This window comes from Cyprinodon tularosa, unplaced genomic scaffold (genome assembly GCF_016077235.1).
Source record: "Cyprinodon tularosa strain WSP-4 unplaced genomic scaffold, ASM1607723v1 ctg267, whole genome shotgun sequence".
Lineage (NCBI taxonomy): Eukaryota > Metazoa > Chordata > Actinopteri > Cyprinodontiformes > Cyprinodontidae > Cyprinodon > Cyprinodon tularosa.
Window position 1 is genome coordinate 1,373,339 of NW_024038971.1, and position 72,089 is coordinate 1,445,427.

The 72,089-nt window shown below is 37.7% G+C and overlaps 2 protein-coding genes across 2 annotated transcripts; both read left to right on the forward strand.

Annotated features, from left to right (window-relative positions):
* Positions 1 to 2,637: 2,637 nt before the first annotated feature.
* On the forward strand, positions 2,638 to 10,234 carry LOC119786179 (calcyclin binding protein). Its single transcript, XM_038289344.1, has 6 exons — positions 2,638 to 2,783; positions 3,716 to 3,926; positions 4,022 to 4,118; positions 4,206 to 4,305; positions 5,240 to 5,334; positions 8,928 to 10,234. Exons 1-6 carry the CDS (start codon positions 2,766 to 2,768, stop codon positions 9,088 to 9,090), a joined length of 684 nt encoding a protein of 227 aa, XP_038145272.1. The 5' UTR covers positions 2,638 to 2,765; the 3' UTR covers positions 9,091 to 10,234.
* Positions 10,235 to 11,125: 891 nt separating this feature from the next.
* plk3 (polo-like kinase 3 (Drosophila)) lies at positions 11,126 to 17,829 on the forward strand. The gene is made up of 15 exons (XM_038289273.1): positions 11,126 to 11,461; positions 12,318 to 12,425; positions 12,518 to 12,634; positions 13,314 to 13,443; positions 13,563 to 13,650; positions 14,033 to 14,128; positions 14,219 to 14,417; positions 14,522 to 14,648; positions 14,752 to 14,867; positions 15,751 to 15,871; positions 15,968 to 16,051; positions 16,357 to 16,519; positions 16,601 to 16,730; positions 16,808 to 16,918; positions 17,021 to 17,829. The coding sequence occupies exons 1-15, from the start codon at positions 11,246 to 11,248 to the stop codon at positions 17,216 to 17,218; spliced, it is 2,004 nt and encodes a 667-aa protein (XP_038145201.1). The 5' UTR covers positions 11,126 to 11,245; the 3' UTR covers positions 17,219 to 17,829.
* The last annotated feature ends 54,260 nt before the right edge of the window (positions 17,830 to 72,089 follow it).

Consider the following 72,089-nt stretch of genomic DNA (forward strand, 5'->3'; position numbering starts at 1 on the left):
AATTGAACAATGCACTTAAAAAGACAAAAAACACATCACCAGGTAAAGACCAAATCTGGTATAGAATAATAGGGCAACTTAGTGAAAAATCTAAAGATATAATATTACACCTATATAATAAAATTTGGGAGGAGGGAAAATTACCGTTGAGCTGGAAGGAATCAATTATTATACCAATAGCCAAACCAGGGAAAGATCATTCAAACCCAGAAAACTACAGACCAATAGCCTTAACATCTAATTTATGTAAAATAATGGAAAAAATGATTAATAATAGACTAGTATATTATCTAAATAGTAAAGGATATATATCAAAATATCAAAGTGGTTTTCGAAAAGGGAGGAGCACTAACGATCCAACGCTCTGTTTAGAGCACGAAATTAGAAGAGCACAAGAAAATAAAGAAAGTGTAGTGGCTATATTCTTTGATATAGAAAAGGCATATGACATGATGTGGGTGGATGGATTATTACTTAAATTATACAAGATTGGTATTAAAGGGAGAATATTTAAATGGATTAAAGACTTTTTAACAGGTAGGAAAATACAAGTTAGAATAGGAGAAACTACATCAGGAAAATATAAAGTAGAAAATGGAACTCCACAGGGGAGTATTATAAGTCCACTTTTGTTCTCAATTATGATAAACGATGTATTTAAAGATATTGAAAAAGACATGGGGTGTTCACTATTTGCAGATGATGGAGCTGTTTGGAAACGAGGGAAAAATGTTGATTTTATTGTTAAAAAATTACAAAAGGTTATTATTGAAATAGAGAAATGGGCGTTGCAATGGGGATTTAAATTCTCAGTTGATAAAACAAAAGTAATGTTATTTACTCAGAAAAAAATAAACAAGGAAATAAAATTAAAATTATATAAACAAGAGTTAGAGCAGGTAAAGTGTATAAAATTTTTAGGATTATGGTTTGATGAAAAATTAAAATGGCATATACATATACAAAAAGTTGTTGATAAATGTAAGAAAATCTTGAATATTTTGAGATGTTTGGCTGGCAGTGACTGGGGAGCAGATAGGAAATCACTAAAACAGATTTACACAAGTATGATAAGATCCAACATAGACTTTGGTTGTTTAGTTTACGGTTCAGCAGCTAAAACACATCTAACCAAATTAGACATTATCCAACATCAGGCACTAAGATTATGTACTGGAGCATTTAAAACCACACCAACAGCAGCATTAGAAATAGAAATGGGAGAAATGCCATTAGATTTAAGAAGAACAAAATTAGAAATCAATTACTGGTTAAATTTACAAGGAAATAAAGGGGATCACCCAACTTTGGACATTTTAAATCCATGCTGGGAAAAAGAAAAGAAAGAAATGAGGAGTTTTGGATGGACAATTGAAAATAAAATTAAAAAATTTAAAATGAATAGTTTAGAAATGAGTCAAACAACACCAATATCAATTATACCTCCCTGGATTCTACCAGAAGCAACAGTAGATATGTCACTAATGGAAAAGAAACAAGATAAATCGTACACGGTAGATATCAATTTAGTACAGTTATATTTAGACAGTTATTATCAATATATTCAAATTTATACCGATGCATCAAAAATGACTGAGAAATTAGGAATAGCATTTGTAGTACCAGAATTCAATATAAAAATAGGAAAACGGATTACAGATGGATTATCAGTATACACAGGAGAAATGTTGGCAATATTATTAGCATTACAATGGGTAGAAGATATAAAACCGTTAAAATCAGTCATTTGTTCAGATTCAAGCTCCGCATTGTTAAGTTTAAAAAATAACCAAACAGATAGTAGGATGGACATTTTATTAGAAATAAATCATACACTGTTCAGAATACGAAACATGGGGCTGATAGTTACATTTGTGTGGGTTCCAGCACATATTGGGGTAGAAGGAAACGAGTGGGCAGATAAAATGGCAAAAAGGGCAATTAAACATTCTATTAGTTTTATAGTTAAAATAAGTAAATCAGAAGGAAAGAGTATTATTAAAGAGGAACTTATGGAAATTTGGCAAAAAAGGTGGGATGAAGATAAAACAGGAAGATGGTTTTATAAAATTCAGAAGATGGTAGGAGAAAGAAGAAATGGAAGAAGAAATAGAAAGGAGGAAAGAGTGATAACAAGGTTAAGATTTGGTCATACAGGACTTAATTATACACTTTTTAAAATACAAAAACATAAAACGGGCAAATGTGATTTCTGTGATAAATATGAAACCATAGAACATGTTATATTAGACTGTCATAAATATGAAAGAGAGAGAAGATATATGAGAAGAGAGTTTGAAGACATTAAGGAGAAGGTTAATTTATTAGATATACTGAGGAAAAATTTAGGGAGTAAACACATACAAATAATTATTCGTTTTCTAAAGAAAACGAAATTATTCCATAGAATTTAATTATAGTAAGTGTGTTTGTGAGTGAAGGAATGATATACAAAGCTGTGCACAAATTTGTTTATATTTTTAAGTGTGAATGTGTGAATGTATGTTTAGAAGAAGTTAGGGTAGAATATATCAGGATAAATATTTAAACCATCACGAACCACACTCCATACCAGTAAGTGGCGGTAATGCTACTAACAGTTTGTTGCCAACCGCCATAAAACACGAGAAGAAGAAGAAGAAGAAGCCGTCCTCCATTGGCTGAGCCCACATTGCAGCGATAGAGGCAAAGTAGGATCGTAGCAGCAGACAGAGCTGCAGAAATAAAGCTTTCATCTAGGAACAGCTGAGAATTAGAAGACCATAATGGATCTAAAGGAACAGGTGAGCTTCCCGGTTCAACATACGAACAGAAAACAATCAGATAAAATGCATTCATATGAATTTATTCGACTTTCGTGGCAGCAGTTCAGTTCTGGTTTATAGATAGCATTTCATTTAAGGTATAATGTATTGCGTAAACAGTTGTGATCGTATTTGTATTTATATATCGTACATTTCCTTATGACGATAAAATAATTTTTTTTTTATCGGTGGTTTGCGTTGTTGTATTTGATGCTAGCTTAGCGTTTAGCTTTCACTGGAGTTTGCTAGAACGTTCCAGCTGTTACCAGCGCTTAGCCTATGGGCGCAGTTTCTATCTGCCATGGCAACGATAAGAAAGTCACATGATTATTAAAGTCTAAAACTCACTGCTTAGATTTGCATTGTTTGGATCAATTTCGTATCAAAAGCACTGCTAGATATTGATGATATGTGAATTGGATTGCTTTTTCTGGCAGCCATGCTAATATGCAGCTAAGGAGTTGTACCTAAGTTATAATATAAAGGTAATGCTCATAAACTAACACTGAATAAGAAACCGTTAAATGTAATTCTAACCAAAAACTGGGAATAAAGTCTTTAGTGACTATTTGTTTAACATCTCTCTCACAAAAAAAAAAAAAAAAACACTTCAGGAAATTATTGTCAGGCTTTCTGTTTGGATCTGTTTTCTCAGATGCACATATTAACCTTGTTTTACACCTGTTTTACTATAGTACATAACTTTGGCTATTCAAATTGCTCTTTTAAATGTGCCATGAATGGAAAGAAATGGTTTTTGATTAGCATTTTTATTACACATGTTACACCATGTGTATTGTGATGTCAAATCTAGCTCTCTCTACAATAGAGACGGGCAAACTTTAATGTAACATGCAGGATGGTTCCGTGCTGTGTAAATATATAAAAACTCCTTCCTATGTTGGACACAGATCAGTCAGCTAGAAGCAGATTTGCAGGAGTTAAGCTCTCTTCTGGAAAAAGCGGAAAGGAAAAGGGTCCAGGATCTGTTGAAGCAGGAACAGAAAAAGGTGGAGAAAGAACTTGTAAGCAAGCGACAGCAGCAAGAGCAGCAGGCCAGGAGAGAGGCAGAACCATCTACAGCATCCAAAGCAGCGTACACTGTAAAGATCACCAGCTATGGTACGTCTCTTCGAAATATTGCTTTAGTTAACTGCATGAAAGAGCTTGGAAACATGTTTCATAAATTCATCTGTTTTTGTGTTTTCATGATGCAGCATGGGATCAGTCTGAGAAATTTGTGAAAATTTACCTCGATTTGAAAGACGTGCACAAAATTTCGGCAGAAAATGTAGATGTATCCTTCACAGAGAGGTAACTTGATGATCAGCGTCAATGTTTATTTGAATGTTTATTTCTTATTTAAAAAGGTAAATTAAGTTTCTTTTTTTTCTTTTGCAGGTCATTTTCTGTGCTGATAAAGGACCTAAATGGTAAAAACCACCAGATGACTGTTCTTAACCTATTGCATCCAATAGATGAAAAAGACAGTTACAAAAAGGTGAGTAAAACTAGCAATATTTGGCCTTACATACATTCAAATTTAGCTGTTTTTTCCCTTAAAGCGTTAGTTCCCAACTGTTGTCCTATACATGAAGGTAGGGCTGGATGATTAACTGATAAAATCGATTAATCATGCTTTCTGTTTGTTTTGGGAAAATCTGATTTTTTTTTTTTTTTCCCCCACACCCATGTACATGTTCTATTTCCTTAACTTAGAGTGACTTCACTTCCTCTTTTGTTCTTAGATATGTATTTAACTGATAAATCACTAGTTGCAAACATTCGGTTTGTTATTTTTTTCATTTTTTCTCTGCTTGAATTTATTTGCCTTTTAAATGAAAATCACCTCCCATGATGATTGAAATGAACAATAGTTTTCAAAAGTATTGTAGGGAATTTTTATTGTGAAATAAAGGGAGGAAAAAAAGATTAATTGAATTTGATGGGATTTTTTTTAAAGCCATATTATCGTCAATACATGAAGACCTGAAGGAGTTAGTTTCTTATCTAGATGATATCATGCAGTAAACTACATATTAAACATCTAGCTTCAGATCTAAACCCTTATCATTTTAGACTAATTATATTACATGTTTCCAGTTTAATGCCAGATATTAGCTTCTTGCACCCTATTTTAACTAATCTTTTAAACAGAATTAAAAATTCTTTTGCTTTCAATTAGATAAAACAATTAATGGTTCCCATCATTTCACTACATCTGTGTTATTATTTTCCTCCCTTTAAAGAGCTGCCAGAGGTTAAAACTTTCTGTCTAACAAATTGAGGCACACACAAACCTGCCTTTACATCAGTTAATTTCATCTAGAAGCAGTCATCTGCTCCCATGTCGAATCAACAGGACTGTTTATTGTAAAGTTTTATTTTATTTTTCTACATATGTTTTTTGTATGTTGTTGTTGTTTTTCTTTCAGATCAAAACAGATATGGTGTTGATCATGTTAAAAAAGCAGGCAGCAAAGAAGTGGGAGTGTCTTACAGCAGTGGAGAAACGGTCAAAAGAGAAAGAGTAAGTTCTAAATGTATCAGAAGACTTGAGGAACATTCATTAATCTTGATGGAGTTTTACACCAATATGAATTAGGGTGTTTTATAAAAGTAATATACCACTTTCACTCATACTTCGATAAGTTACAATCAAAATCTTTCATCAGATTTTATTTGGATTTGATGCAACAGACCTACACAGGGTGGTATATAATTGTGTAGTAAAACAGGTTAATGACTTTAAAAATCTTTTCAGAATAAAACTAAGTAAAGCCGGGCATACACTGTGCGAGAATTTTCCGATTGGTCGACTTTCAGCTTTATCATGCGTAATGTAGTGTACAAGGTGTAACGAGGCGCGGTCAGCCTCTCACGACCACCTCCCGATCAGGAATCGTGAGGTCGGGAGAAAATCAAACGCTTGATTTTCCCGACCGTCGTGGGCAAATCGCTTGGTGCACAAACAAGGATTCTTCCTCTTCTTCCTCTCAGATGAAAACACAGAGGCATGGCGGGGTGCGAGTGAAATTGAGTTCTTTATTTAAAATTCACAGGCCGTAGTAGCCATGTTTAATCAGCCATGTTTTTGTCCAAATATGTCGTCGCCTTTTCTTTTTAGGGCTTTCAGCACAAAATTGTCCAAATTGCCAAGGCAGCACGGTTCTCTCTAGTCAGCTTCATATTCCCCTTCTATTTGTTTGGCTTCCAGATAGACAAGTCCGAGCAGCTCCATCTCACTGCGAAGCTCAGTCCCACGTGGTTTTTAGACGTATAATGTGAGCAGGAAGAGCGCATCAGAGCTTCATGCTGCACACACATCGTGAGCTGTAGCTGCGTGCAACGATTGAAAAAATCACACAGTTAATGCCCGGCTGAATCTGTGATGGTAGATATGTATTCAGATCCTTCTAATCTGATACTCCTGAATAAACATAGAGCCTCAAAATGCTTTAGGCAGAGTTCACCTCTGTGGTTTTGTTTAAGGTAATACTTAGCAAAAATGTTACCCTAATAAATCCTCCTCCACATTCCCGTGAGGTTAATCCAAGTATTGATGAGAAAATGGAAAGGTCTCATGTCTCCCCCTACTATCAGACGACCAAACATGCAGCTTTCATTGCCTCTGACCCCAGTAACAGTCTTGTGGCTCTGTTTTTGTTGTCACGGTACAACAAACGACTTCACTGCAGCCCAATATAATATAATATAAAGCCATCAGCTTCAGTAGCCACATGCCTCGCTGTGCTACCCCACAGGTGATTATAAAAATATTCTGTTATCTTGGTTGTTTAATACATGTTGGAGCCAACAAAGAAAGAAAAGAAAGGAAGAGAAAGCCTGAACTGGATCAGGGCAGTACTCTATGAAGGGTAAATTCAGACCAGGCATTTACTACTGAAATAAAAACAAGGACGAAGAATGGTGAAGACCTGGCAATGTTTTATTTTTATTTTCTTTTTTTATGGATCTGTAAGTACCATGCCTGCTTATCCCACTATCCCTATTAATGTTATTGTTGTGACTTTAGAGGCATGGGTTTTTAGCATACAGCTGGATCATCTTAAGAGAGCAATTATAAAAACAAGTCATTTGAGAGGCAGAATTACATTAAAGTTTTTTTTTCCCCGACAAAAAGGCTGTAATGCATTAGCTTACATTATATCATGTAAAATACTATCCACCTCTTCAGAGATGTGGTTGTGATCTGTGTCTTCCAGCTGCATTGGAGGGAGCGCAGTAGCTCTGAGGTGCTGAGCAGCTCAACCTACAGCAGTGCTATTTTCAAAAGGTCCTGTAGGGGGAGCACAGCTCAACGATAACTGAGTGCTGTTTTAATGTTCTGTAAAGGGGTCAAAGGTTTGTAAGACAGCAGAAGTAAACAAAATCTGGCAGAATGATCATGGATCAGACCAGTCATCAAGCAACAGAGTAGTTAAAAGTAGGGTAAGGCTATAAAACAATATTCCAAGCTTTCAACAACACAGAGAACACCGTTTACTCTTGTAGCCCAACATGAAAGTAGTATGGAGGAACTGCAAATTTAGGAAGACATGGCTACCCCCTTAAAGAACAGACAGAGAAACAGCCTTTTTTGTGGGAAAAAGAAGAAAAATCGTTTTTGAAACAAATCACCATCATGTCTATATTCCTCAGAACTGAAGGGAACTGGTCAGAATAAAGAACATTGAGTATCTTGGTGTAACTTGACCTCATAGTCTTCCTTGGGTTTGTTTTTCTGCTCCTGAATAGTCTCTTATATATATTCTAATATAAAATGCAACCTTAAATTAGTCAATGGAAAAATGGTTAAACTATGTCATGCTGTGAAAACATACCTGAAAGACTACGTATGAAGGCAAAACTATATTACTATGTTACTGTTGTTAAAATGCAACATGTGGGAAGTTCTCTCAGGCTTAATTTAAAAAATTGATTCAGTTTAACCTTATGCAGGTATTTATATTTCACTTTCTCTCTCCTTCTAATTTGGACTGCAATGATCCATGCTTTGACCCCGACCATAAGAGAGAGAAATATTAATATTGGCAAGGCAGAAAAGATGAAAAACAATAGAATTCTATATTCTAAAACTCTATTGAATACTGTATATGTATAGCCACAAGGCACGTTATTAAAGCTATACAACAGAGAAAACAAGCCTTTGCCACCTTGGTGTATTGAATCCCACTGATTCTGTGAGAATGTTTGACACACTGACGTCACAGCTGGGGATTGCTAGAGGCGCCCAGCATACTGTAAAATTCACTTGATTTTTATTACTTGCAGCATTTTTAGTGCAATTTGGGAGAGCCACATAGAGAAAAAGAAATTATAAGCTATCATCACACACGATAAAACTGCACTCCTTTTTTATTTGACCTTTAAACCAAACTAGATCATATCTTAACATAAAGAAGGTTAGCAAAGCCAAAACACAGTACCCGAGGCTTTCTATGTGTCTAATAATGGAAGGTATCTCCCGCTGCAACAATTCAGCAGCTTCTGAGAAAAAAAAAAACATTACTTAAAAAAAATTATACAGTAGATTTACATCCTGCTTCGTAATGGTGGATATCAGTTGTGCTTTGCGCATGTGAGAGATTTTTAGTTTGAGAGTTAAACTCAAAGTAAGGCCTTTGAAAGGTAGTAAAGCTAACAATCAGAGCTGGATTTGGTTGTAAAGTTTTCATCACACCTTCAGTATATTCTGACTTTTCCAATGAGCCTGACTTTTTTTGTTTCAAGTTCATTAAATCTGTATACAAATTAGTACTATATACGGCAGGAATCAAGCTAACATTAATAGACTTAATTGGTTCTACTCACACAATTGCTTTGTGCAATACGTAGTGTTAGAACCATGTTCACATATTGATACTAGTGTCATTTTGCCCCTCACCATGGGAAAATGTGATTAAATTTAATTAGAGTTGTTCTGATTCCGATGCCAGTATTGGAAATGTCCTCTTTGATAATAGCATTTATGTTTATTAAAAGCTGAGAGGAGCATAAATGTATCATATATATATATATATATATATATATATATATATATATATATATATATATATATATATATATAAACTACAGACTTCATCTACTGTGCCTCAACAGCAAACCTTCTATGGACGAGAATGCAGACCCCAGCGATGGTCTCATGAGCATGTTGAAGAAGATTTACGACGAGGGAGATGATGATATGAAGAGAACGATCAACAAAGCCTGGACAGAGTCTCAAGACAAGAAGAAAAGAGGGGAAGATATGATGGACTTTTAAATCTACCTGTTTATTTTTATACAGTGACCAAATGAGAGCTTTCAGAGTTCAAGCATGCATGACCAAAATACTAAAATCTATCATTGGATAATATTATAAGGTCCCTCAATAAGGTGATTTTGGTTACGTTCATACTGCAGTCTGAAGTGACCCAAATTTGATTTTCTTTTTTTTTTTTTGCCTATATGCGACCTGTATCGGATTTTTCATGCCAGTCTGAACAACAGATCTAATTTTTTTTCAAATGCGACCCAGGCCACTTGGCCATGTGGTCCTGTATCCGTTACGTATCTCATCTTTTTAAAGGCGACCTGTGTCTTAACGGCCAGGTCGCATTCATCTGACCTAAACTTAACTTCCATAATATTCAACAAAGGTCACTATTCTGCCTCTTGCTATGCAGAAGCAAGAAGAAAAATAACCATGGTGGATGATAATGTGTAGAGTAGTCTTTTTTTTTTTTTTTTTACCACAGTGCACGCTCGATTGTGACGGCATTGCATCCTCCACTGTGCGTGCAGGACTCTTTAGCTGTATGAATGCAGTTCATGCAAGAGATCACAAAAAGTTGCAAATATATTTGAAAATCTGAACAGCAAAGCAAAAAAATCGGATTTAACAAAAAAAAAATTGGAATTGAGCATTAAGGCCTGCAGTGTGAACGTAGCCTTATATTTGGAACATATTGTAAAGAAAAAAGTAATGTCCAGCAGATGGCGCCCTCCACGCTGTGATCAAAATTGGTGTAGTCCCTTTCCTTTCCAATGTAGCTCTGTAGTCTAAAAGTGTCTAATTGTGCCAAAGTCAAAATACAGTTTTCATATGATATAATTCAGAGGGACAACAATTGATTATATTCAAAATTTCCTTCCATAGTTCATATGTGCTTCATGTTTTTGTTACACTCACCGCCATATTGAAATAAAAACAAATATGTTATGCCTTCATCTGATGTTTATATTTTGTTCTTGTTAAGACCATTTTATTAGGACTGATCCTATTGTGTTCACTTCCCCAAGTACAGCTGGTGTGACATTGTTCTTATTTTTGTTTGGGTTGAGTTTTTTTTTTTTATTTGTTTTGTTCCTGCTGTAAGATTTGACACAAATTTCAACAATGACAACATTAAAACCACTTGTGTATATCTGTTTTTGTATTTATTATTATTTTTATTATTACAACATCCTGAACATGAAGGGGACATTTTTGCCTTTGGGGAGTTTGACTTTTTGTGCATTTATTTCTTTAATGAAGGCCTTAAATCACCAAGTATAGATTAGGTTTTGCAAAGTTTTCTCCACCAGGGGTCGACTTTCTATAAGGCCTGTGAGATTTTCACTCAGGGGAATTCTTAGCTTGTTAACGAGTTATTTAGATTGGGAGTTGTTTTTGTTAGGCACGTTGCAATGACAGCTCGTTTTATGTTTCAGAAACTTGCTGATGTAGTTCAGGATTAGGCTCATAAAGTTAACTATCTCTTACAAGTCTCGGTAGAGAGGGTCAGATAGAAAACTGAAATGAAGATAAGTTTGAATAATTTTGATTAAACATGTACAACTTCAGAAGATTACTTATAGCAGGATTTTTCACACTTTCATTCTTCTTATACGCATATATCATCTGAACTTTCTTCTCCTTCAGGCTGTATTGACATTTAGTCAAAGTTTTTTCCTTACATGTGTTATCAGTAAATCCCAGAAATGAGACTCTTCCTGATCAGAAATACATTCCTACAATAGTTTTTCCAAAGTGTATTTTTCCTACCAGAATATGAATTGCAGGGTGTGAAAAAGACCCTTTGTAAGTAAGATTAAAGTTTCAGATTAGAAGAAATCTTAACAGATTGTAGGTAGTCGTTTCAACATTTATTAACTTGACTTTTTGAAATTTTTATTTTGACTAGAAATTCTGGGATATCTTAAACACATACACGATTAAGCTGATAAATGTTGAAAGGCTTGCCATACCGGGCCCCTCCTCCCTGCGTCCATCCCCTCTCCTGACGTCACACCGGGGTATATATCGTCGCGGATCCGTGCCCAGACACGCCAGAAAGAGATTGCCGGAGTTGTTCGGCAATAAACGGATCTTCACGAATTTTTTCTGAGAAAAAACGCAGGAAGAAGGAAAACCAAAAAACAGATTTATAGATTTTATGGATACCGGTTACTTCATCACGGCGCAGCCTAAACCGTGTCACAACATGAACGGGGATTTATTGAAACCTATCCCGGGCGGCGGACACCACCACCCGCCCTCCGCCTCGACCAAAAACAGCAGGAATAAACCCGAAAGCAAACCTGAGGTGGCGCAGGTGGTGATGGACCCTAAGACGGGAAGGTCCTACAGTAAAGGGAAGCTTCTAGGCAAGGTAAGGCAAGGCTCACTCCTCCACGCGGATCCTGTTTGACCAGTTTGCTCCTGAGAATCTATTTTACACTGAAACTGAACAAACTATGCGGCAGCTGCGATTAGGACGCAGATTAGAAGTGACGAGGAGCGTTTCAATCATGTATGTTGGTCATTCCGGGGGGGCGGGGGGCTCGTAGTGGACGTGTTTAATCAAGCCCACATCTTCCCTCCTGCTGTGCGCGTTTTTTCAATGAATGAATCAGACGCAAGGTGTGTCCAGCTCCTGTTTGCAACACCGAAACCCGACCAGAAATCTTAGGAATGACGAATACACCTTTTTTTTTTAATATATTTTCTTTTACCTTATATGGATTTTTTAATCCCATCTGATGTCAGGTTGAAATGACACATGAATGAATTGAAGCCTTTTTTTGTCTCAACGTGTTGCTCCATCATGTCATGTATGTGCTGCTGCTGCGGGCAGTGAGCCAGACCCCCCTCCTGCTGCAGAGCTGGAAACCCCTCCGTCACTTTCATGGTTAATGAATGCAGCAGTGCAGTCTGCTTCATCCTTCACATCTCCTCAGTATGTGGAAGGAAATGCAGAAATAAACACCTGCTTGTGGGATTCAAAGGGCTTTAACACCCCCTCCTCCTCCAGGCTACTCCTTAGCTTTATTATCAGATGATCCATTCAGCACATTAGGCATGTTTTCTATGCCCCTGTGCCTTATTAGGAGCTGCTAAATTACAAATGATGAATCATTGTTGTTTAAAGCTTCCCTCAGCTGAATTATTAATCCAGTAGGGTTGATTTATTTATATCCATGTTAAAGTTTTAACCATTTGTAACTCCTTATTCTCCTTTCCCAAAGGGCGGATTTGCACGATGCTATGAAATGACAGACCTTTCCAACAACAAAATGTATGCAGTAAAGGTGATTCCACAGAGCAGAGTCTCCAAGCCCCACCAGAGGGAAAAGGTACATGCATCTTATTATGTAGAAGGCGATTGCATAATCCTCGGATCAGAACATGTAATGAATCTAACTGATCTGTTGTCTAATTTTGACAGATTACCAACGAGATCGACCTTCACAGATCCCTGTCGCACAAGCATGTGGTGAAATTTTCCCATTTTTTCGAGGACAGTGAAAACATCTACATATTCCTGGAGCTCTGCAGTCGGAAGGTGAGATGCTGGAATTCTCCAGAATGATTCGGCACAGCTTCTTAAGGCGCAGACTTTTGGCTCCTGTTTTATTTTTTTATTTTACTTTTAACCCACTGTTGACAGAGCTCTGTTAGTCCTCAAGTTTTATTTCAGTCCTTTATTAATACTCTCTTAAAGGTGCTCTGCATGATTCTGCTAATTATTCCCATTATTCTTTTTCATAATAGGTAGATGTGCACTGATCCCTGCCCAAAACAAAGAGATTATCATTTTAAAAAAAATTGAAGTATTTATTAGATACTAGACTCAAACTAGTATATTAGTCCCTGTCCCTTTTTTTTTTATGCATGTATTTATTAAACTCTTAAATTTTTCAGTAGAGTGATGTTTTAGCTTGGCCTTATATATATTGGGAAATATTTTTGACTTTTATCCAACGGAAAATAAGCAGATTTTGCTGCCTTACAAACTGATCTATGTATGAAAGTGGAGCTTTAGTTACAGTATTTGTTTTGCTAGCACTAAGGGTATTTTCCTTTCAAGTTAAAGTGTAACCACTAGACTGCAGTTTTTTTTGTGTGCAAAATTTGAGTCATGCCTTGTTATTCCCCCAATGACCCTCGCTACTTCGGTGCATGTGTGCTTCTGAGAAACTGATTAGAGGTTTGACGGCCTGCTCTTTGCCCTGTCTTTGTAGTCCCTGGCACACATCTGGAAGGAGAGACGCACTCTGACAGAGCCAGAGGTGCGATATTACCTCAGGCAGATTATATCCGGTCTGAAGTACCTCCACAGCCGGGGGATCCTGCACAGAGATCTCAAACTAGGTACGTGTCGAGCAGCAGCCACAGGACACACAAAGGCATCCTGGGAATCTGATAGGGCTTTAGTCATACTCCTGTCATGTGTGGAATGCAGTTTTATTAGAGGCTTTTGTCTCTTTCAGGTAACTTCTTCATCAATGAGAACATGGAGTTGCGACTGGGAGATTTTGGTCTTGCTGCCAAGTTGGAGACGGTTGAACAGAGGAAAAAGTGAGTTTTTGGTTTATCTTGTCTACAGAATTATAAATAATTTGAAACTTTTCACTTGAGATACAGTTTTGCATCTTAGCTGGAAAATGACTCAAATGGCTTTTTTTTTTTTTTTGCAAAGTAGCTTAACCTAAAACCATTACATCAAATGCTAAGCAGTTTCCTCCTCCTGCAAGTAACTGACTGAACCAGTTTCCAAGTGGCAGTTGAATGTAGGGCTTAGATCACAGTTTCAGTGATTTGACATCTTCCTGTGGCATACCAGAATGAGTGTGTCAGGAAAAACAAAATGCTTCAGCTTGTTCTTTTTCTTTGTCCCGCTTGCACAATAGAAACTGTTCTGGATTTTACTCTGTACTCAAGCATGCACCTGTTTTCTCAGAACTATCTGTGGAACTCCCAACTACTTGGCCCCCGAGGTCCTCAACAGACAGGGTCACAGCGCAGAGTCGGACGTCTGGTCGCTCGGATGCGTCATGTAAGTTTGGTTTGATGTCCATTTTTCTTTGTTTACTGCAGACATTTTTTTTCAAACGGACAGAAAGCAGCTGTGGTTTCTTCTTCATAGGTATACTCTGATGTGTGGCAACCCTCCCTTTGAGACACTGGACTTGAAAGAGACGTACAAGTGTATAAAGGAAGTTCGGCACACTATTCCCTCCACCATCTCCCCTGCGGCACAGAAACTCATCTCTGGTATCTTGAAGAAAAACCCCAGCGACAGACTGACCCTGGATCAGATCCTCAATCATGAATTCTTCACCAAAGTATGTCAGCATTGTTATTGTGTGGAGAAATATGGCGACCTAATCTTGTGTGTTTAGTTGCATGATAAAGATGAATAATATATCTTTTTTTTTTTTTTTTTTAGGGTTTTACACCTGACAAACTTCCAACCAGCAGCTGTACGATGGTACCAGAGCTTCATCCTCCAAGCCCTGCCAAGAAATTCTTCAGTAAAGTGGCCAAGAGCTTCTTTGGGAAGAAGAAGTCGAAAGGTAACGCGTCAGCAGCGTCCATGAACTGTTTGAAATTAAACCTCTAAAAACCTTTTATCAAAATATTTCAAAGGGTCGTTCCTAATTAGAACTATTTTCACAGCGGAGAAGAGTCCATGCGAGGAAAAAGATGAGAAGGATATTTCCAAGCTAGTATCTGGCATCGTTAAGTGTTCCATCAACCGGCAGATAAGCTACAAAACAGTGGGAGCCAATGAGGTAACCCTCTCAGCCTGTTTTTTTCTTTTTTTTATTATTCCCTTGTTCTTACTGTAAAATGGCTTCCTGGTTTAATTAAAAGGAGAAATTTGGCAAGCATTCTGGCAGCTTAAAACGTCTACAGTATCACAGCATGTTGGCTTATTTGAGAAAGCTTCTTCAACATTAAGGTTTCCTTTTTGAATCAGTTGAAGGGACGAGGGGGGGGGACAAACATGTTACCTATGTCATCCAGTATACATGAGCAAGAAAAAAAATTGACTTGCATTTGGTTCTTCGTCACAATTTTCTTTGAAGATATGTGCGTGCACACAATGTGCTTTTTCTAAAAGTCCCTGTTCTGCTTGCGGATGACTATCCTAAATGCCACAGTAGCAGGGTGCTGAGTTGGCCCCGCCCCCAATCAGGCTGGTTCAGTTTCTATTTATATAGCCTGAATGGAGCCACATTCTTTTAAAGAATTGAATGCGTCTTGATCGATCGGCGTAATTGAGATAAAAACTGATTTACTCATTTAACTCATTCATTTTATTTTTGTTTTCTAATTAGACTTTTTTTTGGTGCCTTTTCTTAGTTTTTGTGATGAGTAATAAAACAAATGACTGGATAGGTGATATTGGAAATTAAAGATGCAAGCAAAAGTAGTTTACTCTCTTTTCAAATGCAAGTGGGCTGAACAATCTTAAAGTAACAAATCATAACCAATTATTCATGATGTGGTAGATGTTGCAACATTGCAGCTCAAGCTCAGAGTCTGCATGAGGTGACTCATTCTTGTCTTGATAATGTCCCCAGTGGCTATTCTTTAGCTACATCCTGTGTTCAGTTTTAGCTTTTTTTTTTTCTGATAGTGATATTAATCATCACGGGTTTTCCCTCTTAGGAGCCTTCTCCTGCTGGTCAGGTGGTCAACCCTGTGCCTCTGGAACAGACTCCTGCTGAGGAGGAATCCAGGAAGTCAATCTCCCGCTCTTTCAAGGGCACTATGGCAAGCAGCACTGAACGTAGGTTTATCTTTTTTTTTAAATCTCATTTCTTGTACCTTTTTACTCTTTGCCTATTTTTTTTTTTTTTACGCGTATTGCTTGTTTTCACTCCAGCATGTGAGGATGTCCTGACTCCTGCAGCCGTTGCTGAAGTTGCCATGAAGTTGCTTAACAACTGCCTGGCCACCATGCCTGCAGGTGAGTGGAGCACTCGGCCATTAATCATGTGGGTTTGTCACAGTGAAGCATTACTGTTCACCTTTGAGGGTTGGTGCAGAATCATTAATGCAAATGGCAGACTTCTAGGATCATTTGTTTCCCTAAAGGCCTTTTGCCTCAGCAATAAAAATCCTTGAAAATACCTGCTGACTCATGTATCTCTAAACACGCTTGATGCTGTGAATTTTTTATTTATTTTTTTATATCCCATTCATATCTTATTTGAATGAAGTTTACCTGGGGACTTTTCTCAACCCTGTCCTTTTTCTTCACCTTCTCCCCAGCTTCCAGAAACCCTCCCTGTTTGTCCAGGCCTCCTTCCTTCCTGTGGGTCACAAAATGGGTTGACTACTCCAACAAGTACGGTTTCGGCTACCAACTCTCAAACCAAAGTATTGGCGTTCTCTTCAATGAGGGAATACATCTCAGCCTTTGTGACCAACGCAAGTGAGTGTTTCTGAAAGGCATTTCAAGAAGAAGTTGGGCTGAAATGATTTTCTTTAATCCTATTGTTTCACTTCCAATCAGGACTGTTCACTACTGCCTGACCAACAACAAACACTTCACATTCCCAACTCAGTCACTACCCGAGCAGCTTCGCAGCCAGAAACAGATTGTTGAATACATGGCAAACTACATGGAGCAGAACCTGATGGAGGTATTGAGTCTTTCCTCTGGTTAATAAACCCAAGCAGGAAGGAGTGGAATGAAACTAAATGTTTCTCTTCTCCTCAGGGTGGAGATCTCCCTTGTGAGGAGCACAGCTCCGGACCTCCTCCTCTTCTGCTTCAGTGGGTGAAGACTGACCACGCTCTTGTCATGCTCTTCAATAACGGCACCCTGCAGGTTCGGACAAATTCATAAATGCAACAAACAAATGAGCTTCTTAGTGAAAGTCTTGTCTTACCCTAATTTTTATTATAATTTTTTTTTAATCTTCCTCTTTAGGTGAACTTCTACACAGACCACACAAAGATCATTCTGTCCAAGTCATCCGACGACGCCTACCTGCTCACCTACATCAGCCGGGAGCGTGTCTCGTACACCTACCTCCTCAGCATGCTAAATGAGCTGGGCTGCACCGCTGACCTACGCTACCGACTCAAATATGTGGTCCAGCTGCTCCAGCACCACACTGATGCCTGAGAGCACAACCCTGTGCTCCATAGGCGGAGTGGAAGATGCTTTAGAAGCAGCCAAACCAGTTACGGACTTCCTTTTCTCCCTTACTGGCCTTTGCTATTTTTGTTTACTTTTCTCCAGGCAGAGCAGAGGGCGGGTAAAGCCTGTTTTTTTTTTTTTTTTTTACTGATGAAAAGCTGCTCAAATTGAGTGAGTGACAATCTAACCTGGACTGTCGTTGCCGGGGTGATTGGTTTGAATGACCTTGACAATGTTGAGCAACTGTGAAGTTACCCAAAGAAGCTTCTGCCTGAAGGGTTTGTGCCTACCAGTTCTTGCCTCGAATGGTATCCACCTGGAAGGTTTAGATACCTGAAAGAAGGGATCGGTACCTAGTTTGAAATGATAGAGAGGGCGACCATGAAGAGCCGCTTAACGTTCCTTTTCTTACTCAGAACCACTGGATCTTTGAACGCCTATGACCCTGCAGCTGTTCAGCCGGCGACTGACTGGCAGGCACGGTTTCTCAAAGGTCCAAGAACACTAAAAGAAACAAACTGTTTAAACTGCTTGCGAGTGAAAAGGGTTGATCTTGTGATTGAAATGCAGTGAGGCTCACTTTTTTTTTTTTTTCCAGAAAAGCGTTTCATCAGCAAGCTCTTCCTCCCTGTAGACTGCAACTGTGATCCTTTTTTTTTAAGCTGAGTTGCGTTTGGATTTTGGAATTGAGAGAACCTCCTACCCTCAGTCTGTTTCTGGCCTTTATGGAACATGGTGCACATTCTTTTGTTTTTTGTTTTATTTCTGTTCTCTGAAAATGAGCCAACAGATCACTGAAGATCTGAACCTCACACGCACGATATTTCCAGGCTCATCCAATGAAGGCGATGCTAAAATAATTGCTTCTTTTCCTGCAATGTCACTAAACAGTCATTTTCTTGACGCGAATTTCACTGAGGCGGTACACAAGATGCTACAGGGACAAACACTTTTGCACTTTTATTTCCTTTAACTATTTTTGATGACTACATTTTTTTTATACTCACTCGTTTAAATTTTATTCTACATGTTTTAACCAAATATTAAAGGTTTTTGGTTTTAAAAATGATTCTGTTTTTAATTTCACTCGCAGTAGGTGAATGTGCGTCCTCTAACGCAAGCGCCAGTAAACAAGGCAGCGTTGGTTGGGAATCTGAGGGTGTGGAGGTTTGAATAAAAGTGCCTTTCTGAGGGATGTCTGTATAGTGCAATAACAACCCTTTGATGAATGTCGAGCTGGCTACAAGCAAGATTTCAGATGGGTTTTTAACAGTGGATTTTACTTTTACACTTCAAGCCAAGTCTAAAAGTAAATCCAATGGCACTACGCTCACTACCTAGTATAAGCTTTTAGAACAACTGATGAGTATATAGCCCAGTAATATCCTCTAAGGGAAAAAAAAAGAAAACCTTGTATTCTGTTGTACTGTATTCCTTCTGGTTTACATTGCTTTCTTGATCCAGAGTTGTATCCTTTAAAACTGTGACCTGGAATGCAAAGTATTGCTTGTGTGTTCCATGAAAACACCCAGTGTTGTGAAAGCCATCTGCCAATTCAGAAGAGTCTATAATTTTTTGGCACATAATGTCTTTATTTATTTTTTTATTTATACATGTTTTTTTTATTTATTGTGTAAATGTTGAGATCTTGACACAAGGAAATATTTGGTTCAGATCACCTTTTTTTTTTGTATGTAATGTTTTGGGGGGGGAAATGGGACAAAAATAAAGTTTATCAAAAATTAACTTCTTGGCTCTCTGAGTTGTACTTTACTGTTTTCCTACCTCTGATATCATAGCTGATATCTAGCATTAGTTATGTGTACTTTAAGTTTTTTTTTAATGTAGTTTTGGAACTGATTGGTCTCTTCCAAGGCCTTATTCATCATCATATGTGTTTTCTTAAGACTAAAGACATTTTCAGCCAAAAACTTAATTGTGAATCATAATGATTTAGTTCCCTTTTTAATGTGCTAGAAGATATATTTTGCAAATGGGGGGCAAAAGTTCAATGTAAATGAGGGAAAAATCCCTCTATTCTTGATCCTTATTTTAATGGAGTTTGAGTCCTGGTTAAATAAAGGTTATTGTTTAAAGTAATGGCAGGTAATCACAACACACCTTTACTGTTTTGAAGGAATTGTCCTTATTAAACCTTAAACATCCATGTTAGGCTTTAAAAATTAAGGAATCTCCAGAGGGTGAAGGTAGCCATGTTTTTTTTTTTCCTTTTTTTCTTGCATAGAAAGGCCTAAAGTAGAGCATATTCAAAAGGTCTGGTCATCAAAGTAGGTTTACCCTGAAGAGCACAACTCAAGATTTGGGGAGGGAAAATGTCATCACAGGACTCAAAATGGCCTGGGGGAAAAAAAAAAGCTAATGTCTCCTAGTACAAAGTGAATGGGCAAATCCTCAATCTGACCTTGGAGCTGGCAAAACATGTTTACTGCTGAAGATCAGCGCTGTTGGGGGCCTGTGTATAGATGCTGGAGATCGGCCTGTTTTCCAGTTCAGACCTGTTTCTCTGACTGTGACTGGCTGGATGTACTCTCTTCATCCTCTGACATGGGACCTATCTCAGAGCTCGTCTGCCTGGCTGTGTGTTTCCTGGACGTGGCCGCCTTTTACAGCTATTTTTTGTATCCGTGCTTCTGTCTCCTTGAACCCCAGTTGGCCTCGGCAGATGGCCGCTCACACTGAGCCTGTTTCTGCTGGAGGTTTCTTCCTGTTAAAAGGGAGTTTTTCCTCTCCACTGTTGCTACAAGCATGCTTAGTGTGAGGGATTGCCTTCGAGTCAATAAGTCGATGCAATCAACTGGTTTTCCATGGATGGAAAACTTTGAATCAATTTGACTGTATGATCTTGTTGAACTGTAAAGTGCCTTGAGATGACGCTATAGAAATAAACTGAATTAAATTGTTTCTCTTTCAATTTATTTTTGTATGCCTGACATTTTGAGCCTATTTTAATATCAGAATGTTTTCAATTTTAGGAAAAACGAACCTGGTGAACCTTACCATTAAAATGGCTCTTAGTGCAGTCTAAAGAAAATTTACTAGAATTGGTATTTAAAAAAAGAGCCCAAAAATGGTTTTGCAAAACCCAAAATCAACAGTTTTCAATGGTCATCAGTCTCTGGGTTTAGATTTGATAGAAAGTCTGAAGTGTTGCTCAAAGTAATGACAAGGTTGCATCACTTTGAGTCTGGGGTTTCCCTCTTCTGAAAATTTAAACTTTTGATTTTTCTTAACCAAACTTCTGACTGAAAGGCCTTTTTATAGACCATCATGGGTTATGAGTAAATCCAGCACTGTAATGGTTAACTTAGAGTGTTTTAAATTCTGCCTGTTCACAAATGCAGCCTGATAAATCCTACTTGCTGTGATAAAACCTCTGCTGCTGACTCCTAGAATCATGGCTTCAGTGTACATTTGGGGTGAGGTGAAAACTTTAGTGTCAACAGCAAAGAGTTTTTGTGGTTCACCTCTGCAGAATACACCTCAGGCCTTTTTTTATTTACTCGGCTGCATTCCTAAAATTCTGCTTTGTTGAAGTGACTAAATGTCAGTCTTCTAAGAAAAATAATGATATCCTAAGAGTATGTGCTGTAGTTAAAGCTGCTGTGGCAGACAAAAGGGTAATAGGTCCAAAATTGGTACGTGACTCCAAAAGTGAGAAACAAATGTTGAAGACAACACAGGTTTTTCTGGTTTTTCAGGTCGTTGCTGTTAAAAACTGCAAGCACTAACATAAGATTATCAATACACTGTCAAAACAAACCTATGATTTACAAAACTAAAATAATACAAAAAAGATGAATGAGAGATGTTTAAAGGAAAGAAAGCTTCCTGTGTTAAGAATATATACGGATTTAAAACAAGATATGCAAAACAGACAAAGGTTGAGTAAGTTACTTAGAGATGAGTATCTTACAGCATGCAAACACAGATTTAAAATGCAGAACAAAAACAGAAAAAAAAGCTATATAAATAAAAAGGCAGAATAGTTGGGATGGAGTGACTAAAACAGCTGCTTCACCAGTATGTGCAAAGCAACAAAAATACAGGCAACCTTCTAGAAAAGCTGGCACTTGGTTATCGACAGAGCTGTTTCAAATACTAATGTGATGACACATTTGAATCTGTAAGGTTGCATTATGGAGACATGTTGCAAGTATTCACCAACAAGTAAAACAGGACAGCTGAAAAAGCCTTTGGTGTTATCTACTTTGAATGTCCTTGTATGTTCTGAGGTTCCTCTCTAGATAAGGAAAGGAAACGCTTGTCAGGACATTGAGTAAGAGACCTACGCTCTTGTTAAAGCTTGTGAAGCATGCTTATCAGTAGGAGAAAGATGAAGATCTGAAACCTTTAAAAATTAAAAAAATAACTGAACAAACTCACAAAACCTCTTTGTAGAAATAAAGATATTCAAATGTAACTTAGACTCCAATCTATTTGAGCTGTGGAAACACTAACAAATAAAAACAACAAAACAAAAATATCTGTCCTGCTCAGCACTGAATCTTTGCAAAGATATAACAGATAATAGACTTCCGGCTTGGCTTGTTGGTGATCTGCTAGTTGTGTATTGATATTCTTTTAATACGTAAAGGCCTCAAATATTTAACGAATTGATCATCCAATTAAAACCAAATACTCTCTACTTCTAGTATAAGACTACACTTCAAGTTGAAGACAAAAATGACATCATAGAAGAACTAAGCATCCAAAAACTACACCATTTAATTCCACTACTGAATCCAAAAGGTGATTTTTTTTTTTCTGGCCATTTCTTATTAAAAATATTATTTTAAAACTTTTTCCGAATCTAATTTGAAGAAATACATTTAGATATGCTCTTTCATCTTATCTAATGATAAAGTAGAAATTTTTAATAGGATCTACAAAAGAACAAACAACAGTAAGCCTCTAAAATACCCCACAGCAACCTCAGTGTTAGATTATCACCTTATATTAGAACACAGAGGTCTGTACCTCACTGGCAATACACCAAATTTCCCTTCAGCAATGTGATTACTGCCTTAGATTGTTGTTCGTACAAAGGGCACCTCATGAAGCCTTCCCTGTCGTTTTGGTTTGTATTTTTTCTCAAACTATCATGAAAGCAATCATTCCACATTAATAAGGATGTGTTTCATGGACCAGCAGTTAAAGCAAAAATATACAGCTAATTCAACGTATTTAAAACCACTGGCAGAATATGTTTTATTCTTTTAATTCATACAAAAAGGTTTTTTTCCTATAGGAAGTGAGGCAGACATCTTTCGAGAGAAAGAAAAAACTATTTAAATGTCCTCATTAGAGAAATAATTTGTCTATATTTACTTTTTATTTAAATGTGACCTTTTATAATTGTTTAATATGAGGTTAAGTTTTATTCTGAAGTTATAATATAGTGAAAAAGTTATTTCTTAGTTTTTGTACATTTTCAGGAAGTGAAACTCAAACACTATTTAGATTTATGAACACATTTCAAGTCTTTGTTGTAAATGTTGTATTATGACTTATTGGTACCAAAAGAAACAACAAAAACATTGGGTAAAAAGCCCAATGTGTCTTTCAATATGAGATTATACAACTGCATTAAAGAACATAAAATGCTTAAAATTTTATTTTATGCTTTTGTAGAATTGCCACCAAGAAATGTGGAGGCCAGAGTACCTGAGAGACCATCATATCTGCATAGATAACTCTTTCTGAAAACCCAGCTATTGCTCTGAGTCTGATTAAATCTTTTAGAAAGTTTACGATTATAAACAATCATATCCAATTTCAATTTTATGTTATTTAAGTGATTCATTTCCTTTAATCAAAACTACACTTTCAGATGACCTCTCTTCCCTCGTCCTCCTTCCATTCTGGAAATAATCCACAATAATCCAAAATAAAATAACAGATTTTAGTCAACAACTGCACTTAATAATTAGATTTGACATTTTAAGTTTATGTAATGAAATTAGAAACTTTTCCTTTTTATAGAGATGATCTACAGCCCTGAACTGTAAGCCTTTCCCTGACTTCTACCTTCCTGTATCACCATGTACTTTATGTGTGTTTAGACAAGGCTGCTTTATCAGCTTCATTGATAATAAAAATCTTATTTAAAAAAGTAGCCTGACGCTGAAAAGTATTCTCAAGTGCCTCATGCTTACATTTGCACCATCTTTGGTCTTTAAGAACACAAGGACTCTTATTTAAGAGCACTTGAAGTGATTATGTTCCCTTAGAGGGCCATGTGTTTCCCCCCCTACTGCTGCATCCATAAACCCTTAAAGAACATGAGTCAAGAGCAAAGTGGGTGGCACTGCTAAAGAAGTCTGCTCTCTTCCTCTGGTTCTGTTCCACTGACCCTGGACCATGTCTTGGTCCGGCTCTGATGTTTATGACTGTGTACTTGTGTTTGTTGTGGTTTATGCTTCATGCAAGATCCAGTTGCTGATGTCACATTCTGGCCTGCTAAAGCTGCAATAAGGCTATCGCTCGCTCTGATGTACGTCACCTAGCAGTCCTACAGGAAATGTGTGTTTCCTTTTACAAGTCTGCCTCTGGTTCCTATTAGGAGCACAAAGCAGAATACTGGACTGAAACTCTCAGGCCGTTTCTCTCGCTGTCAGTCTTACACAATAGACTCTTTTTGTTGAGTCATTTATCAGAGATAATCTTCCAAATCATGGAGTTTAGCTTTTTTCAGATTTTAGTATTTATTTTCTACTGGGTTAATGGGTTGACACAAGTAAAAGTGTCAGAAAGGCTCGATGTGTGAACAGGAAGCTAATTCCTACTAAATCATTAACTCTTGTTGATATGATACATTGCAGCTTAAGGGTATGATTTGTTGCTGTCTTCTATGATTTTAGAGAATCAAACAAGTAAATTCAGAAAGTATAACAGAAAATTAAGTGAATAATTTCTCCAAATAGAAGTCTGAGAAACTATGCATTGTTAAAAACGGTGGCTGTGTCCAAATGTCCACCCTAATCACATTATAGGGCACTATATAGTGATTATGCCATTTTAAAAGAGTGTCCGAATGTCTAGTGGATGAAAAAGTAGTGAACTCAACGATTCTCACAATGCACCTTGAAAAGTAGTGATCATCCATGGTGGCTAGATGAGCAGATATATCCCGATTGCTTTGCAAGTAGAGCTCTCCTTGCAGAGCATTATGGGATTTGCTGTCACAGCGGCCCGCGAACGCCATAGGCTGTCACTACCTGACAGCAGCAACTAATAACAAAGATGGTGCAGGCAATGTTTTCGATTTCGATTCAACTTTATTGTCATTACACAGGTACAGGTACAAGGCAACAAATTGAAGTTTAGGTCTAACCAGAAGTGCAATAGCAGCAATTGCAGGATAAATAATGGTTCCATAAATACAGGACATGGGTTTCTACTGAATATGTGCAGTGGAGTGACCAAGGGGCGCCAAAAGTAGTGATCATCTGTCAGAACGATAAGTTAACTGAGTTCACTATATGGTCCTTGCTCTATATGGTGATTGAGGGATTAAGGGGTCAGGGCGGACGTTCGGACACAGCCAAAGTCTCAATATTTCAACTCTGTTCAAGACATTGACCAACCTTTTGTCCTGCAGATCAGCTGTTAAGCTACTCTAACATAGGTTTCTCTAGCTTAAACAGCCTCAATTTTAAAATGTGTTTTAAAAACAGGTCAACTTAACTTGAATTAATTTTATTGATATGTTTAACACTTAGACCTGTTGATAATATTTTTCAATTTACCGAAATACAACCATTTAATTCTGGGTGAATTTTACCTGTCACTAGTTTCCCAGGCGAGATTAAAAATCTTCCAATGACATAAAGCTGTATGGTAAATGGTAAATGGCATGTACTTATATAGCACCTTTATTCAAGTCAGCAGACTTGACCAAAGCGCTTTACACTACATTCATTCACCCATTCATGCACACACTCACACACTGATGGATGAGAAAGGATGAGATGACATCTTATAAAACCTTATGGACTGAGAATGAGGTGTTACACAATTTCTGATGTATGTAAAGGTAACCAATACATTTTCCAGAGTAGACCTGTTTCTATTGATATCTTTACACAAGCCTTTCTGACATTAACATCAGGATTAAATAATAACATGAAAACAATTTCCAGATATTCTAATCAATCCAGGGAACTATTGTGAACATCAATGAAATCTGATTAGTTTATTATGTCACCTCCCTGCATTACAATTCAACGTTTTGTGTGGAGTCCACAGAAAACATGAAATTTGGTAAAGAGTACAGATATAATTCTTTATTCCTTTTTTGTTTTCCTAAGATGACATCCCAAGGGCGCTAGGAAAGGCAGCAGTTCTTCCGTAATATAAAAATGAAACAGAGGATAAAAAATGTCGATTTATGATGGAAACCACAGAGAAAAGGCTGTTTATTGTGGTCCTGTGAACTCCACACAGGCCACTTGATTTTGTCCAGGTGTGTAGCTACATGGAGTGGCACATGCGACAACGGCAGTGCCTCCCGTGGGTTTTGTGAGTTTCAGAGTTACTGGAATTGTTTCGCTGCTTCCTGTTGCTGCTTGGTTGAAAATGAATCCGGGGAATTTGGTGGCTGCGGCCTCTTTGGTGTGTTCCCACAGTTATTTAGTTGTGTGGTAGCCAGTTTGAGGAGTAGCCTCCTATTTTCCTGCGATGATGTAGATGTAGTTAGAATGGAATTTCATTCATGTTGGTGGCACGATTTATTTATATCAGAAGAACTGAAATTAAGATGAGTGATTAATTTCGGCTATTCATTTTTATCCCTATTAATTAAAATGGAACAGTGCAAAACATACAGCTTTGGCTCATTATTTATCTTCACTAATAATAAGCACTAATGTCTCACGCTGTGATAACAGAACATTAATCAGCATTTAAACCAAAGTGAAACCATGCAGGAAGTCAAACATCTGGAGACAGGCAGGCAGAGGAGAGGAAAGCAGAGAGAGGAAGAATTCAGCCAGACATCCAATTGCTCTGGGACAATTTTACCTAATTAGTAACTTCTGTTTTCTCAAGGGTTTCTTCTCTCTCCTCCCCCTCCACTGTATGCGTCTGAGTGCATTAATGCTTGTGTGAGGGAACTATTGTAATACTCTTCCTCAAGAGCTGCAGCCAAGGCTGGAACCCACAGCCCACATGAGTGCTTGCAGGAAAAGTTACACTTTAGGAGGATTACTTGTCCAATCCTGGTTTCCTCTCAGGAAGAAGGGTTTCATCATAACCTTCCCCTTCCCACGACATTTAATTTAGACCCACTACATCCTCGTGCATTGTTCAGAGCTGCACATTTATTTCCCTTAAAGATCTTTCACATTTATGGCTTCCCCATCTGACTATTGAACCCTAGCGCTGCAAAAATATACTTCCCTTAGGAGGCATAATCTTGCCAGTCAGCAATTATGATCACAGGTGTCACCTAACACTAGTTTTTGGATTTCCTTCTGTCAAAATGAACATCTTTGTGCAAGCCCAGCTGAAACACACAAATAGTGTAAATCATTTGAGTTCATCTGACTCTTCTTTTAAAAAACAAAATTCAGTAAATTAAATATCTGTGCTCTATTGTAAAGAAAAAACAAAACACACACACACACACACACACACACACACACACACACACACACACACACACACACACACACAATGTGGCTCAAGACCATAGCCTCAGATTTCAAGGCCTTGGATTTAGAAGATATCAATTAAAGGTAATTGATTAATTGAAAAGCTCTATCATCTAGTCAACCCTTTGTCTTTATAGTAGCTAAAATGAATTCACTTTTTTAAACTATGACACAGGTGACATATTAATAGTAAAAAAAATCAAATCTTTTATGTTAAAACCTGTTATTTATCCTGATAGTTAAGAGAAATAAAGGCTTGAAAAAATCACCTTGGTGTGTGGAAACTTAGATACATAGCTGTTCGGTGAATAGGGTTACTAAAATAAAAGACATTTTAAGTGGTTAAATCAAACTTTATGGGAAATGTATGATTTTTTTATGGGTTCCTTCTCTGAACCTTGCTTTAGAAGACCTGGTTTAAATTAGACCTGTGTGTTTTGAAGCATAACGCTAAGATACTGAGTAGAATATGATGTGCTACACATCTAATTGGAAACCTTCTTAATCTAAAATGACAGCAGCATATTTATCTTAACCAGTAGAGAAAAATAAGAATAATCCTTGTTTTTTCTAAAAGAGATACCAAATTCACACAGAATCATGGTTCTTTTGAATAATCCATTCCCCCAGCACTCAGTAGTAAATCAGTCTCAACAGTAATGACTTTATGGGATTGTTTATGAATAATATAGATTTTTTTTATTAAATAAGACTATTGGCACTCCTTCGGTTATCATAAAATTAGCCATAGAAAGTGGGACAGCATCTGAGGTAGCTAAAAAACTAAAAAATACTGAGGTATCAAACTATTATCTTCATCTAGGCTTTCAACTTGTATATAAGATCCAGTTCTGAATAAGTTATTTAAGGAAATATTCTCTCTAATTTACACCCCCATTTTAGACAGGATTACTCTAACCCTGTTTCAGACATAAATTATATACTATAGGCTTTTAAGGTAGCTTTAATTAAACCTTTAGGGAGGTTTTTCAGCTCAAAGAGGATTGTTATTTTACTTTGTCTACTTTCTGTATTCCTGAGTTCCTATCTTGGATAAAGTTCACTGCTTGTTGAAATGTTTTATTGATTATGCATGTTGAAGTCTGCCCTGCTTGCTGTATACACATATGTTTCCAAGCAGGGCAAATCTGGCTAACCTGACAACAGCCAGATGCATGTCTCACTCCGCCTAGCTCGGCGGAGCGAGACATGCATCTGGCTGTTGTCAGGTTAAAATCTGGCTAGGTTACGTTGAGATTTAGAGTTTTTACTAAGTATTTTCTACATAGTTGTGGTTACCTTGTAGGTCCAACCAGAATAGACCAAGGGTTTATCTCAGGCCTGAGCTATGCAAGCACAGTTTCAGAGAATCATGTGGGTCTGACCAGCCCCATACATTTGTAATGAGATCTAAATGCCACGGCCTCATGTGATCTGATCTTTCACTGGATCCAATGCTAAATCATGTCTTGTGTATTCAGACCTTTTGGTACTTTCCATTTTGATAAATCGCTAGTTAGACTAAGTTATACTTGACAATCTTACGTTGCACATGGAAATGAGATGTGTAGAGAAAATGTCTGCAGCTTTTATACTTTGTCATTAAAGAGTTAAAGCAGTTCCTTTCTGACAGTTTTTCACAATTTTTTTAATCGTAGGGAAATTTGTGGGCTGATGAGTCACCTCTGTTTATGGGAGCAGACGGCCACATGAACATATCATTAACAAAAAAGGTAGGTAAGAACAGAGCAATTATTAACAAGAGACCTTTTGCAAAGAAATCAGCTGCATAGAAGTCTATGGAATGGCAGCCCTAGCAATGAATTAAATATTGGATAAAAAATGCCGTGACTGTTCAAACCTGAGTTGGTTTGAAAACTACTCAATAGTATCACATATGAAAGTGGTTCAAATCAGATTTTTTAGAGGGTGAAAATATTGGAATTAGGTCGTCCAGACGACCATGACAAATCACATGTGAATTGCATCACAAAAGGATTGGATTATGGTCACATTTGCTAACAGGCTGATCATAGCCACCGTGTTACTACCTTGAAGCAAAAAGACCTTGGGCATAAATCATACATAAAGCTTTTTTAGTTGGAAGTATGTTTTTATCAAAAATTCCAAAATGTTTTTGTGAGTTCAGCTGGAAACATAAAATATTAGCCGTTTTCTCATGATTGTTAGTCCTTTGTGTCTCCATGATTGTCTTGCAACGTGTCCAGGATTTACCTTCCCTTTCATCCATTGACTCCTGACATACTGTATACATGAATGACAGCCACTTACCAGTACAGTGTCAAGAACTGATAGATACGCAATTCAAAAGAAGGCATGCTAATGCTCTAACCTCACGACCAGGTTAAATCGGTGAGTGTGTTTATAGCATGTGGCGTTTCTGACGTATAATCGTTATAGTGACACAGAAAGGATCTATATATAGAGATAAACTGTCACAAAAGGTGGTCTTACAGTGCAGAAGTTGTACTCAGTGGAAAGATCACTATGAGTAACTTACATCCTGTGGTGTTCACTCACACACACTCACCTTCCTGTTTGTCAGGTGAAAGAGAAGCTGAACGCACCATGCCCACGCAACAACAAACATTTAAGTGAGATAAAAATAACAGACACCTCTTCAAAATGATGTATTTTTTCCGTTAGTTGAGATCAAACACACTCAGCGGCAGTTTCTCATACTTGAAACAACAGTATCTTACAGGTAAGGCTGTATTCCTGCAGTTTCGTGATGCTGCTATAAACCTAAGGTCCATGGCTTCTTAGGAATGGGCAGTGAAAGGCTGCAGGCCATTGCCTTAACTAATGAATATTGATTGTTACTGCAACACTCAAGTCGAAGTCTTAACGCTGATCTCATTTCTTGAGGCGCATACAGTACACAAGATTATACTGAGGTCAAAAATGACTAAAATAAAACTCTGATGTGAATTAATTGCTAAATACAATAAAATAAATATGTAACATCAGTGCAATTAACTATCTCAGGTTTTTTTTTTCCTGTAACCACACAGTGACAGTTTTGAAAGAATCACACCCGCATTGTTGAATAATGTGTTGACAGCTGGTGTAAGAGACTGTTAATCCACTAATGTCTCTGGTAGGGAGAGACTGTGCTGAATAGGCAGAAACCCACAGCACAGTAAAACAGATGGCCAGGAAAAAAAAAATAATAAAAGTAATGCAGGGATGCTCCAGATAACGCTTTCTTAATGGCTCCCAAAGGCCAGACACAGCAAAGGAATAATATATTATAACCCTGCATATTCTTTAACTCAATTTATGAGGTTAAAGTTTCACCACAGAGAAATCTAATAACAGCAACTTTACAAACAGTTTACATAAAGATGACTACTATGTATATCATTCAATAAGGGAGGAGCCAAATAATGTGTTCAGAGCAGACTGTGGCTTATTGTACTCATGTGATGCCTTAGGGAACATGACTGGGCTCATGCCACTCTGAATGTGATATTTGAAAATGGACAGATCATCAGCTTCCCTTTATCTGATCAAGGCAGCTCAACTATTTGCATTACTAACCAACAAGGAACCTATGAAGAATCAGTGGTTCCAAAGCTGGCTCAGTTGTTCTGCTTTTCAAAACTCTCCTGAATGTATACAGTGATTCCAGTTTACAATATGGCGAGACACATTAAAATCAAAATGCAGTCTCTATATTGTTTCATAATCTGACCTTAATGAGAAAGCTGATTCATCATGAGTTGTCACTAAAACACAGTTTCCTCCATTTTCTCCCACTTCATCTTCTGACCAAGCTAAACTGGCTGTCACAGAGTCTGCTGACATAAACATCTGATGACTTTTGTTTACTTATTTCTATGGAGCTTTATAACTTTCCATGAACTGGTGACGTTGCATCAAACTTCTCTTTCATTGGTCTGTCATGGTCATGCTTTGTTTAGAATAGAAAATCCCTTGTGATTCCCTGGTGAGAAACTCTACACCTGATAATGTTGTATGCTAATCATGTGGGGAGTATACAGTGTGCAATATACAAGTGATCATACGCCCTGAGGTTTTCATCATTCAGTCACATTATAACTAAAAACATGAAAGTCTTTTATTGGGGTTTTATTTGGTAAACCAACACAGAGCAGAACAGAATTGTGAAAAAAAAAAGAAAGCATATCTTTTAAGCCCCTTTACTTTGATACCTCACAATAAAATTCAATCTAACAAATCGCAATCAGAAGTCTGCCTTTTGTGTAATTTAATATAAATATGTGAAAGAATCAAGGGTTTGTTAAGGAAAATTAGTGTCCAAACAGCATCAGGATGAAAAACTACCAAACAGATCAAGGGATGAATATTGAAAGATCACATTTTATCCACCTGGATTGAACTGAAATAGAGGCAATCACCTATACCAAAAATTTGGACAAGGTGGGATCATTTTAGATAATGTTGAAAGATTCTATGAATAAAACAAGGGGAAGTTAAGTTTGTCAAAAGTCATTTAAGGGACTCAAAAAAAAATAATCAAAAAGAAAGTTAAAAAAGTATGATTTTATCAATTTAAGATTAAAGCTTTTAAACTGTGACTAAAGCAACTGAAAACTACCACTCAACTTTACTCTACACACATCATCCCCACAGAAATACCACTTATGGTAGGCTTAGAGTTAGACTATAGGAAAGCCTTTTTCTTCTCTGAATCATGATGGATAGTCAGATAGCATTTTCATGGGGTTGAAGTGGCCAAGTCAAACTTCTGATCCAAACGCTAATAAAACTATTCTGTAAAGAAAGTTGAAAAACATGTCAGTGTCTTGATGTGCTTGGCTGGTGGGAATATAAACCAAATGAATTGCAGCTCTAATTGCAGAAAAAGATGGTTGGACAAAGAATTTATTTAAAACACTGACTCCAGAACCATGTCACACTTTTCAGATTTTGAATTGTATGAAGATTTTAAAATCACTACCTTGAGTTGGTCCATTGCTTAGAATCCCAAGTTTTTGATCTTTTGTATCGCATGAAATCAAATGAAACTTTTCTATTTAGTTTTTAACTTTAATCATTGCACAAGTGCAGCTAAATTTTAATTTATTTCAGTGTCTTCTAGTTATATATCCTCTCTGTATGCTGTCATCATCAACTACAATACTAGCCTTTTTTTTCTTCTTTTTTGCCATGAATTCCCTGGAGGCCGCTTTCTCTGTTTGGCAATCCAGACACTGAAAAACCTCCTACTGCAAGTATGTTGGAACTGCGGTCAATCGGCAGTAGAATGAGAGTGTGTTATTGGACCAGGCATCCCGGCTCCTTTCACACATCTCAAAGGGAAGCTTTGTGCTCCATTCATTTCAGTGCGGAGGACTTACAACCCCCCATCGGCTCTTTTTAAACTCTGATTTATATTCATGCCATTTAAACACACCTGGAAGCAGGACATAAATCCTGAACATCATTCCTAAATCAAATGAAAATAAAGAGATAAAAAGTAATATTCCTACTAAAATATAAGGGGATTATTTTTTCTATGTTTTTTTTAATTTCACCCAAATCTCTTGACTGCCCTTTTCTTTGTTTCTCTTCCTCTTTTGGCTTTTATCATTCCTCTTTCTGCTCTCCACAAAGCTGAACAGACATTAACCCTAAAGAGGGGTTCCAGACTGGAGCAGACTTAAAGGAGGGGAAATCCCATAATGTGGATCATCTGACACCCTTGCACTAACAGAGAGCCAAATTTCACAATGACACGTGGTTCAGCTCAGACGAAAAGCTTGTGCTAAAACAACACAGCAGGCTCTGAGTTCAGTCATGACATATTAGCAAATTATATCAATAATTCTAAAAGCATAAAGGATTAATAATTCAAAGAAAAAGAATAACTTACTTTGTTCTATTTTTTTGTTTAGCAAGAGCTTTGACATTAGCCTGAATAAACAAGTTTGCTCTTTAGGATGTTTTAAAAAGCAGAACTGATATAAAATAGATTTGTATAAAAGTACAGTGAGATTTTTTTCAATGATGACTTTCATTTGTAATCACAGTAGACTACCGTCCAGAACTCCATCACCCCAGGCGCTGAAGCACGCATAAAGAGATAAATCTAATCTAATGCAGGAACATGGGAAAAACCCACAACCTGGCTGTCTGACTGACTGAAAGCCCAATCAGTGAGCTGGGATAATGGAATTATTGTGCTATATTTCATGATGTCCCATGCCAAAGCCAAAACAGTTGTATGACTTTGTTTCCTGATGCGGGAGACTTGGACCCTGTGAACCCATGAGAGCTGAAAGCATGATGAATGATTTTTCTGTCAACTGGCCATTTTGGATTCATCCCAAGTCTCAGTCTGTTTAAGAGGATATTTTAGAGGTCAGCAAGCAGAAACCAGCTGCTGTGTACAGAGGAAAGAATTTGCTAATATTATAATAGTATAATAACAACATATAATAGGAATTCAAGCTAATGAGCTTGTTTCAAAAATAAAATATTTGTCTCAACATTCTCTCAAGTTTGCATATTAATCTCTTGAAAGTTCGGCCCTGATCTTTGAAATCTAAAATTTAAAAGGGTGGCCTTTACAAAGCTCTTGCAAGAGCTTCGTAAAGGCCACCCTTTTAAATTTAATCCAATTGAGGATTTGTAGGCTTTGCACACCTGGACTTTAAGCTGGGTGTGAAATTAACCATTTAAGTTAAACTATTCTGTAAAGACGAACATCCAGCCAGAATTTTGCTGAAGGCTATTGAGGGTGGAGAGCAGATCTTTTACTTATCACACTCCTCTTCATTGGAACCAACTACCAGTTTTAGTTCATGAGGTAGAAACCTTGTCTCCTTTTAAGGAAAGGCTTAAAACTTTCCTTTTTGATAAAGATTATAGTGAGAGTGGCTCAGGTTATCCAGAGTTATCTATATAGTTATGCTGCTATAAGCTTAGACTGCTGAAGGAAATGGTGACCCTTTTTCATCATTCTATTTCTATTCCCCCATGCTGCAGTATTTGTTAGTTCAGTCTCTAACCTTATGAACTCTCTGCTTTTTCTCATATTAGCTTCATCTGGTCTGTTCCGGTTTGGCTGCGACTCCATCCTGAAGAGAAACATCAGTTGTGCTGCTGCTGCCATCAGCACCTTTATTTATAGGCGTTGGAGCTTGGCCTGTTTTTCAGTGTAGTCCTGTTTCTCTAACTGTGACTAACTGTATGTGCTCTCTTTCATCGTCTGACATTGGAGCTGGCTACGAGCTCATCTACTTGGCTGTTTGCTTCCTGGACGGGGCCACCTTTGGAGCTGACTGACAGTTACCTTTTGTATCTCTGATTCTTTCTGTATGTCTGCTTCTGTCTCCTTGAACCCTAGTGTTCAAGGAGACAGAGTGTAAGATGTTGGGAAAAAATGTAATTAACTATTAACTTCCTGTAATGGAAAATAGTTGCTAAAAGTGCTATCAACTGTGTGAGGGGTTGAAGTGAGAAAGAAAGATAAATTTAACTTGACCTGCTTCATACTTAACAAATAAAAAATGAGCAAAATATATGTTTCCAACAAATTCACCCAGAAAACTTTCCTCTCTGTTACATGGAATAAAGGGGTTATTTTACGGTGGTTTCAATTTGTAACTTCACTGACTTTATTCATAGGTAAAAGGGAAATTCTTCTTTTTGAGGAACAAGATAAGTCACACTGCCATTTACCACATGATAAACAGATGTCACATTCATAAAGGACTGTGAAGGAGGTGCAACAATAGTTGTTTTAGTCAGCAAAACAACCCCCCTGCCCAATTCTGGATATCCTCGCAACAGCCTCCTCTGCTTTTCATCAAGTCCTTTCATCTTGCTTCAATAGTGTGGGGCTGTCCCACGGCTGCCACCTTCATCACCAAAGCCCACAGTACGCATTCATAAGTTTTTTTTGTTTTAATCGGGGGATCCTAGAAAACAATAACTAACATCTGAGCCGCTTGTGTATTTACAGAGGAGTTGGCGTGAAGGGAAAACCAAAGTGAGACTTGTCTCAAAACAGTTGAAGAACTTTCTACTTAATAATGTGTGGGCTACTCTCTTCCTGTAAATTTTCCAGGGTTTATCACTGTGAAGTTACCCTAGTGAGACAGCAGGGTACAGAATACTTATCTGACAGGGTAAGAAGCAAACCTTGTATGAGAGCAATCAATGAGCTTCCCTCATCTCAGCCCTGAAGCTCCACAAGCGGGGTTTATCTGCCTCACTTTGCTCCAAGATCAGTAATGTCCTCACCAACAGGCCCGAATTGGTGAGGGATGGCAAACTCATATCTCCACTACTAATCCTGGACACTGGCACGTGGTTGAGTTCTCAGCCTTGCCCACTTCATAATTCACCTGTAATGACATTTAAACTTGAGGAATTGGGAACAAAATCCTGAAAAAAACTATAATCAGACTGACTGCATTTGTTTTACTTTGTTTTGCTTTCATCAGTTGTGGGGTAACAGCTGATACCAGGCTGTTCTCTACATCCAGTCCATTCCTCTGCTCGGTTTTGATGTATGTCAAAGCTGAAGGTGAACTCAGACATATAAGAAAAACTTACTTTTTGGTTGAAAAAGCTTGGTTTTTTGGGGGGTTTTTTTGTTGGGTCCCCAAAAAGCAGAACGAATCCCAGCCCTATTTTATTGTATTACCTGAGAAATAAAATATCTCCATGTACCGCCTGCAATGCACTCAAGGATCACTAGGGGTACAAGTACCCCCTTTTGGGAATCACTTGTATAAGGGATTGTTGGATGACGTCTCTCAGATCAGTTTCGGCTCAAAGAATCTAGAGTGCAAAGGGCATTGCCGCTAACCTTTATCTGATTCACCCTGACAATGCACTGTTTGTCCAAATACCGCCAGGAAAAAAGATACAGGAACATCAAATTAAAAACAAAATGAAATGTATTAATGGTGGCTCAGGATGTATGGTCCTTCCTGTAACCAGGAAGTTGCTGATTCAAACCGCTGGTCTGTCCATTTGAATTTTTTGGTAAGAGACTTCACCTGCCTTGCCTGTTGTTTAATCTTGTCATACGCTGGTGTAATTCTTGGCTGTAAACAGGAAGTAGATTTAGAGAGCCATTGTTGACCACAGTAATTGATCAAGGTTTTAATAAATATGTTGTCTTATGTACTTTATTATGTCAACTAGTTGCAGAGATGGTTCTTGCTGTCTGGAGACTTTAACGGAGAAGTGTGCTTCTAATGCTGCATTTAAAATGAAAGGGTGTAGGAAACAGCTTTAAAGTAAGGTAAATATTTGCGATCTCAGGAAAATGTGTTTCCATCTCCTCTTTAGCAGATTTACCCTTTATTGAAAAAACAAAAACAACCGAAATGCCAAAAAACCTTTTGGCAAAGCATAAGTAAGTTTATTCTAAATATGCTGCCTTTATCAAGTTATTGAAATGGGATACTTAAAATGCACAAAATAAAGGTTGATGGAAAACAAGTCTACTAATATGTAATTTCACCTCTCCTTGAACACACAGATATGCATAAGAAGCCATATACACAAAAACGCGCCTATAAATTGGTCTTTACATTTTTTTAAAATGTTTTTTGGTGTTTTCTAAGGATGCTTATTTGTCTTTCTTTATATGTGTCTTTTAAATTTCTATTTTATGTGTCTATTCTGAGGCAAGGGCCTCAAGATAATTTCATTGTGGCCTAGCAATGACAAAAATAGCTTTCAATTAGTTAAATGTGAAAAGAGTTTGAATTCATTTTAAAATTGGATTTAAAAAAAACACAAGAAATGGTAAACAGCTTTTTAACAGATAGGTTTGTTTTATGCATGTTTTTTGTAGCAGAAGATTGTAGTATAGTTTCATTTTAGCATAGAGTCACCTTAAGACAGCAGTCTTTCAATAATTAGAATCCAGGAAATAAGAAGAGAGAAGTGAAAATGCTCTGTGAGTAACATAGATCTAATTTTATATTACTATATGCGACTGGAAATTTGAAACAAAGTAGAATCACAATAAATAGGCTAAGACTGTGGGTATAAACAAGAAATTCAGCTTAATTTGTGTCCAGAATTGATGTTTTGAGTCTGCAGAGGTATTTTTCCTGAACCTAGACCTGTACAAGTCCTGCAGACATAATTGTCTAGACCTGTTTCATTAGTCGCATTAAAAAGTACAGTCCCTGCGGGACCTTCTCCAAAACAGTGTATATGTGTTAGGGCGGGCTTAGCTTTTACCACATAACTGACTATTAATGTTATTTACTTTCAGAAACAGAGTAAAGGGTATTACGAAGATTATACACACACATATATATATATATATATACATATATATATATATATATATATATATATATATATATATATATATATATATATATATATACCAGCAGTCACAGTGAACAAGGGGGTCGCGTCCCTATCTCTTCAGAAAGGACAAGATTGCAAATACAAGCGGTCGAAATTAGTTGCCTTCACAGTGTGGTGAAGGTGAGGAGCTCAATTACCCGGGAGGAGCTTGGAGTAGAGTCATTGCTCCTCCACATCGAAAGGAGCCAGCTGAGCTGGCTTGGGCATCTGTTTCGGATGCCTCCTGGTCGCCTCCCCCATGAGGTGTTCCAGGCATGTGCCATTGGGAGGAGGCCTCGTGGAAGGCCCAGGACACGCTGGAGTGCCACCAGAGCAGCTGGAGGAAGTGCGCGTGGATCAGGAAGTCTGTTTTGGAACATTTGGAATAGTTCAGCATTCAGATAGAAAATAACAGATGAGCAGAATAAAAGCGATAGATTCAAACCATCTTCAGGTTAGCTTGCCCTGACCCATGACTGCTCTGTGAAGTAAAATTTCAGATATTTTATCCATACTCAAAATTTGATAGACTGAGCTATCTATAAACCTTCTTAAGAAATAGTTTTTATAGAAGGAGAAGCATGACTTAAAGTATCTTTTTTCAACTTCACAAAAGGGTTTCAAATTAAGTTAATGCACAAAGGATCGAATTGAAATGAAAGTATTTTCTAACGATCAGCATGCCATCTGTTCATTCAGGCTCCTACAACAGGCTGCACTTGTACAGTTTTATCACTTTAATAGTTTCACATCTGGCTTTCTCCAATCCAAAAAGAGCAGCCTGCCACATGACTACTGCTCATACTTGCCTTTGGAGTATTATGTCAAACTAGTGATGGGGCAAACCGCTGCAGACACAACTTCAGTAGTTAAATGAGGAGACAAGACAGCCACATGAAAGTAGTAGCTCTGCTTTATCCTTTGGAGCTTTAATCCTGTATCTGTTATGAAAATAATGATGGACATGGGAATACAGGAAGAAATCCCAGAGATAGAGTAAAGGTCAAATTCCCTGTGCATCACTGCTGTTTACAGTAAGAAATACTAAAGATTTTTGTGGGTTTTGCAAATCGCGGTAGCTGCTGATATTCATATATTAGATGTAAAAAAAGATTTGGCAAAGACATCTCTAAATAATTTTGTCATTGTTTTAGAAAAGCATTTAGCCTTTGCCCTCTATAACACTTGCGATGTTAACTCTCTGGAGATGACACAGGTCTTTTTGTCCATATATATGTCCATATGTGGTACTACATTGGATAGGTATGCAGCATTTCTCAAAGTATATATAAAGGCATATCTAAATTGTCATGTTTATTTCTCTACTGTCGCTACAAGCATGCTTAGTGTGAGGGATTGTATTTGAGTCAATGAGTCAATGCAATCAACTGGTTTTCCTTAGATAGAAAACTTTGAATCAATTTGACTGTAGGATCTGGTTGAACTGTAAAGTGCCTCGAGAATACTTGTGTTGTGAATTTGGTGCTATATAAATAAACTGAATTGAACTGAATTTAATTTCATCCAACTTTTACTTCATTGTGGTATGCTGATGAAGGTTCTCAGTCATCCAGGTCATAGTCATCCCGTAAAAATTCAAAAAATATCCACTGGACTTGGTTTTCAAGATTTGAAGACGTTTCGCCACCTCTCCAGGAAGCTCCAGCATTTGAATTGAGAAAGCTTCCTGGAGAGGTGGCGAAACGTCTTCAAATCTTGAAAACCAAGTCCAGTGGATATTTTTTGAATTTTTACGGGAGAACTTCATTGTGGTGACTCTGAGTATGCATCCACACAGACTAGCCGGTAGCACTGACTGCTCACCAACAGACCATTGAAAGCAACTGTCCTCTCTTTCGTTGCACCTTTCATAATCTTGATATGATGTAATCATACAATTGTCAGCTCCCATAGTATACTATAAGATAAAAAAAAATTGTAATTTAGTATTAAGACCTGCAATGCGAATGAGGCTTAAATAAAATTATTAATCTCCACTTATAAAGTGTGATATAAAAAGGTATTTCATCTTTTTTTTTAAGAGAAATAAGATTAGGATAAAAAGGTTACCAGAAAAACACAATTTTCCTGTTGCAATACAAATACTTTATTTAGTACTGATATATAGCCAATGCAAACATTATCCTGATGATAAAATTTAAAAAACTTGCATTCCTTAAATCTGGCTTCATGTTTGTTTTTCTATTTATAGCTGAAGAACAGGGGCTTTTATTCTCCTTCAAATCTGAGCCTCGTACTGAACAGGCTATTCACTGGATTGCATAACTATCCCCATGGTTGTCCACAGCTCACTAGTAACTGCTTTCATGGAAACAAGAACGATAAACAGAATAACTTCCACCTACTTGCACAAGTCATTCATCAGTGAAACCTGTTAATTATCTTTGTTTATAGTTCATCCCCAGGGAAGGGTATTTAAAGCCGCAGCAGTGTATTGTAAATTCCTTTTCATAGATGTTAAAAATTAACACCGATACACTGAAAGTGAGAGAACATTTGGACATAATTCAGATCAGGGAGCTGTGTGCGTCAACTCTGCTAGGCTTTTCCTGTAAGGAGTTGGCCTTAACAGACATTTTACTGTAACTTTTAAAAGAATAAACATCACAATGGAAACAGATGTATGATTAGATAGATAATAGACAGACATGGCTAGTGCTTTTTAATGATTTTCCTCTATTTGAATGCCAACAATTAATTTATTAGTTGAAATCATTAAGATTATTTTCATTTATTCATACATACAAAATGCATTTGAATATTTTGATACAACACAACATTTTAATAACAATAATTATAATACAACTATCTTAAAACTATTTGGATGTATGGCTCCACGCCTTATCCAGGATTAGTCAATTATTAATCAGATTTCGTAACTAGTGTTATTTACACTTCATATCTTCAGCCAACATCAAATACTATACAAAAGATATGGTTAGAATATTGACAGAGCGGTGATAAAGCCTGAAGTATTGTAGTTTTTTGTTTTTTTTATTGCTGTATTATTATTGCTGTTCTGGGACCGGGGTGATGCTTGGACTCTTCTTTAATTTTTTACCAAATTCATTTCACAACTTTTCTCCACAGTTTGAACTTTTTTTTCTATATTTTGTGATGAACAACCTCAAAAAATATTTGAAGTGAAAAAAAGTGAAAAAAATTCTGATTAATCCTTCTGCTTCTCTAAACAATGCCTAGTTTTGTTGAATGTTTATTGATAAAACTTTGAATCCAAGCGATAAAAGTTCATTTATTTTTAAATAAATTTTTTTTTACACACAGTTACCCATACTTCCAGTTACTACATCTATACAGTATGTATTTGATAGGAATACACCTATTACTCCATAAGGAATTATCCCAGAAATGTTTAAATATGTTTCTTTGTTAAATGGAGAGAGAAATAAAGCTGTCTTTCTGCTTGCAGGCTCCTGTGTCACACTAAAAAATATCTAGAGTCTGGGGCTCTATGCAATTAGGCACAAGGGTGACATAGCTGTCGCCTCCTTCCCACTAAACAGAACCTCACACTCAGAAACAGAAGTGAGGCATTAGCACATCAGAGGAAACGTTGCTATGGCAATAAAACAACCCATAATCACCCAGAGAGTTGGTGAGTCAGCCCATATAAATCCATATTCATATAGAGATTTTTTTCCATCTCCCACATATGCTTCGTATACGTGTTTTCCTACTACTACAGCTCCACCATGACTGTCTGTGTTGTGGTTAAGTAACACATACACACAAACTGTTGAAGTGATAATAACCCTGCTCAGTTCACAGATTGATATTCGTGTGTGCTTCTTCAGTATATGTGTGTCTGCTGGGGAAAATAGTATTTCTCCTCTGTAATGTTTTCTTCAGTGACCACCTGCTTCTCCCTGACTCTGCCCTGTTCTTTATTTTCTCTCCACTGTTTTTCCTCCCTCTCTGATGTGTTTTCCAGAAACCTCCATGGGCTTATGCCTTTTCATCCTTGGATTCACTCTGAATCTTGCACAAACCAACATGGACAGCCAAAAAGCTAGTCTGTAATCCACATCGAGGCAGCTGGAGCAAAGGCTTCACTAGACAAAGATAGTTTTTGGTTTAAAATAGCGTAATACCACCAGTCTATCTATATATATATATATATATATATATATATATATATATATATATATATATATATATATATATATATATATATATATCAGTGGCGGCCGGCCCATAGGGGGCGCTGGGGCACCGCCCTCCCTGATAAGAAGAGAGAAACGTAAAATATATTTTTAGAAATTAACTCATAAATGTCAGTTTTACTCTCTAGAGTGTGTACCTATAAGCAAAACAAATTATATAAACTACATTTCCCTATCTACTGTCATTAATTTGTGGATTTCCAAAGACAGACTCCTACCGTCTCTGTTCTGGGGGCTGTGATCAGACTGACCCACATTTGCAGAGAATCTGTCAATCATGTACTATTGCTGGGTGAATTTAATGGCCAATCAGCGTCTCGGAACTTTATGGTCTTGGGGCGCTGAATATACTGCACTTTAACAGGCTTCTGAACCCAAGCGCAGGTGCAGACAATTAAAGGGAAGATGGCGAATGTAACGAACGAGATGCAGCTTCCACCAAATTCGGTGAGATCCTTATTTATCTACCCGTTTGCCAGAAGAACATCCCTGTTGTAGGATATGAACATTTCATGTCATGGTTATTGTGACTGTGACGAATCCACCTCGTCGCTTAAAACAACCTCTCTAACTTTGCGCGCCACACACACATTCCTGTTATACTGTGTTTGTGAGGACCAATACACTCGCGCTGAGACCAGTAGCTCCATGAACTTAAAACACACAAGCTCTTCCTGGTTACCTGCTGGCATATTGAGGGTGCACACTTAATATTTCAGTGGGGTTAGCCGTGTGTGTGTGTGTGTGTGTGTGTGTGTGTGTGTGTGTGTGTGTGTGTGTGTGTGTGTGTGTGTGTGTGTGTGTGTGTGTGTGTGTGTGTGTGTGTGTGTGGGTGGTGTGGGTGTGTACGTGTTTATGCTATGGGGACTTGTCATCTTCAGTCTGGCTGCGTCTTTGCTGGGTTCAAACCCAGTTTGGTGTAATTGAATAAGTCAATGAATCTGTGTAAAAGAATTAAGTTGTAAAAATTATTTGTTTGTTTTTGTACATCAATTGTTTGTGGAGGTAATATATGGACAAAACTGATTAATGAGAAGAAATGAGAAATAAGAGAGCCTGAGGTGAGGGGCTTAAACTATTTAATGAGGGCTGTGGGAAGAAAAGCGGCAATTTTTGTTTTCTGTTTCTTTGTTACATTGCTGGTAACTGGAGGGAGGCTGAGGCCCAGAGTATCTTGTATATGTTTAGTTTCTTTTGCACCCTGTTTTGAGTTTTTGAGCTCAATAAATCACCAACACCGGTAACCCGACTGAGACTGGATTCTTGGAGGCCAAAGAACCCCGTCACAGTGACCCAAATCATCACTGTTACTGTTATTATATAGTAAATTAAATCATTACTGTTAAATTGTATGTATTGTCCAATTGTTTATTTGAATTCTTATTCCGGATTAGTTGGAGACATACACTAGGCTATATCAGCCCCACCAAAAATATTTTTCACCAGCCGCCACTGATATATATATATATATATATATATATATATATATATATATATATATATATATATATATATATATATATATATATATATATATATATAGAGAGAGAGAGAGAGAGAGAAAGAGACAAAGATGACCCTATTAAAAACGTGCATTTTATTCAGTTCATTTCACATTTGCTGTAAGGTTCAAACATTGCCCTTTAAAATATTCCTATTGGGTTTCATCTCAATTATAAGCACATCTGATTTAAACTTAAGTGACAGCACTAATGTGGCAAATTTCTGGTGTGAGAAACAAAAAAAAACACACAAAAAACACAAAAACATTTGTTATTTATCCTATAATATAGAGTATTTCCTCTCTAATATAATTTTAAATCCTTTCGAGGTGTTTTTATTAGCAATCAGTTACCAATAAACACCTGCTGCAGTCACTATACCCCTTGCTGTTATAATACTTGGCGAAGATGGCTGTGGCGGCTTTCGTAAAATTCCTTGTTATCTGTTTTTGTATTTCCCATTTCCTGGCTGAATCATTCACCAGGCCTCATGCTGGGTTGTTGATTTATGACACACTGGCATTGCTTTCTCAGCAGCTTAAGATACTATGCAGTAATGGAAGACTAAAATATCTACCATTCCACAGTTATTTGGCTGGATGTTGTCTCAATAAAGTAAAAACTAAACAAAATTCTTCCTAAGGGTTTTTATAACGGTGACTTTGGATCTACGTGTGAAATTGTTAAATCATGTTTTCATGTAAATATGTACAGGAAGCAAACTGTTAGATGTTGATACAGTTGTATCTAGATATTTAAATGTAGCATGAAACACATATTTTAATTTGTTTATTTCTCTTCTCTGATGATTAATGAAGGTTGAAAATAACCGTTTACTGCCTGAAAATATGTCCAACAGAAGATAGTTATTGATAATACATGACATTCTTACCAAAATAAAGAATAAATTCATACGAATATATAGGTCAGCCATATTTCACTAATTAAAATGAAAATGAGCTGAATAATTAAAATTAAATTATAATTAAAATGAGCTGATGGTCAATGGAAGATGTTCCAAGTGGTAATGGAAAATATTCCAGGGTGCCAAAAAGATGAAGTTATGTTTATTAGATTATTTACTAAAGTTTAATGAGTAGAAAGGAAAACATTAGCATTGATGGTTCCCACAAAGACAGCAAAGGCTCTTATATGGGTATAACAGCTGAAAACACAGTCTCTGCTTGCAACCTCATTTCTAACCAATTTGTACAGCCTAACCATGATCCCTACCCTAAATCTAACCATTACAGTTTCATAACCCCAACTTGAACTATATTCTCACCTTAGCCCTAAACCGACATCTAACCTCAACACAGCATTTGTACCTATGAGGACCAGCCATTGGGCACCAAAAGAGCAGACGGTCCCCACAATGTGCTATGATTCAAGGGAAATGGTTCCCAAAATGTGAGAAATACACCCCAACACATACACATCCCTGTCTTTCTATAATCCATTTTCAACCCTTTCTAAGCCCTAACCCTGACAATAAATCTATTTTATCCTTTACTAGTGCATACCTTAACCTAAAGTAAATTCATACTTTATTCCTAAACCTATTAGTCCAAAAAGGACGTGAGCACCCCTCCTGAACTCCTACCTCCTACCTCCTGTTCCTAGTTCCTAATCCAGTAATAACACTGTCCAGGGTAGGAAAGTAGCTCCAGACTGCTGTGCTGAATGTGGACAGCCCTCATCATTACGCCTTGGAAACGCACATTCAACAATGCTTGTTGACTTGCATTTTGCAAATCATATGATTTTGGTATCCTTTCAAAATCTCATGATAGTTTTTGCAGAACTTTGGTTTGTAGTCAAGCTTGATCACAGATATTTTTCAGCTATGCACACTTATCTCAGAACCAAGGTTTTGTGAAGGCAGCCCCAAAACATTGATACAAATTTCATGTAGATTCGCCGCTAACTACTTGGATGATGTTTTGAGATGTTCTTTTTTAATATTTATAAATATACTTTCTTCTATGCATGAACATTTTCACATTACACCCGTTTCCCCTGCAGTAGGAAATTCACACAGCATAAGGCTGCTACAGTTGAAAGTTTAAAATGGAGCTCCCAGGGGTTTCAAGCATTTCCTTTTGACTTCAAATCTAAATAGGGTCATTATGGTCAAAGACTACATCTTTGTTTTCAACAGACATGAAGACGTGCCTTAAATTTAGGGTTTTGGGTCCCAGTGTTAATTTCCAAACTACATTTTTTATTTTATTTTTTACGTTGTGTTTGAACACTGTATATAATCTCTCTGAATCCATTTTTCACAAGATTGATTTTTTTTTTTCTTATCTATATACATATACAGTTCATACCAAAACATTAGGTAAACATGCAGGTTTACAATTACCACTCCACTGTTGCCGATTTGTTTGCTTTTTCCTTGATGTCACTTCAGGACACAGTGTTTTTGAGGTGTCTGCATCTACAGGCGTGCCTTTGAGTTTAAACAATGAGTTAGCTGACAAAGTCATAATTGCCTTATTTGGGCTTTTATTAGTTGCTTAAAGGCAGGATAACTGTAAACACCTTAATGCCTCAAATGTTTAATTGAACATCACAGTATTTAGCAATCAGAGGTCTAAAGGATCAAAGGTCTAACCCTAACCTTTAATCCCATTTTAATTCAGCCTGGGATTTGAAAAAAAGTCTTATTACACAGTGTATCTATATTTGTGGTATCAGGTATAAATTGCATATGTCCTAAAGTAAAACCTGTACCAAACAGTGTAATGACAATTAAAAAGTTGAATTCTAATTCTAAAAGAAAAAAAAGTGTTATGAAAGGGTGTCAGAATGAGCTCCATTCATTTTTTTTTCTAAGAAGGATTACATATTAATTTAAAGACTATTGCATAAGAGCTGTATATGTAAACTATCTGGTTATGATTCCTAGGTGTATCATGATCTGTAACATTTACAAATACATAACATCAATAAGACAAACAGAGAAAAAAAAATAACAATTAGAATAACCAGATGCACTAATTACAGAAATTAGCCTTTACCACACCTCATGCTATCATTGCATTGTCACTGAAGTCTCTTCAGATTCACTAAAAGATCACCGCAGCTTTTACAATTGTCTTATGCCTTCAATTCAACCATTCACACTCTCTGCTTTGATATGACCCATTGATCATTTGTCTTGTAACTTGTTTTACTGTAAGTCTTGTCAATGATATTATCAAAGATTGTGCATGTTCAAATGTGTTAGAATAAACGTATTTCATGCTTCATTCTTCTTTTCAACATTTTAATCTGTTTCTACTGTATTCTGCGGAGCTTTGCCCCATGTCTGCAGGTGCTAAAGCAGATATCCTCATATAGACAAAACTGGACATGGGTCTGTGATAAAGTGTTACTAGAAAATAAAAAACAGTCCATGGCAGCCCATAGCACTGCTTTAAAGCTTTCAGGGTTAAGAAAACCATGTATTAAAAGTCACATTTTGTCAGAGAAGCTGACACTGATCATTTCAAAATAAATGTATTAGCACCACATTTGCTAGTGATTTTGGGTTGTTTAATTAAACATTTAATGTATTATTTTTTGATAAATATTCTTAGAAAGCCTTTTGTAAAATATTGTGGTATATGCTGTTATTGTTTTTTTGTGGTTGTTGTTTGTTTGTATTTTTTTAGTATCTCTTTGTATGCCTTAACGGGAAACATTATATTTTTTTTCCATCTGGAAGGTTCTGGCACTTCTTTCATCATAGGAAGTCACTTGATTTTTTTTTTTTTTTTTTTTTTTTTTTACAAAAACCTTTTTAACATACACTTTCTAAATCCAGTTCAGCAATTCAAATAGGCTTTCACATAAAATGTCATTTGTTTAAATCTAAAGAGAATTTGGCCAAGCCCTAATTTCTAAAACCTAATCAATAGGCCGGAAGGGTGGGAGACATTTAATCAATACAAGCTCCAGATGAAATACGTCATGGATCTGTTGTTTGAGCGGATCTTTAGAGGGGAAAATTAGGTTAAAGTGCAGCTAATTTGGATTCCTTTACCATATTCACTTTATCTTTTTGTTTCCAAAGTTCTCAATATATCTCATATATGCTTCTGAATGAGCAAATTCCAGGTCTATTAAATGCATTAAAAATAAACCTTCATCAGTGAGAAGATGTCTCTAGTCTTCTGTGTTTTTAAGCATAAAAATGTATTTTGAATATTTTTCTCATCATAGTTAAATACTGATGATAAACACCATTTTTCTGTCCTTGCTGTGAAAAATTTTGTGAGTAGACATGACAATGAGTAGTATTCAGAGCAGAGGCGTTTGGCAAAGGGAGACAGTGGAATACCAGAGAGGAGTTAGACATAATGCCGCCGCAGTGAAAGAACCACACACAGACAGAGTTTCCAGAGTTATGTTTGCTGTGTGTAACAATCAGAAGCCAGACTGCATCATTCTCTTTCCTCCAGCCTTCCCGTATTACCTCCTTCTCTTCTTCCGTTATGTCTTCTCTCCTGGATTCATATCTGTTTCATGTCTTTATCATTTGTTTTATTCCCATCTGAGTTCTGAACTATACCCACTACAATTTTAATCATGTGTGCAGTGCTGTCTCTGCACATTGAATAGAACCAGGAGCAGAGGCCTGACTTATGGAGGATTCTGAATCCATGGTGAGTAAACGAGGGAACGAAAAAGCAGTGGAGGGCTGAGGGAAGCAGAGGTGATGTCAATGCTCAGACGTGATCAGCATACATAACAGGATCACTGCTACAACTGTTGTTCTCTCTGCTGTTGTCTGCTGCTGAATGGATTATATCTTAAGGATTTGTTCTACTTATTAATGCTTCCATGAGTCTTAAGCCTCTTACTAAAATATGCAACAGTCTCCAAAATTAAAGCACATGAACACGATTGATTGTTTTTGTTTTACCTTAGTCAGCATTGCATAAACTTGTGTAATTTCTCTAAGTCCTCCGTTCTGTTTATGCTCTTTTATAGTATCATATTGGAAAGTCATTTTTAATTTCATCTAGAAGACTGGATTGCAGGTCAAATTTGAGGAGATGTAAAAAAAAAAAATGCAATGTTTCTGGATGGATAACATACATGAAAAAAATTCCAAAAAACAACTCAGATTTATACTAGTTAAAGTTTAAGAATGATCAATAGCTTTCTCACCACATGTTTTATTGTCTGAGTCCACTTAAGTATCTATTGTGGCTTGTGGAACACCAGAGCCATATCCTCACCATATGCAATAATACAGTGGTCCTGATTTTCCTTATGCCCCATTTACACTACCCCTCTAAAACCGATCCGTGCTGAATTCGGATTGAGCTTGGATCATATAACCATGCTGAACTTGGTTCTCATGACCAATTACACATCACGCTAGCATGGTTCTTCACCTTCTATCAGCATACCACGATACTACAGCTCCTAAGGTGGGAGTTACACAAACAAAAATGGCGGCACCCATAACATTCAGGAACGTATGTGTCTGGATAGCAGCAGAGGGAAATCCAGGACAAGGTCAATAAATAGTTCCAGGTTAGGCAACGCGCAGGCAGACAAACAGATCAGGATCAGGCAGAAAAGACAGGAAGTCAGGTCAAACAGGGATCAGGCAGGCTCAGAGGCAGGGACAGATAAGTTCAGGCAAACAGGCAGGAAGTCAGGAATCAGAATGCTGGAATCAATGTCTGGAAATAATTTGGCACTGGTGTTTGGTCTGAAGGCTGGTTATATAGTGATAGGTGCAGGTGGATCAGATGAGTAGTAATGATGTGTGTTGGAGCTGAGCAAGACTTGTTGATTGTAATTTCTCCTCCTCTCAGCAGGTATTCTAGTCCCCTCGTCATCAGCAAACCCCAGTTATCCCAAGTTTGAAGGGAGCTGTTTCCTGATGCTTCAACTCCTTCCAAAGGTCCTCAATAGGATTTAACAAACATGTCCTCATTGGTCGTCTCCCATTAAGTCCACTTTGGCTCAAACAACAGTGAATGGTGTGATCTGACACTGATGTTCCTTAAACTTGAAGTTCACCTTTAATCTTTGTAGAAGTTTTTCTTGACTCTTTTTAGAGCATTCTTTATCAATTTCTTTGATTTGATTTCCGCCATGTCCATTAAGGTTGCCTACAATCCCTTGGATCTTAAATTTCTGAGTATGTCCCACAGACATAACTTTCTGAAGGAATGGTGTGGACATGTCCCCACCAAATTTGGGCTGATAGGGACAGTCCTCACTAATAATTTACACTTTTTTTCCCGATTTCCACACATTTGTTTTAGCCACTGGTGATCGGGTTGGGTGCTGCTGTCTTTGTTCAAATTGTTCTTAGTCTATGTTTTTTCCTTGCTCTCCTGCTGCTCCTAAGTCCCCCTTATCAGTTTACCGTCATCTGTCTATTTGAGATATGTTATTTGCGGTTGCTCCAAGTTTACAAGAAAAAAATATGTAATGCTATATTTAAATTCAAGATATCTTTTTGTCTTTTGTAATTCAGCAAGACTCAGAGATAGTTTTGGCAGGCAACTCAGGGACAGATGCAGTCAGACTCACAGGTGAGATAAACCCACAAGAATCAAAGCACAGTAAGAGAGTAAAAATCAGTGTATAAATGAATTTTGGACTAGACTTAGACAGATTTTATTTTGTTATTTTGTATACAAAAGTGTAAACAAAAATACATTTTGTTATGTACAGCTCTCTAGACTATTTCATTTTTTAAAGAGCAGCCTTGATAGCGTAAGCAGCAGTGATAAACACTGTGATGAAAAAAAGCTATGTAAACACACGACTGTATAGTTACAGTTTTAACATGCAGTTTTTGTTTTTCTTAAATAACCCATTTTACATAACATTTAGCAGTTGTATGGCAGTGGGGTATAAACTGTTCTGGAATCTGCTGGACCTGCATCGGATGCTTTGAAATCTCTTTCCAGAGGACAGCAGGGAGAACGGTCCATGGTGGGGATGTGAGGGGTCATTGATGATGTTATGGGCTCGGGACACGCAGCGCTGGGAAGAAATGCCTTTAATGGGGGAAGAGGAGCCCAGATGATCTTCTCTGTAGTTCTCACCACTCTTCTCACTTTCTTCGAGTCTGAGGCGCTGCAGCCTCCACACCACACAGTGAGACAGCTGGTCAGAACGTTCTCTATGGTGCTTCTGTATAAGGTGGTGGGGGCAGGTGGGCTCTCCTGATCCTCCGCAAGAAGTACATGCTCTTTTGTGCCCTTTTGACCAGTGGAGAGTGGTTAGGCCGGTTCTTTCTGAAGTTCAAGATGATCTCCTTCGTCTTCTCCACATTCAGGATCAGGCTGTTACCTTTGCACCAGCCCACCAGCTGCTCAACCTTCTCTGTAGTTCTGGTCGTTGTTGTCACTGTGAGGCCCACCACAGTGGTGTCGTCTGCAAACTTCACAATGTGATTGGTGGTGAACCTGGGGACGCAGTCATGTGTCATCAGGGTGAACAGCAGGGCCCACAGGAGGCAGCACTGAGGGGAGCCTGTGCTTAGGATGATGATATTAGAGGAGTTCTGTCCAACTGACTGAGGTCTGTTGGTGAGGAAGTCTAGCAGCCAATTGCAGAGGGATGTATTGAAGCCTAGCTGTTCCAGTTTGCTCATCAGATGCTCCATGCACCATCGGATGATGGTGTTGAAAGCTGAACTGAAGTCCTGGAACAGCTTCCGCACGTGGGTTTTCTTCTCCAGGTGTGCCAGGCTCAGATGGAGAGCAGCAGCGATGGCGTCCTCAGTGGAGCGGTTTCGTCGGTAGGCGAACTGGAACGGGTCAAATGTTGGTGGCAGACTGGAGATGATTTATTCTTTAATAAATGTCATGGAAAAGATGCTGCATCTTCTGGCTGTGGTTCTGCTCCGCTGATCTGATGGCATGGTTTAAGTTGGCAAGCGCTTTCCTTAGTGCCTCTTTATCACAAGACTTGAAAGCTGAGTTTCGTGCTTTTAGCGATTTCAGAACCTCTCCATTCATCCAGGGTCGTCGATTGGCCCGGCTGGTGATGTTCTTTTTGATGCTGATGTCCTCAATGCATTTGTTAATGTAGGCTGACACAGTCATGGCATACTCATCAATATTTCATAAGTTGTCATATGTTGCTGCAGCCTTGAAGATGTTCCAGTCAGAGTATTCAAAACAGTCTTAGAGTTTCTCCATGGAGCCCTCAGACCACAACCGGACCTCTTTAACTGTCGGTTTAGCCCTAATCAACTGGGGCTTATTTGCAGGGATAAGCATGACTGAGAGATGATCTGATGACCCCGGGTGGGGAGCTGCTCTGAATGCATCTTTGATGTTAGAGTAAACCAGGTCTAAAATGTTTTCACCCCGAGTAGCAAAGTCCACATGTTTTTAGAAATGAGGGAAAACATTCTTCAAGTTAGCCTGGTTAAAATCCCCAGCAATTATGAAAACAACCTTTGTGTGTGTGGATTGGAGCTCAGAGAGCCTGGTATAGAGTCTTCATGGCCTCTTTTGTGTTGGCACTGGGGGGCACGTAAACAGCAGTGATTCTAACCACACTAAACTCTCTAGATAGAATGGCCTACAGTTAACAGTCAGAAACTCGATGTCTTGAGAGCAGAAGCTGGCGACCGATCTAGCATTCTTGCACCAGCTGTTGTTGATGCAAACACAGAGCCCACCACCCTGAGTCATACTGCGGAGCTCTTTGTTTCTATCGGCACAGTATAGTGTTAGCACATCCAGGCTAATAGCATTGCCCTGGTAATGCTATAAATAATGCATTAGGATGCATCTGTCTAACTACCTACTGTACTCATATAAATAGCAGTGTATTGTGGTTCTCGTGTTCTCAACATTAGGACAGCATTCCATAAATATAAGTATGTTTGGACTCATTTATAGAAAATACAAAAACCTAATAAAAGTGGGTCAAGTAACTAAGTCCATCGGCCACCACCCTTAAGGCTGATTTATACTTCAAAACTAGGTCATCTGCGTAGGTGACGCAGTGAACCCAAAGACGCCCCCGCACCCTCCGCAAACACTCTGCTGCACCTCTCCCGTATTGTAGGTGACTGCAGACAGTGCAGCATACAGGAGGCCTCAAATTGGTCAAATCTACATCTGCGTGCCGCCTTGTTTTGTTTGTATGACCGCAATTGTGGAAAACAACTCGTGAAGATGGACCAACTAAAAGAGCGAGGCTGGCAAGAACGCCGGGACCCTTTTTCACCTGGATCCCAGCTCTTTTTCGCCCTCAAGTCCCTCCGTTGTCAGACAAACTTGCCCTCACTTCCTCACCACCTCGGCCGTATCTAGACCCACAGCTAGTTCATGATTGACCCTCTTGTGTTATGGCGTGGAATATAACATAGTGCAGACCACTCTTCAAAATTGAGCATTAATCAAAAATGTCTGCGTCAAGCTCACTGCGACACACTGCTGAGGGAAGTATAACCAGCCCTTTAGAGCCTCTCCATGAACATTCATCACAAGTTACACCCTTGATATGTCCAACAATAGTCACGGGAACATCACGCTACTTGGAAGTGGTCTTATAGCCTTTACATATAACATTGCTTCACTATAACTTTTTTTTTGTCAAGCTCAGAAAATGTTTCACAAAATGTTTATTTAGAAACTGCTGTGAAAAGCATGGGCGTCTAAGGCAGGAACCTCTGCAGGAAGAGAACACAGGTTACTGACTACATCTATCTGGCAGAGGATGAACGTGTGAGTCAATAACCTGGTCTTAATGTTCAGTAAATGCCCTGAAGTCATGGTGGGTGCAGCCCAGAGAGTCCCAGAACCTTAAGGCCCGGAGGTTGGAGGACAGGCAGGAGATCAGATCCAAGCAGATAAGGAAGAGAGGATAATTCAGAGGGCGAAGCAAAAGCCAGTGTCGAAGACGTGCTCAGTATTCAGAACCAGGAGATCAGAGATACAAAGAGGTACCGAAGGAAAATCCAGGATGGTGTCATGAAACAGTTCCAGGGTCAGTACACAGGCAGAATTCAGCAGGAGTCTGAGGACAGGTAAGGCAAACAGATTAGAACAGGGACGGGCAGGCTCAGAGGTCCATATGCAGAAGAAGTCAGGATCAGGCAATCAGAAAACACTATTACCCAGTAGAAGACCCAGGGCTCAAATAATTTGACACCAAAACTGATTGAAAGCTGGTTAAATAGAGGCTGAACCAGGTGGATCAGATGTGTGGTAATGAGAATTGGGCTGAGCTAGGCAGGTGAATTAAATGCGTAATCAGGCCAGTCATCAGCGCCAAGATTATGACACTTTCTAATCTCCCGAGCAAATCCTTCCTTTTTTTCCTCTGGCTCATGTTGAGTGTGGTACACACCATGTCAACAAACCACACACTGACTGATTACAAGATTGTAATCTTAACATTACATTTTAACACTTAATTTTCTGTTCTTTCTAGGGTAAATTTTACTGGAATATAAAAATGACATTGTAAGAATAAAAAATGTTTATGATAATGTGATATCTCTATAGTAATAATTTGATATTATATTGTACATACATGAAGTGTATGGTTAGTACAAAGGAGCTTGATCTTAAAATGTGATATACGTAGATCTATTTTTCCTTTCACCTTGTTAGCTGCTCTGCAATTCTATTAGTTATTCCATGTAATTTAAACATTAAGATGTGATTGCTTTTAGATTGGCTTTTTATTATTTTACTTTGTTAGTTTGTTCACTCTGAAAAAAAACATAATAACAAGTATATTTAGAATAAATGTCATTTGTTAATCCTGAATGCACTAAAACAGTAAAAAGGCTGTGTTACATTTCATAGTCACTGCAAATTTCTGTTTTTTTTTCCAACTCACAATAGGCAAAAAGGTCAACCAGGACTTCATCTGCCTTGACGAAAGGAAAGGAACGTTACGTGACACATGACCTTAAGCTTCACCAGCTGCCAATGCCACATAAACCAGTGCCACCACAGCCCCCCTCCTTTCTCCTCCCACTTCTACTTTTCCTCTTGTCTTCTTAGAGTGACTGCGCGCTCTACTGATTGCTGATGCTAAACCCCCATAACCCACGAAGCCTCTGCTCCTCCACCTTGTCCCCTCCTCTGACTGACGGATGAAGGGGCCCCTCAGCTCAGCACAAAAACACGGCTGCTCGTCTGTCAAGTGGAAGTGCAGGGCAGAATGGGCCCCCACTGATTCCTATTCAGCTCTACTGAATGACATTATTGAAATCCGAATCCCGGCTGCGTGTGTGGAGGCAATAGGCTCACACCTGTCCTCTTCGTATGTCTGCCTACGAAGACAAGATAGGAAAGGGGGGGAAGGCTTGAGGAATTCACCAATGCACTATCCCAGCTGTTATGCCTATCTGTGTTTTGTAGACAGTGTAGTGTTCCTAATGGTTACATTTATCTTTGTTGTAAGAAAAGCCAGCGTTACTTTTTGTATTTGAGTTAAATTATAAATAGTAGTGTAACAGGTTAAAAATGAAGTTCATAAGACAGAAAAAAAAAATATTGTTTATGCTCTGCAAACAAACATGGAAGATAACTCAGAAGTTTTATAAAGGCAGAGCAACTTTCATAGGACTTTGGACACATTATCCACTTTATGCTTGTACCAAATTCTTGTTTACAGTATGAATATGAGGAGAATACATCAACAAAGTGAAAATTCTAGTTTTTGTTTTCCCACATGTTGCGTGAGCTCATCTGCATATGCTCTTTGTTTCTGAATATGTCTGTGCAGGGGGAAACAGCTTTGCAAAGCTGCAACATCCCAGATAATATCTAATTGTTGTCTGAGTAGAGTATGTGTGTGCAAGATAGAGATATAGTGACTTTCTCTAGTATTTACATAATTGTCCATCACTGTTTAGTACCTGTGTGATTTCCCCTTCTTGTTTTCCACACTTTGAAGTCTGAGTTTGTCTGAGTACTGCACATGCACAAATAACAACTTGCTTCAATTTAAATTAAAAAATGTGGCAAGTTGCTTTGTAACATTCACATTGCATGCTCCATTATAAAATACATAAAAGCTCCATCCATCCTCTTATCAACTTTGTCCCTGTTAAAAAAAAAAACAGGGAGAAAGAGGGCCTGTGAGCTGACGAACAATGCTGGTATCTCAATAATTATTTTAAAGAAATTAAGTGCAAAGTTGAAAAAAACTTGTTTCTTGTTTTTGAGGCTTTGCAACCACAGCAGAAGGGTTTTATCTTCTACCACCTTCTTGTGAAAAAATAGGCTGGGGTTTAGAACCTATTCAGTTCTTATGTATTTTTATTATCTTGATTGAAAAAAATGTCTCACAGTAAAAATGTCTTTTTAATGCAGCAGGAAATAGATTACATAATTACAATTTTAACCAAGGATGTCAAATGTTAGTAATCAGTTGTAAAATAATCAAATACATAAAAAGTTTTTATGATCCAAAATACCTATATATTTAATAATAATACCTTTATATATTTTTATATATATATGTATATATTTTTATATGTTTTTATCAGTAGTAATAAAAACTTGAACAACATTTTTTGAAAGTTATACAGAACCACACACAAAAATGAAAAATGTGCAGAGGCAAGTTTATTTGTAAAGCACAATTCAGTACTTGGACAATTCAAAGTGCTTTACATTAAATAAATAATAAAATAGAAGAAAAATAAAATAGAAGAAAAATAAAAGCAGAGAAAAGGCAAATAAAGATTAAAAACATGAGTAAAACAAATAACATTTTTAGATCATAACCTTAAACTAATAATCCCTCAGTAAACAGTTTAACTTCAAAAGTCAAAAGCAGCTCTAAACAAATTTGGCTTGAAAGAACTCAGGCTTTCAGCATTTTTACAGACGGTAAGCGGTTATTCTCTTTGCCTTCGGATTACAGTAAAGCCTTTCATGTAATTCACTTATTTTTTTGAAAAGGATACTGAATAGGGACTGTAGTTTATGAAATCGAAAGCTTTGTTGAATGTTTTGGGTGGTTTTTGCTGTAGCTCTCTCAGCAATGCCTCACATGGAAACTGAGTTAACCATAACCCACTTTGGCTTCATGATAAATGTGTATTAGAATACACACAGAAAGACACATGTTAAGGCTTTTGGGGTAAAAGAAAAGTTAAAATGAGAGAAATAACTGAATCTTTCAAAAAAAGCAACTAGTGGTGTATATCTGTTTTCCTTTCATTCTTAAGAAAAAATGAAAGTAGGCCGATGTTGAAGTCAGTGCTCTAGATGTTAGACATCTGGGTTACCGGAAGTGCTTGGTTGGTCGCTCCAGTTCAGGAAAGTTTAGTTTTGTGGTTTTCCATTTGCTTCTGCAGATGCATATGCAGTATCCAAAATGTTTATGTCTATAGTGAGCTAAAGACATGCTTTTGATTATAAATGATATATTTGGTGTCTTACAAGAATACATTTTCCCTGGTTTTCCATTTTTTCTTAGTAAAAGCAGAGCACATCATCTCCTTCAGCATGCAGCACACATTCACTGATTTAATTTAGTCATATTTAGTCATATACCAAAAAAAACTATTTAAGGTGAGATCACCTTACGCTTCAAAAAACACCAAAAAGTAAGTAATTAAATAGTTTTTTTGAACATGACTAAAGGGATACCCACCCGTTGAGGTAGTTTAAAGTCTATTTTTCATACAAAACTAAAGGGATAAACAGGGATAAACTAAAGGAATAAACTGGTATTGACTATGGGTATGCTGGTCTGAACGGGTATACTCATCTGACAGAATACCAGTTTTCCATTGGACACAGATTATTCTCACCGAGAAAACAACAAATATCTTCGTACTGTTTCAAATCAACCTGGTTGTTTTTCTTTTTCTGACAAGGGTCCGATTATTCATTTTCTTTTTCCACTATTAATTCTGATATATAAAGAAAATGTCACAAAATTCTGGGTTTTACATTGGACTCCTAGTGGATACAAGAAGGTGGGTGCAGTTGAAGGAATTTAAGTCCCTTTAATGGCTAAACAGACTAGAAGTAGTGAATTTGGCTGTTAACATAGCAACATTTAGCATAGTAATGCAGAATTTACTCAGCATAGTTAACAATGTAGCATTTTGTTTTTTAACTACAGCAAAGTAACCGTTCCTAATACTGTTTTGATTAACTTTTCTTTGAAAAGTTAGAACTGTATAAGTTTGGTTTTTGCATCTAAAAACTATGAAACAGTCGAAAAAATATTGATCAAAGAATGATTCCAGAAAAGCCTTTATTTCCTGAAGTTTTGGCTTCAAAAGGATCTATTGCAAAATCCCTTCCTCTATTCTCCTCTCCTCTACTCTTCCTCTCTCACAGTACATGACCCAACATGTCCAGACAGGACAGTAGGGAAACCCCCACCCCAACATGGTGCGGAAGCTCCCGGCATCCTGAAACACAGGAGTGATATGTTACCATGAGAAACAAAAAGCAAAAGACTTGTTATAGTGCACAGCTATTATCTCTATTTTTTTATTTGTTATGCAGCTCCGTCTGAGCTGACAAAGATGAGTGACCGTGCTGACTGTGGATCAGACAGGCAAGCAGATGGACAGACAAACAGAGGCTGAAGCAAACAGAAACATCTATAAATATGGATGCTCCTGCATAAGTTCAAGATCAGGCAAAAGCTCCTGTCTGATTGCAAGTGTGCTCTTTGTTGGTGCTAATATTAATGTGCTTTCATTCATTTTTTTGTTTTCTAGAGAATGTACGACCTTTGACCACTTCCCTCCACCCCCCAACACACACACATAGTCATCCCCCCTCATCACAGCTCCCTGCATCCTGTGCAGCTGTCAGAAAAAGACCTGACCAAAGAACAAGTCCCATCTGTCGCCGTCCTTTAAAGGTCGGAGGCCTGTGTGTGTGTATTGGAGTTGCTCAAAAGCTTCTTTCCACCTCATTAAACCCTGCTGTTGTCTTGTCTCGCACTCTCCGGCACACTTTTGGGGGTTACAGGTTTTCTTAAATGCAGACATTGTCACTTCAATGTCTAATCTGTTTAGTGTGTCTACATATGTATGTGCCCTCACTTGTATGAATATGGGTCCCCCAGTGGTTTTTGTCATTGTGTGTGCATGGTGTACGTCAGCTGGTACCCCATTATACATAAAAAACAATGCAGCGCCTAATCTTGTTTGTTAGGCGTAGCTTGAAAAACCTTATATCCCCAAATATTCATGTATTATCAATTTCTTGCCTCGCCAACGACAGCTGCATAAACCTGGTGCTGGTTTATCCTGACTCATAGCATATATATGAGTTCAATTCTTGAATTGAATATTGAATTGAATTCCCCTCTTTGTTTAAATGCATCCAGGAAATGTAAATGGTTTGTTTTGGAAGCTTTAAAAGAAAGAAAGAAATGAACTTCTTTTATATGTTACACCTTTCTAAAGGCCTGGTCTGTTGCCCTCAAAACAGACAGATTTCACACATTAGTCAATATTTTGAGGTGCCTCTCCCTGTTGGCTGACAACGAAACTACAATCAAACTCACGCATTGTCAATATCAGACAGTGAGTAACACGTTCAACCTTTTATCAGAGATTAAGATTAATTTGCTTGTGTAGAGTGCATCTTAGACTGGTGTAGCCTGCTGGATATTTTACTGCCATAAAATAACCTCTTGAGGAAAATAATAATTCAGGATATTAACATAAAACAGTTGAATACTTTAGGTCTTTACAAACCGAAAGCTTTGCATGTTAATGACCTCCTTTAAAGCTGAACAGAATTCCTTTTATTTATAGTCTGATCCCGCTCTGGAAATCCCCTGGTTCTGCACGCTATCTAGCAGCAATCATATCCAGACATTCTTGAATTACGATATCTGCTGCAATAAAAACGTTACTGCAGCTGATTTGTGTGGCTCAGATTTTATCCAGGTAAGCTGGATTGTGTTGTTCTGGGCCACCAAACAAGGTTAAAGCTCACAACAGGTAGGTCTGGAGAAACACTGTAATAAGGAGAAAAAGAAGTGGGATTTGGAACAATTCATCAGTGTTGCATAAAGGGATTTAAGCCAAAAACAAATGCGTTCTTGGGGAGATTACTGAGGATCATAAGCAAACACATGATCCCTCATGTCCGGCCCTGTTAGAATACATTCTTGGAAATAAAGCCACAAAGGTAGCCTGAAGGCTGATATACAGAAGTCCGGCCAAGGATAAAGCTCAGTTTACTCACAAAGAATTTGTATAGATTTGTAGAAGGCTTAATGACGCTTTACTTTAAAACTTTAAGCTTTAAGCTGGTGGTTTAGCCCTCATATCATCCCTACTTGGATAAGAAGGGAGACATAAGTTTTTAGATTGATTATTATAACTACTTCCTGCTCTAAAATATCTATAAAATAACAAGATCTACAGATGTTTCATTTTGCTTTTTTAATTTTGTAAGTTTCTGCTGCAATAATAATTACAGTAATGTAAGTGTACCTTCTCCCAATAAAAACAAAAACAGTTATTGTTGGGATGAGGAAACAGATAGTTAAGATTTCTGAAATTAGCATTCTTTGAGACCCTATCCACAGATAATATAATTATTACAGTAGAGGCCTTAATAAACCACTTAATAAAACAACAACCTTGTAACAAGACCTGAGCTAATTAAAAAGCTAAATAATGCAACATCCAAGCTTTCTAATGTTGCTTTTGTCTTCAAATGACTTAGAATTTCTCCATTTGACATCTAAATATTTTTTGTACGAATAGAAATATCTGAGCACCTCAAGTGAAAAACACCTCAGCCTCAGCTATTTCATCCCATGATCCCCCAAAGTTATTTAAGTTTAAATCTAAACATGACACGACGGAGAACTGGCACTCTGACTGGGCATTACTTAAAGGAATAGTACACCCAAAACATGATTAGCCTTCATTTTCTACTCACCCCCATGCTGAACAAAACTCTGGAGTACTTTTTTGATATCTCAAATGCATCTGGAGATCTGGGAGGCTTCTTGCTGTCTGCTGACATTCAAATAATGGAGGTCTATGGCGCCCGAGACAGAAAGGTCCATAAAAGTCCACAAAAACGTGTCAATATTCCTCCATACTGCTCGTCCAATGTAATCCAAGTGTCCTGAGTGGGTAGCATCCAGAATTTACTCGAAACGAAGTCATTTAGAACGTTTTAGAGCCTAAACAGTAGTGTATAGGATTTCCTAATAGCGCCCCCATGCGCGCTCATGATTCTACGGAAGCCGGCAGACCAAACCGGAAGAAAGTGCGCATTCAGCGTCTGCTCTGCCGATAATGCAAGCGTAGAAGAAGAAATGTGCTGTTTACCTGTGCAAACAAAGAAACAATGAAAGAAAAATGTCTGAGGACTTCAGTGTTGAGGAAGAGCATGAGTTCTTTGCCGAGCTGAATGCGCTGGTTTGGTCTGCCGGCTTCCGTAGAATCGTGAGCGCGCATGGGGGCGCTATTAGGAAATCCTATACACTACTGTTTAGGCTCTAAAACGTTCTAAATGACTTCGTTTCGAGTAAATTCTGGATGCTACCCACTCAGGACACTTGGATTACATTGGACGAGCAGTATGGAGGAATATTGACACGTTTTTTGTGGACTTTTATGGACCTTTCTGTCTCGGGCGCCATAGACCTCCATTATTTGAATGTCAGCAGACAGCAAGAAGCCTCCCAGATCTCCAGATGCATTTGAGATATCAAAAAAGTACTCCAGAGTTTTGTTCAGCATGGGGGTGAGTAGAAAATGAAGGCTAATCATGTTTTGGGTGTACTATTCCTTTAATAGCTACAAGTTAAGACAGCATCCACTTTGAACCCAGTATTATTCACTGATCTCTTGCCAGTATCTTTACACTATTCTTATCTTTGATTCAACTAACATTATCTTCGGCTTCCTTTCTGAATTTGCCATCACCTATGTGAAAGTACCTATAGCCTGCATTCTGCAATGATTCTGTAGAGCAGTTGACTTTTTGCCTTCTTCACTGGGTTTCTCTTTCTTAAAATTTTATCATTCTTGCTCTGGTAGGGTTTAAGAGAAGATAACAAAACAAAAAAAAAAACTACTCTCTAAACCTAGTTAGATGAGTACTTTAATTTAACAAAATGCCCAAACTTAACAGTGGTTTTCAACATGCCCACATTTACTGGCAACTTTTCAAGGTTATTTAAATATCTGTTGCAAATTTGTGCTGCTCTGTGCTCTTCAGTTCTCCCCCAACTACTTAGATATGAAATAATAAAATGTTATGAGCAAGTCTTTGAGGCATACCACAGAAACCAGTCATTGCTGACACACCCAGAGAAGCAGAAGGGCACACACTGTGTACTATTTACAAAGACCAAGTTGCAAAACTGCAATTGGTGATAAAGGCATCTGTGCTTTGCTGCCAGCAGAGGCAGGCCTCTGTCTGACACCTCCATCTTTTACCTCAAGATGTTCCACCAGTGGAGAGCTGACATTGTGTGTTTCCCTCTGTCACAAGGAAATCTACAAACTCATCTGAACTAGATCAACAACAAAAAAACCAGCCCTAACCAGACAAGTTCACAGAGATAGTTAACCTGCAGCTCAAAATATTATGTCATTATCACATTATTAGCAATGCCAAGTTTGGCAACTAAGTGTTATTTTAGTCAGTCTTAGATGTTTTCCGGTCTCTTTTATACACTTCAGATGGTTTCAACTAAAGTGTAAACACACCTATATCTATGAGTGTGTTTCTTATCTATAGTGATACAGATAAGACACAGACTTAGTTGAACAAAGTTTGCTTAGATTTAAATCTGAAAGAGCTTTCCTACAATGTAGAAGTATTTGTTAGCTGTCTTTATAGTCCTTTACTAACCCATTCAAAATATGACTTCCTGTTTATTTCACATGATAGTGAACAATTTAATTGGTATCTATCTTTTTGAACGATGTTTAATAATTAAAGGCAATATGTTTGAAATAATATTGTTTGTTCAACCAATATTTATTTGTTGTAATTTTTCTAAAATTTAAAGTCATCTTTATGTTGGCAGAGAAAGGAGAGCAATAAGTTTCTTAAAACTTTATTTAGGTTATCATGTGGCAAAGCTCACAAACTGGTCCTATGGGGGAAATGAACAATAGTGTTCAAGAATCATGAATCATAAATGAACTAATATTTAATACTTTTTTTTTCAAAAGTTGAGCTCAATTTTACTTGCCATACTTAGAAAAATATAGATCTTTAGGATGTTGGACATTTTCAAGTACAACTCTCAAGATCTCAGAAAGCATTATGCTTTAATCTGAAAAAAATGCAAGTAAGGATGAGAAGTAAACTCATTTGCATCTATCCGTCTAAAAAAAGCTCCAAGGCTTTGGGACAGTGAGAGCTATTATCCACCTATGGAGAAAATTATAACAAAGGGGAACTTAACTTGGATGGTATAATTAACAAAATAACTCAAAGAGTTAATCAACAACTCATCTGGGCTGTCACAAAAAAATGCAGTATATCTAAAACACTGCCGGCTTTCTGTTTACTTCAGTACCTGTGAGGTATAATATGACATAGACTGAACAACATCGCAAACCATAGAAGCAATTCAAAGTAAAAATGTCTGGTGAATAAACATAACATATTATCCGGTTTCAGTCTTGCAAAAAACATGTTTATGAATCCCAAAACTTTCAGAAAGTGTTCTGCGAACTATCAAAACAAGTGGGACTTTTCAAAAGTTGTGTATCCTGCTAAAAACCTTCTAAACTGCTGTTGTATGTCAGATCTGGACAACCTGGTATTATCAATGGAAGCATGAATTCTGCTCTTTTTCTGAAAATCCTGACAGCTAATGTTTGCGCAGCAGTTTGTGGCTTTAAGGTTGATTACACTGTATAAAGAAATGCTCTACAAATCCATCTATTAGTCGAACAAAAAAGTAAAAAAAAGATTTTGGAATGTCGTTATTAAAGTCTTGACCAATTTGCACTGAAGCACTGATGGGAACAGGCAGGCTCAGTGGTTGAGAGGCAGAACAGGTCAGGATCTGGAAATCAGAAACACCAAGGAACTCTAAAAACACTCTCACCACTGGCTAGAGAGAAAAACAATAAGCTGTCTCTGATGACTACCGTAAATTCTCTAATATTGGCCTGTATTCCATTAGCAGCCGGGACTCTAACATTGGCCGGTCTCGCTGTCAGAGGAGGTAAATAATGGCCGGTCTCTCATACAGGCCGGGGCTATAAACGTTTTTTCTGGGCATACCTCAACATTATACATGTGGTAGTAACATACAAGTACCACAGCCCTGCACTGCTGGACGACAGGCCCTGACTGCTGCCCGTCTGCTCGAGGAAGAGAACAGACACGCAGCAGAACATGAGGAGGAGCGCGAGTGATGAGGAGATTAAAGGGAGAGATGAAGAGGAGGAGGAAACTGAGGAGGAGGATTAAACAGAATTGGAGGATTTTTTTTTCTTTTTTACTTCAAACCAAGCGAGACATGGTAACTGTACTTTTTCAATAAATGAACCTAGTGTTTTATAGGTTCAAATAGACACAAAATCTCATTTTTATTCATTCCACTGGTAGTCTGTTTTGCTCAAATAGCAATAGAGGCCTGTCTCTAATTCTGGCCTCTTTCCAATAAAGGCCTGGACCGCGATGCACTTGAGTGAAATAAAGGCCCGGGCCTATATTAGAGGATTTACGGTATATGCAAGCGCCTTAAATAGAGGCAGGAGCAGGTGGATCAGTTGAGCTGTGATGAGAAAACGGGCAGAGTAAGACAGGTGAATGGAATGCATATTTAATCCAGGCATCAGTGCCAAGATCATGACACTAATATTATCAATTTGACTGTATGATCTGGTTGAACTGTAAAGTGCCTTGAGATGACATGTGTTGTGAATTTGGCACTATATAAATAAACTGAATTGAAATTGAATTGAATTGAAATTAATATAGAAAAAAGAGCAATAAAATAAAAAAATAAAAAAATACATAAATAAATAAATAAATATCTGGTACACTTTTACCAAGTATTAACTAAACAAACTCCATAATGATGTCACTTTTATATACATGAAGAGTGTATGTAATCTTCTGCCTGAAACTTGAATCAGTTATTTAACAGAAACATCAAGTGATGAGTTTTTGCATGAGGAAAAAATGGGTGAAGAAAAAAAAATAGGGTTAAAGAGAATGAAAGGGAACAATTATACGCTGCTGTGGATTAGGAAATAAAAATGAGAGACAGAGAAGTGATGAGACAGAGAGCTGTGAGAGAGTCAACTCTGACTTAAGGAGAAATTAGGGGGAAAGTGTTGCTGTGTTACAGTTGTGGGTGGTTTGAAAAACGCATAGCGGTGTGGGCCAAGACACAACATATTTGGTGTGTGTGTGTCTGTGTGATATCATCTTCAGTGCTTGCGTCATTACCTTGATTACACTGTATAAAGAAAGAGATGAGGGAACCCCAGTTCTTTTCCCCTCCTCCTCTTTTGTACCCTTTTCTGCCTCATCTGTCTCTCAGGCTTTCTCTCTTTCTCAGTATGAGTAGAGTCACCACACATTTCATTTCATAGTAAGCAATTCTTGTAAACTTGAAGCATTGTTTTACCCCGACAATATACATATACAGCTTGTTTAGTTTTAATGATTTCACTCTAAATAAGTTGTTTTCTGATTATATTTTTATTTGTCTTCTACATCCAACTCATCTCACTTTCTGTCTTGTAAAAAACATTTTTGGTGCTTTTGAAAGCCCCCAGATAAGATAAGAAGAATCCCTGAGCAAGCAAAACCATTAGAATATTGATCTGTCGGGGTGTGCTTACTATCTGCTGTAAAACAAAAAAAAAAAAAACATCTCATAGGAAGTCTGACATTGTCCTGTGACATGCTTCTGTGGTTGCATTCAGCAGTGGTGCATGGGTGGGTGTGAGTGTTTGTTTGTGATAGTGAGAGTCTGTGTTGTCTGGAATATATCCTACTTGAACACATGATATTCAGATATTAGTGTGCTGAAAAACCTTCCCAGAAGAGTGACCTTTGAAAGCCAACAATAATTCCTATGTATAAAACAGACTCTTTGTCATATGGCTGACTCAGATGAGGGGAGAGAATGCCAGTAAATGAAAGATTACAATAGATTTGATCAATTTCCAATATCAAATGATGAAAACACTCACCACCCACTTTACTAGGTACATTTTTTCAATTGATTGGTAACACAAAAAGTAAATAAGCCAATCACATGGCCTCTAGACACAGTGAAGGTCAATCAAAGCATCAGAAAAAATGAGTATAGCAACAGTTTAATAATTAAATAAATTTTAATAACTATATCAAAATACATAGTTATATGCAGCTAAATGGTTCCAACAACAAACAATGAAAAATCTGGAGCTTGAAGGAACCAGGTCAGCTCATGTCAGGAGATATGGAACAGCTGTGGGAAAAGGAAAAGTAAGGAAGGTAATTACAAAAAAAAAAAGCTGAACTACACCCAAAAAAGATGTCTGACCAAGGGGTGAAGGCTAACTCTAAGTGATCTAACAAAAAAAATAAAAAAAAAATACATCAAACAGAAACTAGGAATAAACTAACAAACTACAGATAACCACAAACAGTCATAAACTGGAAGGGAACCTGACATTCACTCAATTTCTTTTAAATGCTGTGCCACCTAACCAGGAATCTTTTCAATTTTCTTGACAAAAAACAACTAGGAGGAATAAAAACACTACTGGAAACACAGGGGAGAAGACAGAGAGACACCAAAACATTGTAATTTCATGTGTGTCAGGAATTTCTGAGAAACTCAGAAGGAGTTTCTCAAAATACAACATACAAGGGAATTTCAGCCGAACAACACACTAAGACAAAAACTGGTTCACCCTTAAGACAGAACACACAAACCTAAGCTGAGTATATTGTGTACAGTATGCTATCCAGTGCAGGACTGTAAAGCCTCCTACATTGGAGAAACCCAACAGCAATATAAGCCCTAGTTACACTACACTCTGACATGGATCCGTGCCGAGTTCGGACCCAGCTTGGATCAGTTAGCCGTGCCGAGCCCAGTTCCTTATGACTGTTGTGTGTGTACACATACAGTAGCACTAGCAAAGTTCCTCACCTTCTAGTGATGATTGACGGTACTACTGCTCTCTAGGACTGAAGGAGGGAATCAAGCAAATCAAAATGTCAGTGCCTATAACGTTCAGGAAGTTATGTGTGGTTATAATTGTTAAATTTCATTGTTTGTGGAGAGTCAGGCAAAGAAGGCAGCATTTGGTGAATTTACTTGACAGAGTCAGTTTTTGGGAGGTGGATACGAAAAATAATAGTTTAATCAGGGCTTACAGACACAAAAAACGATGACAGACATTGAGGATCATCACACTGCGAAGCAAAATCATCACTGGAAATCATGTGGCATGGTAGGGAAGCTAGAATTTTTATGAATGTCTGACTGTAAGGAGATGACGCGGGCTGCTCGAGCGCTCTTTGTTATCGGAGAATCGAGCCACAACTGACCCCGTCGAGCCCTACAGTTGAAGAAGTACTAGTTCAGTTTGGTTCTGTTGTGTCTGGCATGGTCCGGTTCAGTTCGCATGCCATTTACACTCAACAGTTATCTCAGTTACCATGCTCAGACCACTCTCAGCACAGTTTCAAAAGGGTAGACACCCAGCAGCTCTGGACAAGATTCAGCTTTACACTTGCACCTCAAAAACACAGGACACACCTTTGAAGTGTGAAGTGCAATTGGACAAGGAAGAAAGAGGTGTCAAGGAAACCATCTTCGCGAAAAGAGAAAATCTATTACTAAAAGGAGGGGGAGGATTGCGGTTTCAGCTTCCAAGCATCAGCGCCCCAACTCGAGTTTGCTTTGGTGCAAGCCAAATGAATAGACAAAGACATTTGAATAGGTGAGGAAACGTCCTCAAAAACTGAGCCTATGTCCAGTTGCCTTCCGATTTAGGCCTGTTTGTGGTTACCATGACTGGATGACTGAGAATTTATACAGGCATATTTACAGACAAATGAATCTATATAAAAAACAGGCCCTAAGAACACAGACAAATCATATGTAATAATAAAAATATAAATATAAACAAAAACTTAAAATTAAACCTCAAAACAACACCCATAGGTCATGAAAAATTTGATTTAAGCAAAACTGAGTGCAGCTTGGTTCTTGTTAAAAAAGCTGCTCTCATTTGAATAAACTGAAAATTGCTTTTCAAATGCACCAGTAGATCATATACCGACTTTATCCAAATAAGATATGCAGAACACCAACTCAACCTTACAATAGATGGGCCATAATATACCATTCGGGCCAATGATTTGAAGTAAACCATTTCAAATCATTAATAAACAACAAAGAAAACAGTTGATAAAAGTAAGCCATAAATTAGGAAAGTGTTATTTATCTAGAGTCGAAATCACCTGTCAAAACTCAATTTCAGGGGTCTACAAGTTCAGTTCTCAAGAGGTACCATCCCAAATCTTACCTGTACACTTTCCTCAATGCACCGAAATCAATTTAATGGCTTATTACCAGGCCTCTGCTGTGCATTGAGATGCTGAAGGAACCCAGATGTTTTATTTAGGTATATGTATGCCTTTTACACTTGTACAATGGTAGCTCTTAACCACTGGACTTGGGCACCCTTGATCTAGTCATGTGGCAGACATGGGCAATGTGGAGTCAACAAGTCATCTCCATGTATTGGTTCTACCCAGCCAATTAACCAGGTGAGTCCAATCTGCACAGGTTAATTCACGGTGAAGATTGGACTCACCTGCTTCAGTGGCTGGGTAGAACCAATACATGACATGGAGATGACTTGTTGACTCCACATTGCCCATGTCTGTCATGTGGTTACATGTTAAACAGGTCTTTATACAGTCCTAGGACAGCAAAGTGCTTAACACTAACTTCAGTCATTCACACACATTTTCAAACCCTGATGATGGTAGGCCATTGTGGGCATGTAACCTCTGCCCTGGGGAAGACTGACTCAAACCAGCTACACACAGATTAGATGGGGAGCCCCTATCTCCTAAACCTAAATGTAGTATGCCCCTTTCCCACTGGCCAAAAACCCCATTTAAACCTTAGAACAATTGGTTTTTAACGGCAGTGGGAACAGCTCATGGACCCGTGTCGAGCCAGGTCAAAGGTCTCAGGATGAAACCCATGTTAAATTTGCCTCGGCTCTGATCAGCATGCATTGGGAAAACCAGACCCGGTTATACTCGCTTATTTATATGATATAATTGAGTGCAACAAACGGAAGTTAACACACAGCACCAGTTGCTTCTGATCAAAGAAGCCGAAAAAACTTTGTTTACATTTGATAAACATGGCACAGCAATCGTGAGAGGGATTTGGACAGATAAAAGAGTGAAACAATACACCACACATTAGCCTCCATTATTTATTTTCTTAATTTCTGTCGCATTGGGGACATCATCAATGCTAACCCAGAGGCCACGTGGCTTTTTTTGCATATGAAGGGAGCAAAATTCTGATTTTTAGCAGGTCAACCCATATTTGTAACAAACAGGTTAACCTGTTAATTTCTTAATTAGACTTAGACTTAGACAGACTTTATTGTCATATTGTGTTTTTAAAGTGCAGCAGTGATAAAACGTAAGCAGCAGTGATAAATGTAAACATACGACTTTATAACCTCATTTTATACAACATTCAGCAGTCTAATGGCAGTGGGAAAGAAACTGTTCTCGAATCTGCGGGACCTGCATTGGATGCTTCGAAGTCTCTTCCCAGAGGGCAGCAGGGAGAACAGTACATAATATCTAACAATAATTTCAGTGAGAACGAGGCTATAGACTCTTGAATTAGCTAGATTCCCCTGTCTTAAGTATTTAAAGTAGTGAAAACAAAGTAGACCAACCAAATTAACATGCAGTCAGAGATACTTATACCATGCTTTTTTCAGTGTTACTTCTTTCAGATTTTTTTTTTATTGCTAAAATTTGGGGATCATTCCGTTTTTTCAACTGTGGGTGCTCTCTGTAGACCCTGTCTTGGCTTACTTGGAGCTGCTTCACTGACATCAGGAATTGCCTGCTGGCCAGTTAGATAATGCTATGATTTCAACTTGTATGATTTCTAAGTTTGTTAAAAAATTTGTCCCTGTTAAAAGGGAGTTTTTCCTCTCCACTGTTGCTACAAGCATGCTAAGTGTGAGGGTTTGCCTTCGAGTCAATGAGTCGATGCAATCAACTGGTTTTCCTTAGATAAAAAAACTTTGAATCAATTTGACTGTATGATCTGGTGAACTGTAAAGTACCTTGAGATGACATGTGTTGTGAATTGGTGCTCTATAAATAAACTGCACTGAACTTTCTTGTAACCCACGCTCCTGTCTGCACACTTTCAAAAATAACATAACAAAGGCAACTAGAAACAAAAACAATGATCTAAATAAAAAAGATAATGTCTTGCATCCCAAAATCTGATCTATCATTTACAACTTTTCCCAGGGCTCTGTCGTCATCCACTTGGCTATTGATTTTTTCAATAGACAAACTGGGCTCCAATGCACACATTATCTTGGGCCTCTTGATTTTCCCTCTGTCTTGTTGCAGCTGTTATGTCATACTGTTATAAATATGCTTACAGGAGACGCATAAGTTTTGAGAAAGTATGGAGTGCAATGTGCAGATATATGTGTTTAAATTGAGTAGATAAATGTAAAAAGTCTTAAAGAAATAAACTCTCATGTATTTATATTAAGTTACTGAAACACTGTACTCAATATTACAGAAAGATTATCTTACACATCTAGGAAAGCAACAGGCAACAGGTATAGCCTTTCAATGTATATATTTTTTCTGTATCCACTCTCCCTGAAATTATAATCATCTGCTCTTGCAGAGACTCGGGTGGAGCAACGAGTTTGTTTTGCTTCAGGACTCTGGGAAGTGAGTCATCTTTAAGGTGTGCTCTATTTGAACCTGAAAGTTGGAACTTGAAGCATAATTTATATTAATCTGGTTTCCCACGTTGGCGATTTGACTTCAATGGGAGGTTTTAATAAAAGTTTTGACTTGGATCTTGGAAATTCTGGTAATATTGCACAACTGTTGTAGAACACACCATGAGCATAGCACACAAACAGTGGGCTTTCAGTGCTTATTGCAAGTAGCGGTGTATTAATCATCAAGTGTTAATTTTCACTTCATGTGGAGAGTCAGATTTAGGTCATTATACATCTATGGGGGAGTCATGTCTATGTGCCATCTATGCTTATGATACTAATAACAGAAAATTGTGGCTTTTAGATAGACAGGGTGGCATATATAGACAAATAATTGATCTGAAAATTGGTGTATTGTTTAACAAGTCAATTAACTATTTAAGGTCCAATGTTAGCTGACATAGTCAAGATTCTGAGCAAATAACATAAAAAATTCAAGACCACTGTTACAAAATGTCCAAAAGTTACCATTAAGAGCACATTTTTACTGTCTATATGTGTTTTGTGTTTTAAGTATAAGGGTCTGAGATGCAGCAAGAGCCTGTATAGCTGCAGCCTAATTTAAAGTGAATTGTGTCGGGGGGAACAAGCAGAGCTGCTTAAGAGTAAGAGGGAGCCATTACAGAGGCTCTATGGTCTAGCTGGCCCAGAGATTTAAGGGGTACATAATTCCTAGCCATTACCTCAAATTTTACAACACTACAGACAATTTTAGCCTTTGACAAGTTTTTCTAATGTTTATTTCATGAGCAATGGCCTGTTTTGACTAATGAATCCCTCTAATGGATCCTTTCGCTCCGTAACAGCTGCTTGATATTTGAAAGCTCATACGTGTGCAAAACATTGCCTCGGAAAATAGACCATAATTTTAGATGAATTTTTTCAATACCTTTATAAATCCATGCCATGAAGAATATAGAATATTCTTAAAGTGTAAAGGCAATCCAATAAAGTTGCCAGTGAGTTTAGGCAGACTTTCCTCCAGCTTGAGATAAGGTCAATCTTTGAAGTTTCACTGAAGCTGTAACTCAATATTGAGACATTTCAGCACACTTTCACAAGGTTATGACTCCAAGCACTGTTCTTAAATGTTAGAAGATCAAAGTTTTGTTTAACAGAAATAACTGGCCTTTTTTAGAGAATTACCATTGAACTCAAAGTTGCCATGTCTCTTTACTATGAGGGTTCATTTAAAATTCTAGAGTTAAAATTTTCCTCACAGTTTGATGAGGAAAGTGACAGAAATGATAAAAGAAAATAGGGATCCAAAGCAACCAGGTGACCTTTTAACATCCTGTCTCTTGGACCACATCGTTTGATGTCACTTTATTAACCTTCTGCTATGGAAAAAAAATTATGATAAACTTTTGTGTTATTGCTCATCTTCCTGTTTTGTTTGTGTCGTGGCAACCTGTTGAAAGTAATATTCAGCCTCATTGTGTTGTCCCATGAAGGCTGTTTAAGCTCCGCCCACACACTCTCACTTTCGGATTAATATCGTATAGGAAACCATTTCTGTCTGTGGCTATGACAAGCAATGTCAGATGAGATCAAATAAATCCCCATGTCATTGTGTAACCACAGAGATGTGCTTTCACATGAAATGGAACATGTTGATAAAACAGCAATTTAAATGTAAGACTGTTTTTCTTTCTTTCTTTCTTTCTTTCTTTCTTTCTTTCTTTCTTTCTTTCTTTCTTTCTTTCTTTCTTTCTTTCTTTCTTTCTTTCTTTCTTTCTTTCCCCTTGTTTTGACAGGCCATATAGGGCCCAGCAAATGGCTGGAATGCTGAAAATGCAATAGATCAGAGGCCAAGGAGACACAATGAGATTAGAAGAGAAAAAGGCAATGGGAGAGAACCTAAGCTGTAAACATCACCCTTTGAGCTCTCTACTGTGTTTAGATTGACAAAGGTGGCTTTAAAGTATTTAGAACAAATACAGATAAAAATTAGGTATTGTGAATTTCTAAAGAAGGATCTGACCATAATACACATTTTCAATCTGCTAAAAAAGTGCTTCTGTTCATGTTAGGTTTGATTTGTTTGCTTCAGTAAACACTATCCAATAACATACTCTACTGTGGATTCAGAAACATTTTTGTAAAGGCAGAGGGACTTTTATTTTATTTGAGCATGACAGGTCCAACAAAGCAGGAACTGCT

What these genes read in the sequence shown, in the direction of transcription:
- plk3 (XM_038289273.1), top strand. Translation starts at nt 11,246, where the DNA reads ATGGATACCGGTTACTTCATCACGGCGCAGCCTAAACCGTGTCACAAC. An exon ending in AAGGGAAGCTTCTAGGCAAG is followed by an intron (nt 11,462 to 12,317) that starts GTAAGGCAAGGC and finishes CCTTTCCCAAAG; the next exon opens with GGCGGATTTGCACGATGCTA. An exon ending in TGGGAAGAAGAAGTCGAAAG is followed by an intron (nt 14,649 to 14,751) that starts GTAACGCGTCAG and finishes CTATTTTCACAG; the next exon opens with CGGAGAAGAGTCCATGCGAG.
- LOC119786179 (XM_038289344.1), top strand. An exon ending in AAAAAGACAGTTACAAAAAG is followed by an intron (nt 4,306 to 5,239) that starts GTGAGTAAAACT and finishes TTTTTCTTTCAG; the next exon opens with ATCAAAACAGATATGGTGTT. An exon ending in AAACGGTCAAAAGAGAAAGA is followed by an intron (nt 5,335 to 8,927) that starts GTAAGTTCTAAA and finishes GTGCCTCAACAG; the next exon opens with CAAACCTTCTATGGACGAGA.